The sequence below is a fragment of the Cercospora kikuchii genome (assembly GCF_019650295.1).
Source record: "Cercospora kikuchii DNA, contig_00009, whole genome shotgun sequence".
Classification (NCBI taxonomy): Eukaryota; Fungi; Ascomycota; class Dothideomycetes; order Mycosphaerellales; family Mycosphaerellaceae; genus Cercospora; species Cercospora kikuchii.
This window is the reverse complement of record NW_025408590.1, coordinates 2036680-2097917: the sequence shown is the minus strand read 5'-3', so window position 1 is coordinate 2097917 and position 61238 is coordinate 2036680. Positions and strand designations below refer to the sequence as shown.

At 53.9% G+C, this 61238-nt stretch overlaps 17 protein-coding genes across 17 annotated transcripts; 11 read left to right on the top strand and 6 right to left on the bottom strand.

Moving 5' to 3' along the window:
• Positions 1-4700: 4700 nt before the first annotated feature.
• CKM354_001291900 (uncharacterized protein) lies at positions 4701-6229 on the top strand (the record flags this gene model as incomplete). The annotated part of the gene is made up of 2 exons (XM_044808454.1): positions 4701-4961; positions 5012-6229. The coding sequence occupies 2 exons, from the start codon at positions 4701-4703 to the stop codon at positions 6227-6229; spliced, it is 1479 nt and encodes a 492-aa protein (XP_044664389.1).
• Positions 6230-7612: 1383 nt separating this feature from the next.
• CKM354_001291800 (uncharacterized protein) lies at positions 7613-8824 on the top strand (the record flags this gene model as incomplete). Its single annotated transcript, XM_044808453.1, has 1 exon — positions 7613-8824. One exon carries the CDS (start codon positions 7613-7615, stop codon positions 8822-8824), a length of 1212 nt encoding a protein of 403 aa, XP_044664388.1.
• Positions 8825-9717: 893 nt separating this feature from the next.
• On the top strand, positions 9718-10866 carry CKM354_001291700 (uncharacterized protein; the record flags this gene model as incomplete). The annotated part of the gene is made up of 1 exon (XM_044808452.1): positions 9718-10866. The coding sequence occupies one exon, from the start codon at positions 9718-9720 to the stop codon at positions 10864-10866; it is 1149 nt and encodes a 382-aa protein (XP_044664387.1).
• Positions 10867-13161: 2295 nt separating this feature from the next.
• On the bottom strand, positions 13162-13913 carry CKM354_001291600 (uncharacterized protein; the record flags this gene model as incomplete). The annotated part of the gene is made up of 2 exons (XM_044808451.1): positions 13162-13726; positions 13795-13913. 2 exons carry the CDS (start codon positions 13911-13913, stop codon positions 13162-13164), a joined length of 684 nt encoding a protein of 227 aa, XP_044664386.1.
• A 718-nt stretch (positions 13914-14631) lies between these two features.
• On the top strand, positions 14632-16056 carry CKM354_001291500 (uncharacterized protein; the record flags this gene model as incomplete). Its single annotated transcript, XM_044808450.1, has 1 exon — positions 14632-16056. One exon carries the CDS (start codon positions 14632-14634, stop codon positions 16054-16056), a length of 1425 nt encoding a protein of 474 aa, XP_044664385.1.
• An 890-nt stretch (positions 16057-16946) lies between these two features.
• On the top strand, positions 16947-18425 carry CKM354_001291400 (uncharacterized protein; the record flags this gene model as incomplete). Its single annotated transcript, XM_044808449.1, has 1 exon — positions 16947-18425. The coding sequence occupies one exon, from the start codon at positions 16947-16949 to the stop codon at positions 18423-18425; it is 1479 nt and encodes a 492-aa protein (XP_044664384.1).
• A 2252-nt stretch (positions 18426-20677) lies between these two features.
• Positions 20678-21508, top strand: CKM354_001291300 (uncharacterized protein; the record flags this gene model as incomplete). The annotated part of the gene is made up of 1 exon (XM_044808448.1): positions 20678-21508. One exon carries the CDS (start codon positions 20678-20680, stop codon positions 21506-21508), a length of 831 nt encoding a protein of 276 aa, XP_044664383.1.
• A 2643-nt stretch (positions 21509-24151) lies between these two features.
• CKM354_001291200 (uncharacterized protein) lies at positions 24152-25030 on the bottom strand (the record flags this gene model as incomplete). The annotated part of the gene is made up of 1 exon (XM_044808447.1): positions 24152-25030. One exon carries the CDS (start codon positions 25028-25030, stop codon positions 24152-24154), a length of 879 nt encoding a protein of 292 aa, XP_044664382.1.
• A 2392-nt stretch (positions 25031-27422) lies between these two features.
• On the top strand, positions 27423-27983 carry CKM354_001291100 (uncharacterized protein; the record flags this gene model as incomplete). The annotated part of the gene is made up of 1 exon (XM_044808446.1): positions 27423-27983. One exon carries the CDS (start codon positions 27423-27425, stop codon positions 27981-27983), a length of 561 nt encoding a protein of 186 aa, XP_044664381.1.
• A 3166-nt stretch (positions 27984-31149) lies between these two features.
• CKM354_001291000 (uncharacterized protein) lies at positions 31150-32760 on the top strand (the record flags this gene model as incomplete). The annotated part of the gene is made up of 1 exon (XM_044808445.1): positions 31150-32760. The coding sequence occupies one exon, from the start codon at positions 31150-31152 to the stop codon at positions 32758-32760; it is 1611 nt and encodes a 536-aa protein (XP_044664380.1).
• A 288-nt stretch (positions 32761-33048) lies between these two features.
• Positions 33049-33306, bottom strand: CKM354_001290900 (uncharacterized protein; the record flags this gene model as incomplete). Its single annotated transcript, XM_044808444.1, has 1 exon — positions 33049-33306. One exon carries the CDS (start codon positions 33304-33306, stop codon positions 33049-33051), a length of 258 nt encoding a protein of 85 aa, XP_044664379.1.
• Positions 33307-33793: 487 nt separating this feature from the next.
• CKM354_001290800 (uncharacterized protein) lies at positions 33794-34123 on the top strand (the record flags this gene model as incomplete). Its single annotated transcript, XM_044808443.1, has 2 exons — positions 33794-33945; positions 34000-34123. The coding sequence occupies 2 exons, from the start codon at positions 33794-33796 to the stop codon at positions 34121-34123; spliced, it is 276 nt and encodes a 91-aa protein (XP_044664378.1).
• A 107-nt stretch (positions 34124-34230) lies between these two features.
• CKM354_001290700 (uncharacterized protein) lies at positions 34231-35215 on the bottom strand (the record flags this gene model as incomplete). Its single annotated transcript, XM_044808442.1, has 2 exons — positions 34231-34650; positions 34715-35215. 2 exons carry the CDS (start codon positions 35213-35215, stop codon positions 34231-34233), a joined length of 921 nt encoding a protein of 306 aa, XP_044664377.1.
• Positions 35216-35732: 517 nt separating this feature from the next.
• Positions 35733-36602, bottom strand: CKM354_001290600 (uncharacterized protein; the record flags this gene model as incomplete). Its single annotated transcript, XM_044808441.1, has 1 exon — positions 35733-36602. The coding sequence occupies one exon, from the start codon at positions 36600-36602 to the stop codon at positions 35733-35735; it is 870 nt and encodes a 289-aa protein (XP_044664376.1).
• Positions 36603-37740: 1138 nt separating this feature from the next.
• On the top strand, positions 37741-38408 carry CKM354_001290500 (uncharacterized protein; the record flags this gene model as incomplete). The annotated part of the gene is made up of 3 exons (XM_044808440.1): positions 37741-37945; positions 38019-38172; positions 38264-38408. The coding sequence occupies 3 exons, from the start codon at positions 37741-37743 to the stop codon at positions 38406-38408; spliced, it is 504 nt and encodes a 167-aa protein (XP_044664375.1).
• A 197-nt stretch (positions 38409-38605) lies between these two features.
• On the bottom strand, positions 38606-40327 carry CKM354_001290400 (uncharacterized protein; the record flags this gene model as incomplete). Its single annotated transcript, XM_044808439.1, has 1 exon — positions 38606-40327. One exon carries the CDS (start codon positions 40325-40327, stop codon positions 38606-38608), a length of 1722 nt encoding a protein of 573 aa, XP_044664374.1.
• A 1069-nt stretch (positions 40328-41396) lies between these two features.
• On the top strand, positions 41397-42365 carry CKM354_001290300 (uncharacterized protein; the record flags this gene model as incomplete). Its single annotated transcript, XM_044808438.1, has 2 exons — positions 41397-41592; positions 41647-42365. The coding sequence occupies 2 exons, from the start codon at positions 41397-41399 to the stop codon at positions 42363-42365; spliced, it is 915 nt and encodes a 304-aa protein (XP_044664373.1).
• Positions 42366-61238: the final 18873 nt, after the last annotated feature.

The following is a 61238-nucleotide window of genomic DNA, read 5'->3' as shown; positions in this document are numbered from 1 at the left end:
GAGGTGCCTCACAGCGAGACCGGCTACACGCGCTGGGCACCAGCTCACCAGCAACAAGACAAACATCAGGAAATACGAATCCTCCTCAGCCGGGCCAAAGCACACCAGCAGAAGAAAAGGTCATCCTCCACAAAACGTCATCCTCCACAAAGAACTCCTGCAGCGCCGGGCCAAAAGCCACACCAGCATTCTCTCCTCAACCCAAAGATTCCGGCTCAGCATCGAATCTGAAGTCCACTCAGAATGCGCTGCAAGTCGCACTTTCGCAGAATCCGTAGCAGGATTGTGCATCCCAAGTCCCCGTTTCAGCGAACAAGCAAGAGCCTACCAAGAGTACGCTTCAAGCCACGCCTTCCCGAGAACGAGAGTACATGCATGCCGGCGCAAGAGTCAGAGTCTACCACGAGTAGTCTTCGCGACATTGCAGCCAGCCAAGGCCCCAATACCCAACAGCGAAAGTCGAGGCAGACCACGAGCCGCTAGCAACAAAGTCGCAGCTGCGAAGACCTGACCACATGACGTCTGAGTCGAATGCTGAGTGTGATCGCTGCGCGTCCTGCACAACCGAGCAGCAAATCTCTGTGAAGCCACACCCGGGTCTAGACCGAAAAGCCCAGAGGCGAAGAGGATGTCCAGGTGCCTAGATGAAGCACTGCAGTGCAAGATGGCTGTTGCTGAAGTTGTTGCTGAAAGTCCTTGTCACCAACACCCAAGTCGACGATCTTGTCAAGTTCCGCGATGGTGCTGCAGTCAGTAGCCGGGACATACGTCTCCCCAGCGATCAAGTTGATGCTGCAGACGTGAAGACGACGCCGGACTTACGCGGGCCCGAAGGCTCGCCGCTGCCAAAAGGAAGAGATTGCAAGGCTGCTCGAGAGCGACTCAGCTTTGCCGATGAGAAAGTAGAAAGTACGAGATCGGGCCATGCAACCTTACACGAGGGTGCAGCTCTGCCGTGTCAAAGGCGAGATGCCAGATATGTGCCGACATTCGCAACGATGGTTCAGCGAGCACTCGGGATCAATCGTCTCGCCGACACTGCAGCATAGTCGAAAGAAAGAAGAAGAATTCTGGACTTACGCGGGCCACGAGGCTCGCCGCTGCCAATGCAAGGAGAACGTGAAAAGGTACTTCGCCTTGCTTAAAGGCAAGTGAAACGGAACTGAGAGGGGAAGTTCTGGTCTTACACGGGCCACGAAGCTCTCCGCAGCCAGCAGGAAGACGTCGAGGTTGATCGACGCAGAGCCAAGAGAAGACAAAAGGTTGGTCTTACACGGGCTTTGCAGCTCTCCGCCGCCAGCATGGATGAGTGCAGGAGTCGCTGGGAAATTTGTGGACTTATACGGGCCTGAAGGCTCTCCGACGCCAATGTGAGGCGAGTTCGAGATGGCGATGGAGAAATCCTGGTCTCGTACGGGCTTCCGAAGCACTCCGCTGCCAGTACATGGGGCCGAAACGTCCACGAGGGCGAAAGAAGAACCCTGGACTTACGCGGGCCTCAAAGCTCTCCGATGCCAGTGTGGAAAAGTGACGAAGGAATCCTGATCTTGCTCGGGCTGAAAAGCACACCGACTCCAGCACAAGAAGGCCGAAGCGAGAAGAACCATGAAAGAGACTTGACCTCTGCAAGCGTCTACCGAGAGTAGTCGTCAGGTTCGGCGGCAGGACTTACACTGGCCGAAGCTCACAGATGCCAAAAGGTGAAAAGAGAAAGAAGTGAAACTTGTGACAGTCATCTGCCCAAGAACTACCAATCCCGAAGGAAGAAGTCTTGAAAGCAGGCATGGGACTTACGCCGGCCCGAGGAGTTGGCTCACGGCTGCCCAGAATGTTCGCTGGCGTTGAGGAAGAAAGCGGTCGAAGAGATTCCAGAAGCAAGTCCGACAGACGATACGGGACTTGCACCGGCTGAAGCAGCTCACGGATGTCCAATCGAAGTGTACGAGGGTTGGCCGAAATATGATGCTTGCATTTGGTATTCATGCCCAAGCTGTGGCCGCGGTGTTGCTATCGGAGTTGGTCACCCTACTTGGCAACATCATGCGAAGACCCTGCCAGCGGCGATGTCCTGCCCTTGCTCCAAAGCTCCTGGCATCCAGGACATCCACTTCAATCAAGATCTGCTATTTGGTCCTGCAGAAGAAGAAGCCACATGGGATGGAGTACTTCCAAGGCGGCAGAGTGTCGATTGGGTGCCCACGGTTCGCCATGAGGACGAAGGCTGGAGTTGAAGTGTATCGTGTTGGGGTTCTGTCGAGAGCCGAAGCTCTTGTCTGCTGGCGCCAGCGAGGAGAAGACCTATCCTGGAGCCACTTGCTGCCTCTGCTGCTCATGGCGCGGTGTCCGTCGCTGTGGGCTCTTGAATCATACTGCCGTATATCGAGATGCGCCTGCGTCTGTTGTATCAGCAAACTGTCATCCTGCTGTGCAAAGAGGGTGTCTGATGATGAGACAAGGCTGTGCGTGATGAAGAAGTCTCTGAGCGACCAACAAGCCAGCTTGCGGAGTGGCATCGGGTCTCCACCTGGTACTCGGCTTACCATTTGTGGTATGCCGAAAGTCTCCCTTTTGAGCAGAACCACTCTCCGCAGACTCCATCAGTCGAGCAGTGGAGTGCACAGGGTGTGACTTTGAGACTCCTCGGAGCGCGATGACTGTCAAAAGCGCCGCCGCAGGGGTGGTGGCAGTGAGGTGTTCCTCATGGAAGACCACGATGTCATACACCTGACGAACCTGCAAGACCCATGAGAGCCTTGAGATGCCCCGTGGCGTCCAGTCCACCGGCAAGCGGTTCGTGTTCATCGCGGCGGAGTCTCTCACGCTGCTGCTGTCCTTGTCGCATTCCGCCTCTTCATCCTCCTCAACGTCCTCCTCTTGGAGCTGTGCCCGACCTGACAGCTCTGTCTAGATGTGGGGGAGTACCGGTGTGGCGCATGTCTCGGCGACTGCGGGTGATCGTGGAGGTGGTGCTGGTGGAGAAACTTGGCGGGATACTTTTCCCTAGGAAGTCTGTCAGCGGGACGAATTGAGTGCTGGCCCATATCTCGCATGGGACGCCGCGGCTGGTGTGTACGCGAGTGCAGGGCTGCTGCTTTGCCACCGACCTCGCCGTCGATGCGCGGAAGATGGCTGTCGGCGAATTTGTGCCTATCAGCGCCTCAAGACGAGGTCAGCTAGCTGTTCAGCGAGCTGGGGGCGCTTGTCATAGCTGCTGAAGGCATGGACGCTCATCGTCAGGTGCTCCTCGCTGCGACTGAGTCGTCGCTGAGGCGGTGGTGGAGGTGTGTGGCGGAAGAATTACCTGTCTGGCTGCGAGTTCATGGCGGAAGCGCCGTTCGGGGTGCCGCCGCCTAGGAAAAGGAAGATGACCAAGTCAAGCTTCTCGTTGACGCCAATGTCGCTATTGAGGCGGCGGAGGTGGTGGATGGCGGAAAGAACTTCCCTCAAGGATGGCTCTGCGGTGCCTGAAGGCTCTACCGACCACTGGAAGATGTCGCTGAGGGTATCAGAAGCAGCAAGAAGCCACTCCGCTGCTCGTTGAGCGTGTTGGCGGAAGGGAAGATGTCGTTATTGCGGTTAGGAGGAAACTGCTGGTCAATGAATGATGAGCAAGAGCCATCAGCTGCGACTTCAGGCCAAGAACCTGGCTTTTGGCCGCGAATGTGCTCAATGCTTTGCCCTCCACGGCCACAGCACCACCACAAAACCACTCCAACACCCATAGCAGCGCGGCGGAAAGTTGGAGAGGGTATGAGAAGCAGCACGAGTTGTTTTCATGCCGCTACGAGCCTTCATCAGCACAGAATTCGGCCGCGAGGGAAGCAGATCTGAGCCTCAGGCCAGTACCTCACTTCCACAACTGTCCGCCCGCCTCGAATCCTCCTCTACGACCTCGAATCCAGCTTCCGTACCTCCCGAAACTACACGCGTAGCTCACGATGAGCGGAGACGGCAGCGGCAACAGGCTCGGCGGCGGTATGGATGGAGGCGGCGGAAACAGGCAGAAGAAACAGCACAGGCATAGCCCTGCTTCCAGTATCTCCCGTCAAACGGCCATTAGACAGCCACTATTGCGTCAGCCACATCAAATCGGTACAACACCATTCAGCAGAGAAGAAGATGCGAGACTGTGTGCGATGAAAGCACAATTACAACAGAATGTGGCAGAAATTGCGAGAAACGAGGTGAGGATGGAGCAATTGAAGGAGCAGGACAAAGCCATTTCTATGAGGCTGAGATACTGCCGTAAAGAGGTCTCACATATTGACAAGAGGATCAACGAGCTCATCTCGGTGCGGGAGAGGGTAAGCAGAGCCCAGCAGGGTGATCTCCATGCCGGTCTGTCAAAAGATAATTGAGCGGAAATGCCGCGGCAAGTATTCGATGTCTCTCTTTCTTGTTCCACTTCAGAGCTCAGCTGAGTCCAGATGGTGCTGGAAGACCATTTCTAGCTCTTTTCGAAACATTGACTCTTAGCAGATATGAGACCATTCACATTCACAGACAGGCACGTGACCTTCATCGCCGGCAGCGCCTCCTTCTACTCCATAAGAACGCTCTTCTCTTCCTACTCACCCTGTCACTCTAACTTCTCTTGCAAACGCGAAGCCACTGAGCGGCAATCTCGCGAGCTATTCGAGCTGCGCCAGAACCCCGAGGACTAATTCGTTCCTTTCAATCCATCTTCCCAGTTGCCGATCATGGCGTGGATCTGGAGCTCCACCTCGAGCAAGGAGCCCGCTCGACCTCCATCTCCCGCACCTTCCCAAGCACCGAGCCCTGTAGTCGACAACTTGGCCGCAGAAGTCCCAACTTCAACACCTGAGAACGACAAAGAGGATTACATGTTGGATGTCCAACCGCGCGGATTGAAGCGCAAGGCCGACGACGATGAAGAAGAAATCCGCATTCGAGGCTTCAAGGTCGTGTACAACTCAAGCAAAGTGATTCCGGCAATCAGCGTAGGTTTACAGGGCACTCAAGAAGCGCGGAATCACTGACTACGGTCTAGAAAATGCACAATGACTCGGTCAGCACGCAGCCAGCTGGAGAACATCTTCTGCATCTTCCCGAGTCTGTTCAGAGGCTTATCTACAGCTTCGTGCTCGTCGATGAAGCGCCCTATGATGTCCTTCCACAAGGCCAGATTGTGCCACAGCCAGTCGTCAGCTGGGACATCAACGACAACAACTCACTTGTCAAGCGACATCATAACGAGTCCGATGGCAGCCCACTTCGCGAAGCGCCTGGACTTCTCACAGTGTGCAAGCAAGTTCGAGAACTTGCTGTCCCGATCTTCTTTGTTGGAAACTCTTTCAACATTCAGGTGTCAAACTTTGACGGGCTTGCGATCCAGCCCTTCTGGAAGCTGATGGACTCGCATCGTAAGAAAGCTGAGACCAAGCCCATCCTGTTAGCTGGCAGCCACGACGAGCGTGAGTTCTTCGAAGCCTTGCTGGAGAAGTCGGCAATACTGCTGGACGGCCTCGATGACCACGTTTCGTCGCTCCCGACACGCATCACGACTTCCGACTTCATGATTCGCCGCCTTTACGAAGCTCCCACAACCCCACTAGAAGTAGGCGGCATCAGATGCGACCTGGATTACGAGCCGAATTGGGACAACCTCCTCGCCTGGTTGATCGAGTGCCTCAAGGGCCGCTTACCGTTGTACGTTCCAGGCGATCTCACTCATCATCGCGAAGGCCGCCGCCTGGGTGCCATCGAGCTACTATTCAAGGCCACGGAACTGTACAAACCGATAGATGTAGACGACTTTCTGAAGACCATCGCGACTCATCGTGGTCATCTCATTCGCGATGATCACAGATGGGCGCCACCACCGGAGCACGAGGATGTCGAGGAGTCTCAGACGCTTCGCCACACCACGCCTATGGAGTCACCACGCGAGACCCCTTCCAAACAGCTGGTCTTCACTTCGTCACCGCCTCTACCACAGTGCTCTAGTACCTCCAAGCCTCAGAGCAGCAAGGGATATCAACACGCACGAGAGTCTCTGGGCCCCGCATTCCGAAAGTCAACTTCAGCTGCCTCTAGCTCAAGCGACCAGCGTGTGGAAGTTAGGGAGTCTGACGACGAAGAGGATACGGACGATGAGCAACTGGTCTGTCACACAAGCAAGAAGAGAAAGATAGACACGTTGGTGGATCTTGATGGTGAGCCTGAGGACGAGGATGCGGATAAGGATGGAGAGGCGGGCGAGAAATGACCTGACGACGAGTGAGGGGACGATCAACCGGAGAAATACACAGTTCGTCGCGGCCGCAGCCACATTCACGCTGTTTGCGGCCAGTCTCGGCATCTCCCATCGGAGACACAATAACACAGCACGGGAGGAGCACTCATTCGGCATCGATAGTAGTCAGCTTGCGGTCTGAATCTGTAATGATTATACAGTGGCAGCATACGTAAGGAATGATGAACTAGCCGCCTTCAAAACATCTGTGGGAATGCAAACAGAGACGAGCGTTCCTCTATGCTTCATAGAAACTGGCGTATCGCAGCTGAACGCTCACTGGGCAGAGCACTTTGACACGATCTTGCTTCCACGCGATTGTCCCTTCTGGTATTGAAAAGACCTCTCCTACATTCGCAATCAGCACTTTTGGCCACATCGAACGCCTTCCAATGTTATCGGTCACTCTTCAAAACATAACAATAGGCCTTATCTTGAACAATGTTGTTCTCCACGTCACATCATCTTTGAAGAAGGGCAGGATCGTTGTAAGCAGACTTTCATGGGAAGACAAAGGCCATGTTCTCAAAGCCACAAGCTCAGTTTCAACAATGGCCATGTCTTCCCAGACCTGAAGGTCATTTATAAGGACTGCTCATCGCAGGTCATTCCTTCTCTTCTCTCATCAGAACCCCAAACAAGCAAGCCAGCTCTAGCTCACTACCAGAGACTACCGAGCAAACCAACCACACGAGCAAACTCAACAACCTCAACAACCCACCCAAACTACCTTCAACATGCTTGTCAACTCTTTGAGTTACAACGTGGCCTGCTCCAAGTGCGGTAGCGCTGTCAAGAACGGAGACAGATGCAGCAGCTGCGGCAAGCAGAACTAGAAGTCCTGTGATGGTCTGCTCCTACGTCCTACCTGAAATTCTCCGATCGGCAAGCAGAACTAGCACTGTTCTGAATGTCCGCTCTTACGTCCTGACTGAAATCCTCTGATCGTTGAACCTTCTTGACAAAGCAAAGCTTGCTGCTAGTTCAGCACTCTGAATACAAAATTTGGTTCGAATCACTATTTTGCCTGTGCCATAATTTGCATTTTTCAATTTCTCACGTATGAAGCCCAAAGTATTGCATGCTATTTCCGCACTCCGGCTCTGCAGCTTTGATGTTCCCATCCGCCCTATAGTGTAGCTTACTGTAAGTGTCTTACTGTGATTGTAGGAGTGATGTCACAATAGAGTGATTGTCTCGTGAATGAAAAAGAGCTCGGGCCAACTCCACGACTTCTGGGCAGTCACTTGTCCGTATTCGTTGCGACACAAAGAAATACTTCCGAAGCCCTCCTCACCAATTCCTCTATATTTCTCAACTACTATCAAGTCATCAAATCTCATCATCAAGGCCACCATGTCCACACTCGGCAGCGGAGGCTGGTTTGACGCTGGTCCATACCCAGAAGGGCACATTCAGCACATTCGCGTCAAGGACTTTGTCGAGACAATCAACTGGAACGGCCTTCGTGACTCCGTAACAGCCATCCGAGCCGCGCCCTGTCAGCTCAGCGAGCGATACTCGCGAGGACACTTCAATGTGGTGAGAAAAATCGAGTTCGCGGATGGCGTGCAATGGATTGCACGACTTCGCTTGCCCGACTCTGAAGAAACAGGGCGGCCAGAGCTGCTAGGTGCTCAGAAGACGATGGAAGTCGAGATCGCGACCATGGAGTATCTGAGGAAACACACGATCATTCCAGTCCCAGAAGTCTTTGCGTACGATCTCGATGCAAACAATGAAATTGGCGCGCCTTACATGATCCTGAGCTACATTCACGGTACCAGTGCGGAAGAGCTCGCAGATGCAAAAAGCTACGACCTTCACAGCAACACGGACTTTTGGAAGCAAATGGCAGCAATACAGATGGAGCTTGCAAGTTGCACGTTCGATCAGATTGGGAGCATCTACAAGATCGATGGACACTTCTCCATCGGACCAGAAGTCGTCTCTGGACAAGGCCCTTGGGACACGGCAGACGCTTTCTGGCACGATCTGACAAAGCATTACCAGGACATCGCGCATCAGTACTGCGACGAAAACATCAAAGACAGCCCATCATTTGAGCTTCCGAAGAAGTTCACCGACCTGATCAAGTCCTACGGCAAACCCGACCATAGACGCTTCCATCTAGTCAATCGTGACTTCGGAATTCACAACGTCCTAGTCAACGATGACTTTGAGATCGTAGGCGTCATTGACTTCGACGGCGTCATCGCAGCTCCCATAGAGATGGTGGCGCAATTTCCCTGCGTTTCAGGCATCGATAGGCCGATGCCGTTCTACGAGGAGATTGAGAAGCGAGAGCCTGCCATTCAGAGGATCAAGAGAGAACGACCGAGACTGGATCGATACGTTGGTTACTTGCGCGAGGCAGCTCAAGCTTCACGGACCAAGGAGGATTTGGAGGCAATTGTTGACTGGATGACGAAAGATGGGGCGAGCGTGGTTGGGGGTCTGCAGAGCTATCATCAGCATCAGCTATTCGTCAACGAGGCTTGGTGGAAGGCGTATGAGAAACTGGCTGAGAAGCAGCAGACGAAGGTAGAGGGGCAAGAGAAGCAGTAGACGCATGAGAGTATCGTGCAGAGACATGGCCGGGCCAAGAATGTGTCGATCCAGGCCATACTCATAGATACACCAAGACACGCAATGCTGTATCGAAGATAATGACAGCTCCAAGTTCGGAATGGCCACCGGACCAGCACATTTGTCTCCGCAATAACATAGGCTATCAAGCTTGGAGACCTGGATATAGGCTTGAAATCCGTCTCAAACACAGTCCTGAGATATCACACCAATTACAGCTTTGGCGGTACAGAACGCCTACAGCCTTGCTGTTGTAAGCCTCCCCAGACTAGCAGTCTCTTGTCTACAAGCATCGCCCTCTGACCCTCCAAACAGATTCAAAAATCTATGGCGGGCTGGCAATCAGTTCTTTGTTTCCACACAAACTCCTCATACATCAAGGTGTGTCATTGTTCGCTGGTACCAAAGTTTGTTAACATGAGCGAGCAAACTGTGTTGGCATGTTTGAGGGCGAGTATAGATATTCACTTCCCAGTTATACGATCAGGGAACGCGACGCTTGTGTCAACTCTCGTCCTAAGGTCTTCACCAGTATATTTGCGAACTCTTCAGCTATACATATGCAAATACCACATAGGCCGAATGTTCCTCATAACATTATACCGTCAGATACTGCGGTCTCGTTGCAGTCAACGAGTGACGTACCAAGTCTGCGAGCCTGTGACCGTTCACTCGATGCTTGGCAGCCCACCTTCGAGCACCTTTCTTCCCGCAAAGCTCCTTCGTCTTCTACCATCAGACACACACACACACACCAAGTGCACCGCTCAACTCAACAATCCGCTCCTTCTCGACTCCTTTGCAGCTTACGTCGCGCATATCACCGTCCTCGATCTTCTTCTGCAAACGCATTCGCTTCGCATCTCGATAAAATGGCTGCCATCACCAACTCCAACGCCATGGGCCGCCTTTTCTGCGCCTACAACAATGTTGTAAACGTAAAGTTGTCCGCCGCTGAAGATCAAGAGCTGTTGCAGGACCTCCTCGACGACGCGAGGATCATCTTGAAGGATCCGGGAACATACACCGCCGCCACCGTCGAACCACTCTGCGACCAACTCGAGTCCATACTCGAGGCCTACAATGCAGCTATAGATTGGCCTACTGCAGGCGCCTCCTCAATGCCTCCGCCTCCCGCGCCACTCTCCCGCAAGCACGCTGCCCAGTCAAAGCCTGCTGAAAGCGGAGATACAGCAACCTCCTCCCTTGGCGTCGCTGGTGGAAAAGAAGTCGTTCCACCCATGTCAGACGACGAGATCGACCACTTCCTCGCCTCCGCCACCTTCAAAACCCTCCTGCCACCATGCACCACGATCATCAAGGCCGCAGAAAAAGGCCGATGGATCGAGCTCCGCTGCCGCACCTGCGGAGGCAACTGCACGCAGGCCGGGCATACGCCACTGCGCGGCCTATCATCATTCTCCACTCACATGCAGTACTTTCACGGCGTTCCACGAGCCTCCGACGCCCAGACACTCAAACAGTGCTTCTTCAGAAACGTTGAAGAGCACGAGGTGCGAGCCATCCTCGCAATGGGAACTGCTGGTGCGCTGTTCGTGGAGCTCGTGGAAGTGAGCAAGGAGAAGAAGACGGCCTCTGGTGGTAAGTTTACCACAGACCTGGTAGATGTGCCCAAGAAGGGTGGTGGAAGGAAGAAGGTGGTGGTGAGACAGGCGAGAGACGAAGACGGGGACGAGTACATGGGTGGTGTTTCATCGTCAACGGAGGCACAAGCCAGTCTCACCACTGCGGATGATGAGCCTCGTCGACGTAGCTCCAGAATTGCAGACAAGAAGCAAGTCATCGAGCAGGCAGATGATGAGCGAACCGATGCTCGTCCTGCGAAGAGGCAGAGGAAATCGCGGATGAGCGATGAGACGGCTGAGTATGAGGTGGATCAATTGTGGTACGATGTGGAGGATCGAGTGTATAAAGTGGAGCAGCATGTATGGCTGGCAGACTTGAACAGCAAAGCAGAAGACGCAGGCTTGTTGAAAGGCAGAGCTCCAATGCGCGCTTAGACGGCAGAACGCAAGGAAAACAGCAAGAAGAATGAGACAGGTGATGGCATGAGCAAGACAGCTTGAGACATGGCTGAGCAACAGAGCCTTTCGTACCAGTATAGATAGCGTTGCTCCTTCTTGCATACGCAAACTTCCGTTGACCTCCTCCATCTCTTCGTTCATACGCCGATGCTTCCAGTTCTCAAATTGTTCAATATATCCCCTTCGACTCTTCGCAAGAACCCCGGGCTGACAAGCTGTCCCCGATCCAACCAACCGCCCGCTTTGTCGCCTTCCTCCCGCACCATCTCAGCCACCATCCAGCATCCTCTTTATGCCCACGAACACTCCTTGTATGCCGCACGACAACTCGGTTACAGCACTCATCCTACACATGGCCACATGCGTCATCAATCGAGCACGGCATGAATAGACATTCGCCCTCTAAGAACTCGAACACTCACGCTCGCCTCTCCGCCGACCATGTCTTCACTGCAACGGCGGTCTTTACATGCAACTTTCTTGCCAGAGAGAAAGCCAGAGACCGTGTTCACCTGGGTCACCTATTGAATACCCCGAGCTGGATTGATCTTGCCTTCCACTGTTCCCCTGTCCAGCAGATGCTCTCTGCTCCTCTGAGGGATCGCGACAGGCTCGGTGTGCGCTCCTGGAAGGACTCTCGGACAGCTTGATCTTTCCCGTCTTCGTCTTTGGTGCTGCTGATTAGAAGAACTCGACCCCAGGAGGACGGCTCGCCGATGCACTGTTGCTCCGATCAACATCTGCGGCAGTGCAAAGTCAGCCAAAGGTCGATGCATGAATGTCAAAATCAGTACCTTCAGTGCCGCCACAACATTATGCTATTTAGCTTCGCTTGCTCCACGACCGCTTCGCCCGACTCTGAGTCCCGCGAGCTTGTACTTGGGCGCACGCCGAGCAAGGCCTTCCTGTTGTCCGAATCTCCAGGCTGCGCTCTGTTATCCACGTTCTGGCTGCTCGAGGCTTTCCTGAAGTCAAATTATGCTGCGGCGTTATGGTGCACTGCTCGCGCCTTGCATTCTCGAGCCATCGAAGACAGTCTGACTGATCCTGGCAGTGGATCAAGGTGGCATCAGCAATACCGCGTGGGACGTCAGATTCAAGGCAGAGGACACCTTCTTGAATCAGTCGCGCATTTGATCAGCTGCGTGGCTGCGTACTGGAGCCGGTCGTCGTGGCCATGGCAGCTTACCGGCTCCTGGGAAGCAGCGTCAGCAACTTTGTCATACTCTCTGGATCTGGATGGCCTACCTTGTGGCTGCTCCGCATGCAACTGGTCCGCACTTTGAAGCAGACGCACTGGCTGGCTGCCCAACTACTTGCTGACTCTGGTATTTGACGCCGGTCGTATGAGCGGGCTGGTCGCTTGCTGTTGGCATCCGCATCGTTCTGGACCTCGAAGTTGTCTCCGCGTCACTGAGAAGTGCAGGTGGAGACCAGTCAGCTCTTCTCCTCTCATAAGCTCCTGTGCAGAGGTGGAGAGCTATGTCTCTTCGCACGGCCGCTGTCCACCGAGGACTGCAGGAGGAGAATGATTGAATCGATGGACGCCAATCGCTGTGTTCGCACATGCTCTGGCTTGTTGATAGGGAGATTCCTCCTCTCCTCAAGCGTCTTCTCCAAGCTTGGCCGAGAACTTGATTAGTTCGCGTAAGCGCAACCACTTCGCATCTTGATAAGCGGAAAGCGAGATGGAACACTTTCAGACAGCCTCACTGCTGTTGTGCACAACATGAAAGTCTCGGGCCAATCGTGCAGCTTCCACCGTGGTGCCAAACTAGGCAGTCTCTGTGGGACTGTGCTTAGCGTATCTGCACCGGGTTGTCAGTGGTTGGCTTTAAATCGCTTTGCCTGAGTGAAGCTTACGCGTACGGATGAGGTGGACATCGACTTCGCTGCAAGAAGGTTCGTGCGTTTCTGCTGAGGCTCTGATCGATGTGCCACAAGCCGTGTGGAATGTCGTCGGGTTCAGTCGCAGTGCTTGCATGTCCTCGCTTGAAGACTGGTCCAAACCTCGAGTGAAGTGCCTCGTGAGACGATCCGCCCAAGCAGAACAACGATCTCCAAAGATCACGACCCTTTCCGGTCCGCCAGCTTCGTGAAGCCGCCCAGAGGCCACCAACGAGGAGGTTGGAATGGGATTTGACCTCCATTACCGCTCCGAACGGCTTTCATGCGGTTTCTGCCGCATGCGGACCACAGGACAAGCCATTACAGCTGAGTCTGCGATATGGTGAGAGTCAACGACGTTCTCGTGGCATTCGCCGGTACTCCTCAGAGCGGAAACCGCCGAGGACCATGCGTTCCAGAGAACATGCGCCTCATCTCGCCCCCCTTCCTCGCGCCGGCATCAGCTCTTATTGCCTCTTCTGTTGCCATGCGTTCCTCCCACATCACGCGAGCGACGATGCCTCGTGCTTCGAGCGAGCGGATTGCGTTCACGCATCGGTGGGTGAGCGTTGGATGGAGTATTTCAATATACCCATCTCGCCCACCGCTCAATGGTATGTCCCCATTTTCAGGGGCGTACGCGTATCTCACCTCGTCGACGGCGTCCATGCAATCTGAGCGCACGGTGATGTAGAGATCAGCGATGGGAGCAGCTGACAGTTGGTGGACGACGTCAACGGCAAAGTCCAGAGCCTTTTCGATGCCGGTGAGTTCGGTCGAGGTGACATCGCGGGTCAACGGCAGGGCCCAGCATTCTCCAAAGCGCGAGCGACCCGGCTCTGGATCACGCATCACCCACGCGCAGCCCGCAAATCCCCCAACAACGCTGGGATCATTGCGGTTGTAAGGCCGCACGCTTCCGTCAACCCAAAACTCCCAGTGTTTGGATCTGTTGGACAGTCAGCGAGATGGAGACAGGGCGGCGTGGAGAGGGTGCGGCGGAGTGGAGAAACGAACGGGATCGTCATCGTCGTCTTCGTCGTCGTCGTCATCTTCTTCTCTGTCTTGATCTTCTCGTTCTGCGTGGTTTTGGTGTTCGTGGGCAGGGAGAGGGCGAAGCCGCGTGAGACAGCCATGTTTGTTTTGGCCACTAGCGCGCATCGTTTCGACTTCACACCATCCCTGTCGAGGCTACCAACGCTCGCGCAGCTGCGGCAGGCGCTCAAGGTACGGACGAAATGGGCTACTCTACAACGTGGGAACTTTGGCTACGCATGCTGACTCTGCGCTGCATCAGTCCTCATTCCATCAACTGGCTTCAATCCTGAAGGCTCTCTTCGTCAGCACGTAGCCAGAGAAGCATTCGCTTGAGCTCAAAACCACAAAGGCTTTGTCCTCGAGAGAGATCCTTACGAATCGCCATCAAAAAAAACTATACAACATACTACAACACCATTATATTCATTTCCTTTACGGCTGCCCGGCAGACCCAACAGGAGATGCAACCTGGATGTACAGCACTATCATTGGTGCTCAGAGCGATGAGATCATCTACAGCGCTTTGAAAAGTCACTCGTCTCTGGCGGCAGTGACGCGCCAAAGTGAACGCTCGCGACGGACAAAGGCATTGTGTGCGCTCGCAAGCTAATGTCTGCGAGGAGAAGCGTGATGTATTCACGCTCACAGCGTCGCCGGAGGGTTAAAGGCAAGCTCTTCTTCTGCAATTTTGCACTTCTCTTCTCCCATACAAACAACCAGCACGAGAAAACTACTACTGTTACCACAGCTCAAGCACAACCGATTGAGCAACAGCAGTACAACGAACGAACAGACCGGATCAATCGATCCGCAACCATGCCACGCCCACGAGGACCGCGCCGTGTACGGTTTACCCATCCTGGAGACCGGGCGACCAACCGAAATGTCAGGCGCGGCCAAACAGCGGATCTCTACCTGAACACCAGTTTAGAAGACGACGAAACCCGCATGAACGACCTTCTGGGTCCCCGTCTTCCCACGTGCGAGGAGCTCTACGAGATGGGACTAGCCATGGAAGAAGAGAGCCGGCTCGCCGCGGCCGAAGAGGAGATAAGGCGTGAGCACACCATCGCGCAACGCATCGAACAGCTTCAAGGCATGCGCGCCCAACTAGCTTCTCACGCAGACAGACTTGTTGCCAGTTTCAACGCGGAGATGAATGTGTGGAAGGCAGTACAACCAGAGAGACATGCGAAGTTCGAGGTTCATATGAGAGCTGCCGAACTAGCCACAACTGGATCGGCACGTCGTGTCGACATGCTCCGCTGGTTTCCGGGACTTGCGCCAATGGTGAGAATCGCCATCGAGGACATGCAGACGTACGCACACAAGGATGCCGAGCTGCTGTACCACATCGCTTGCTTCGAGGAGAAGCTCGAAGGCGCTATGCCCAGGCACGGTCTCGACGCAGAAACGTATCTTACTGCCCATCGAGACCGAGCTAAGACCAAAGGCGATGGTATTCCCTACGAGATCTTTGGATTTAACCTCAAGCATCCTGACCTCGCTAAGTTCCAGGAGAACCAGCTGGAGAACGAGTTTCAAGGCCGCGAGATCCCCCGTTTACAGGCCATTCTGGGCAATTTCATGGTTCGTCGTACGCTTCTCGAGGCCACGGGTTTCCAAGCTCGTCACGATGATGGCCGCCGCCCGCGTTACCACGAGTACTCGATCAACAAGTTCTGCCACACGGCAAATTGGGACATGATCGCATGGTCGGTCGACGCACTCGCTCTTCTTGCGCAACTTCGGCCTGAGTACAAGCAACATGCTGATGCGTCGGTTCCACAGCTCCTCGAATCCACGATCCATACGATAGCCGAGTACGCCCGCAAGATCGACACCGTCGGCTACTTCGACTTGAAGCGACAGATCGCTCTAGACTATACCCCTCGTCTTCCGTCCCTTCGGCAACATCTCGCGCAGTTGCGGCGTGACGGCGCGGACGTGGCGGGCCGTAATCGTCTCTACGAGATGCAGGAAAAAGTCTGGGCGATGAGTAGAGACTTCGACAAGTTCGAGAAGGATCATGGCGATCTCCTTGGTCCGGAGTGGCGCCAGCTACAACGCGAATACATCGACGACATCACCTCTGTAGCACCTCCTGTCTTGTGGACTGACGAAGACGACGAAGAGTACCTTCGTCGCTCTGGTCATCCCGATGAAGGCTGGCCTGAGAGCGAGGACGAGGCCGAGGCCGAGGTGAACGATGCCATCATGGACGCAGCGATTGTGGACTAGTCTCCATGAGCCATGACACTTTGACGCAAGACGACCAGATCAGGCTCAAACGCTGAAGCATCGAGCAATTGACAGACCACCCGAAGAGACAGGCCAATCCTTTTGCCCTTTGAATGGTATTTGGGGCATGAGCAGCGTGCAGGATCACCAACAGCTGCGCAACGCAATGGCAGCTGAGAATAGGAGCTTTCATTTCTGTTTGGCATAGATATTTTGGCACAGAATTTTGCATAGACTTCGGGCATCGCATGATGAGAAGCATGAATACAATCACATCGTTAAGAAAACGAAAAACTCTCCTACTTCCCCCACATAATATTGTTTCAATCGTATAAGCTGCGGAGATGGACTCCACAAGGTAGACTGATTTAGTTCTGAGTTTTCCTTTCATGCAGCTCGCGGATTTTTACATGCTGTCTCGAATAGCCAGTCGGCCAGGAATCCCCCTTCCTCGTTTCTCGTTTCGTGTTAAGAAACCGCATCCTTAATACGTGATGAGTTCGATGAATGGTGATCCAAGAGATGACAAGAGCCTGCTATCGCTCAAATGACTGAGGTTATTGGTCATTATTGTATCGCGGGGCGCGCATCATTGTACCGCGGGACGCACATAATAGACAATGTAGCTCCTTCGCTGCGTGTACAAAGCAACCCCATCCGTAGTTAGACAATGGCATTGTGCGCGCTCGCAAGTTAATGTCTGCGAGAAGAACTGTATTGTGTTTACGCTCGCAGGCTTACCGAAGGGTTAAAAGCAAGCTCTTCCTCTGCAATCCTACACTTCTCATCCAAACAACTAACCAAACAGAGCTACCACTGCTGCCACAGCTCAAGCAAAACGAACCGAGCAACAGCAGCACAGTCACCACCGCTTTCTATCAACTTTCGACATGCCACGTACTCGTGGACCAGGCCAACGTGGCCCCCCAGGACGAGAGCCTTCCCAAGGCGGCCGCCACGTCACTTGGGATCTCTCTGAGCAGCGTGCGATTGGCAATGCCGCTCGTCGTCGCCGCACCCCCAACCTCTTCCTGAACACCAGTTTGGAAGGAGAGGACCCGACCCCAGCACCGCCTCCATCTCCTGAGGGACCGCAACTCACGGAAGAAGAAATTGAGGTCCTCGAGCACCTACAAGACGCCTTGGAGGAGCACGCTGAGATGATGCAGCTCCAAGAGGCCGAGAGAGCCCGAGACAAGAAGGCGAACGATCGGATCGACGCAGTCGACGACCAGCGTCGAGAGCACCACAAGATGGAGAAACCACTGCTCGCCAACTTTGCCAAGGCTTGTGAAAAGTGGAAGAAGGCAGACCCTACTGACGCTGAGAAGTTCAGAGAACACTGCCAAGAGGTGGTGTGCGCAGCCACTGAGCCAGTCCGCATGTACGACATGCTTAGCTGGTACCCAAAAACACCGAAGGCTGTAACCGAAGCCATTCGCAGCCTCCAGATGTTCCACCACGAACAGGTCGACTTCACATACAAGATGCGTCTGCTTGAGGAACACCACTACGGCGGAGCTGTTCCTGGACACAATCTCCACCCAGAGGTGTATCATGCCTCTCGTCGCGACCGAGCAGCACAGAAGAATCAGGGATCTTTCCAGACCTTCGGCTTCAACCTGAAGCATCACGATCTTGCTGAGTTCGAAGAATACTTTGATGCATGGACTGACATCGACGAACCAGGATTCGAGAGAGCTCGTATCCGAAGAATCCTGGCAAACTTCCGAGTCCGTCGAACGCTACTCGAAGGCACCGGACCAGAAGTCCACCACAAAGACCACCGCCGTCCTCGGTACGATCCACTGGGGATGATGAAGTTCTGCGATACTGCAGATTGGGAACTGGTGGAGTGGTCGCTTGTTGCATTGGGCAGCATGCAACGTCTTGCGCCAGAATACGAGCATCTGCCAGACCAGAACATCAAGAAGTCGCTTGATCTCGCGATCACAGAGATTGACGATTACTTCCCAAGCCTCGACAAGATTGAGCTCCGCCAGACTACGTTGACCATTAACACGACCTTCGCCAACAGTTTCGCTCCACTGAGGCAAGCACAGGCTACCATGTTGCTGCCTGGTGCACCCGCTCAGACTCGAGACGCATTCTTGCAGCACAAGGACAATATCTGGAGGATGGCTCTCCACTTCCACAAGTTCGAGCGAACTCACGGTGATACGATCCTTGGCTTCGAATGGCGGCGGATGGTGCACACCAATAGCGACCTCATTGGCACTCGACCGCCTCCCGCTTTGTGGACAATGGATGACGACGAGTACGTTCGTCGCAGTGGTCATCCAGACGAAGACTGGCCACCAACCGAAGACGAGAGCGATGATGCGGATGAGATGGATCAGGCTCAGTAAGCTGTAGCATCACGCATAGAAGAGGAACAAGCCTGACATGTTCAGCACGCGCAGCAATTGACAGACAACCTGGAGAGACAGGTGGAACTTCTTGCTTCCTGGAGAAGCTTGAAGCACGGGCAGCCAGCAGGACTTGTACTGGCCCGACATCGCATTTGGGACTAGGGCAAAAGGGTATCATCTAACGACCTTCATACATACTACTGCATCTAGCATAGAGCACAAACCCAGCGCATGGGCAGCATGAATAGAATCGCATCCTTCACGAATAAACAAACTTTCATCCAGTATCATCACACACATTTCTTCAACAGCACAATCTGGGGGGTAATGTTTCACTGAAAGGGCTGTCATTTCATTATATTTGCATATCCAACGTACATCCAAAATCTTCGCTGTCCTGTGTCGCTCTCCATACGGAATTTACTCTGGCTCGCCTACCGCTTCGTTGATCCTCCATGGGGTCGTCCCTGGGCAAACACTGTGATGAATGCGTCCATCAACATGGATGCAGGAGTGGATGAACACATTGATGAGCTAATCTGTGCCCTTGTCGTTGACTCGCACGGATATCAAGGTGTGGACGCCGTAGCTCTGTCACTGAGAGCACAAAGCGAGCGACCTGGAGCCTGAATTCAGAACGCCAGGACGCAGAACTTCTTTCATCCTCGATGGCATTTTCTTTCATCCCTAAATGCGTACCACAGTCCTCGCGTAGGCGCCAATACGATGCCAACACAGTGTGGACATCGAATTCCAGTCTCCGCCCTCGAACCACATTCCAGTCTGCCAGACCCAACACTAAACCTACCGCCGAAAGCTGATCGCTTCATCTTCCTCTGCAAGCCGCCACGCGCTCCGCAGCCCACAGTCAAGCTCGAGCCACGCATCCGGCAAGCCGCCTGTCTACATGCGTTCGATGACCATGTCGGGCCTGATTCGGTTATCTGCTGATCTGAGAGCCGGCTTTGACAGACCAGAAGGAGCGGGAAGAAAATAAGAGACGGGCCAAGAGGAAGAAAGAACAGCGTCAGAGATATGCAATACCAGATAACAAGACTATGGCAAAGAATCCTGCGGCGTGGCAGCTGGCCGTTGAAAACTCCCTAGAAGAGGAGAAGCGGCGGAAGAGCAGTTCGGATGCAATACTCGAGAGAGAGAAGAGGCGGTATACTATCTAGTGCAGATGTTGACCGAGGAACACGATGATGCCCTGCGATCAGCTGTTGGCAGCGATGGTCAGGACAATAGAGGGTCCAGCAGGTTTGTGCTTCCCAGAGGACTCTCGACTATCAGCAGCACAGGCAACTTGCGCTTCCCATTCGATAACGTTGAACGGGTACGAGAAGTGACCCTAATGTCGCTGATCATTCTGACACTGTAGTGGCTCTAGGACTTCTTCATACCTCTCTCGACTGACAATAAGGATCTGCATCGATGACATGGGCGGCGAGCTTCACGAGACTTCATACCTGGAAGAAATCCAAACTCCTGGTGATGATAAACTCTGTCGCTTCCTTGCCACAGGTGTCAGATCTTTGCCAAAGCTGCAGCCAGTCCAAGAGCCGTCGATTACTTTGTCACAACCAAGCTGGACAAACAGATCGAAAGTGCCAATGCTTCTGGCGAACTGGATCTCTGTGACATAGCAAGATTACGTACTAGCCATCGCAAAGCTGCAGAGGCAGGCGCTCGGCTTTTTTCTCACGCAGGCATGCAAGTTATATGCCGCTTTCCCTCATCACCGTCGACGAGTCGAAAGAAGGTCAATGACCCAATCTGGCTCGCGGTACATCAGAGAGAAAGCTGGGCTGATTTGCGAGCAACATCATCAGGCTGCAGACGCATGGATCCTGCCTACTGCATCACAACGAGCGTTGATCGATGGGTTCAAAGTCAGTCCAATGTTGATGCCTAAGGCATCAAGTCGTGGTGAAGCATGGGCTGGATGAATTGCCGACAGACTTCGGGACAGCCGACGAGCTTGATCCGACCTCTGCTGCTCCTCCCCATGCACGTCATTGACTTCTACTGTTTTTATCACGCTCCCAACATCCATTGGGACTTGGCTGTTGGCAATTTGGATAGCTCCTGGACCTTCAGAGAACACTGAGGCCCAGTAAATTCAGCACCAGCAGAGAACCTCTGAGAGTCCAGCCACGGAGCCAGAACCGCGACTTACAAGCTCAGGACAGCAATATTAGAAGTCGTAAACGCTCTGGCTTCGGGTACGACCTGTTATTGAGGATATAATGCCGGCCACAACTCTGCTCTCGCTCTCCGACGAGCTTCTCGCCCACATCTGCAGCTATGCCATGACCCACCAGCCCCCTCCTCCGATCACCAAAACAACGTCCTACCTTCAGCATCCGCCTCCAGGCCTGATCTCTGAACAAATCTCGAAAACACTCCGTGGCCTACTGACGCCCTTCCGATGCTGCAGCCGCCTCTATCGTATCGCGAAACACCAATTCCTCGAATCCAACATCATCCTTCTCCATCTCAGCGACATTCGTGGCTCAGCCAGCAGACTAGAGTTCACATCTGGAACTTCGCAGATGATCATGACTGGCAATCCGGAGCCTTTGCTGCGGAATCTCGTGCATGTAGAGCTGGTCGTCAGCATCTCGGATATGCGAGCGCCCTTCAGTCAGCCTTTCGCCTCCAGAATTTCTGGGAAATTGTGGAAGAGCGGAAACGATGTCTTGAGTCTGAACAAAGAGGCGGAAAATTTGAAACGGCTGGCAGTCCTGTGTCCGAATTTGAGAACACTGCATGTCTGTTTGAAGGTCGATGAGTGGGTGCTGTATGGGAGGGGACCACAGTTGAAGAGGAAGACGGCGGAGGAAGTGGAGGGTGGGAACGCAAATGATGCTGGAAGTAGGTATCTGAGGCTTGCGGAAGTGATTGTGGAGTTGGCGAGAGAGGCGGAGGTGAAATTCGTGACGGTTTCGTTCAATCATTGGAGGAGTTCGGCACAGGCTGTAGATGTCAGGGAAAAGAGTGCGGAGGAGGTTATGGATGCTTGTTTGGGGAGCAGTTTACATGAGACCTGGTTTGGACCTGTTGCACGGATCAAGTAGCTTCCCATGTATCTGTGTGTAGACATATTTGTAGACAAGATCGAGCTGCCACAGTGTCCTTGCGTCTTCACATCTGCACCTTTGGTCATGTGCAGACGCCCATCCAATGCTCCCGCGTATCTCGTCCGTACATCTAACCGGTCATCAGGCGCTCGAAGTGCATTCACGTTGACCCAGCGAATCCGAGCTCAAAGCCGTCGTGGAAGGGAGACCTTCATCCGCGCTCGCAGCTCTGAGATGTAGTAGCTATTCTTCTCCACGCTGTTCCTCCGACTGTCTCAGAACACGAGAAACACCTGCAACGGATTGATGCCCACGCCACTCTTCCTTTCGTCGGCTCAAAAGGCTTTGCGTCGTGTGCAAGCTAATTGGAAGGTGAAGCCTGAGATGAGCGGGTGCGAAGGTGCGGCGCCTGCACGCTCGGGAAGTTGTCTCTTGTTGCGTGGCTTTGGTACGATGCGATCGTATGAGGTCTTTGTCAATCGGCACTGAATCAAGAAGGCATCAGCTAGTACGAGGCTGGGCATCAACCCTGCGCCTTTGCACTGGATACCTCTATGAACCTGGGTATCTCTCTTGAGTAGACAAACAGTTTTGCCGGTGCTGGTGGTTGATCTCGACATCTGCCGCAAGTGTTCACTGATGTCGCCGGCCGCCAGCCATCGGTGTGTCCGTCTTGCCCCCGTCAGCAGTGGCAACACCATGCCTCCTGAAGCAAAGACGGCCGCGATGGTGATACTGGAAGTTCTTAGAGGGCGCGCGTGTGGTCCTGATGTCGTTGTCGAAATGTTATTCGTGTGAACCTGTCGACGTGTGCGCCGAAGGGCAGCCCAAGCCCACCTCTCTCTGCCCATCCTCCTCTCGCAAAGCCCGCACCACCGAATCTCGGCCGCTCTTTCCTTTGCCACGCCATTGAGCAATATATCTGGCGCCAATGGCGATTACATTATCAATATAATGTCGAGGTAGTGTAGTGGTCAACACATCAGGCCTGTAAAGTTCCCCAAAGGCGAGCGACGGAGGCGGCATGGCACGGCAAAGGCGATTGGCAATGGTGGTTCTACACGGTTCCTGATAACGTCAGTTCGAATCTGGCCCTCGACAAATATTCTTTTTGGACTTTTCGGTGATGCGAATTATCTTTTTTTTTTTGCACCACCACCGCTCCGCGGCATGGTGGTGGATTTTGCCATTGAGGACGCAGATGCGGGAGTCACTACCTGCGAACGAGCAGTGGAGATAATGATCTGTCGTGCGATTTTACTATGAAAGCTGTTTTGCCTTGTGTTTTGCGACATTTATGGTTGCCAAGGATTGGCCCCTTCACAGTTTTTTTTGCTTCGTTTCCCGATATGATGACTTTTACATGCAGCTGAATGTGGGCGCTGAAGGCTCATGCTCCCCAAATTAGCAGCGGAGCTATCTCTTTCAACAAACTCGTGCACCAGGTCTTGCTTTACGGCGCGGCTCGCCGCGAAGACCTGCATTTCCGCGAGCATCGGTGATGACATGTGTGACAAGGCAAATAGCAGCAGCTTCTGGATGTCTCAGCCAGACCTTCTGTCTTGTCACTGATGACCCGCGCGGATCGAATTTGATTCTACCACTCGTCTGTTCCCTGAGTGCTCACTTGTCCGAGAGAGCCCCTGGCTACATGTTGAGCGGCGTCTATCGAAGCCTTGCCTGCATTACCCTCCCTCGCCGAATGTCTCAAATATTGAACATGTAATGTAATCATTCTATCGGGCTGCTTGAAGCACGCCTTCGCCGCTGCGAAGTTGGCGGTAGTGCTGCAGCGAGCTGCAAAAATGGTCCTTGGCCGAGAAGTATGTGTCGATATCCGCGTCACAACCGACGGCGGGAAAACAATGCTTCCACCTCCATCCAAATTATCATCAGTCCGTGATATTCACATAGCGCTGCATCAAAAAAGAGTCTCCAATTTAGACAGCGAGACAATTGCGTGTGGTCCACCGTCGCGCTTCACCGCCGCAGTATGGCAAAAAAAAACACCAAAAAAGATTGCCGCGACTCAGAATTGAACTGAGGTCATCAGATATGGGTCGCCAATCCCGCCCAGTCAGACTAAGACGGTGCCGTTGCCAGCGGTCGCCGAAGCCACCTGGGTGACTGGGACTTTAACCCTCTGATATGCTTTCCACTACACCATCGCGGCTGTTTTGGTTGAAGGCAGCAGTGAAGGGCGGATATATATTGATCAAATGACGTAGGGGGCCGTTGATGAGTATCGAGAGGATCTACTGGAGCTCTGGCGGCTAAGAGATATTGGCAGTCCTACGGGTATGGGCGTATGGGCGGAACGTTATGTCGTTTCTCAATATCATACAGATTGATCACACGGTGAAGAATGGAAATGGTTCACTACTCGAGGAACGCATTGATGAAAGGAGGTCATACAAAGGCCTGCTGCGCGGTATGGCGCCCGCCTCCGCATTTGGAAGACAAAGGAAGTGGAATGGGTGAGGCACATTCGAAACCATAGCATAGTTCATCGCTCTATGTCTAGTCTTCTATACCACGCGTATGACCATCGCCTTGCTTCCGCCTTTCAGTGGCCCAGTTTTGCAGAGACACTTCGATCGTTTGCCAACGCCTCCACACGAGTAATCATGTCCGTGGCCCTCACCACTTCTTACAATTCTTCCACACACCCTCAGCACCCTTCCTCGTCGCGCTTCGATAGCACCGCGCCGCCTCTTCTCTGCCTCGATTCACATATGCCACGTCATCCTGCATATCCCACTCCTGGATATCATCACCATTCTCATCCGCTCCCATCCACGTCCAGAACTTCATGTCATCCTGCAAAAACCACATCATCTCCGCAGTGAGCTTTCCACCGACCTCGATATCATTGAAGATCTTGAGCGTCTTCTGAAGCTTTGGCAGGATCTCGTCTTGCAGCATCCACTGTGATTCCCTCGCAACGCGAGACGGGATCGAAGCCACGGCCGTGGAAGACGCGCTCAATGCTGGTGGCTCGAAATACTCCCACAAAGTGTTTTCTCCGTCGAGCGCCGCATCAGTGGCCCACAGGTATCGCTGCTGCAGGAGCGAGAATCGACGGCAGAAATTGATCGTCCAGCGACGCAGGTAGTTGTGCTCATGCGGCGGTTTTCCCGTGAGGTCTGTGTACCGCCAGAGGTATGGCTCGCAGATGCTGAATGATTCGATCTGGTCAAACGCGGCTTCAGGAAGGTGGGAGGACATCGGACGGTACAGCTGGAGTGGGTCGCGCTGAGTGATGCTGTAGTCCTGCGCCAGGTCGATGTGGAGGCGGATGTTCTTTGCGAGGTATGTGGTCGTCTTGAAGATATTAGCGAATAAGGAGTATGGAAAATACTGTGAGTTTACCTTCTTGGCATCGAGGCGAAGGCACGTGGATATCTGCTCGGCTTCTTTCTCCGTGACTGCGCGCAGGACGTACTTCTTGTCGTCCTGTCCTTGGACGGCGTATCGCTCGATGAGAACGCAGAGGCGCGAAGGGAGGGTGTAAAGCATTGTGTCTATGTCTGCTGTGGATGCGGTGGCCTTCGATCGAGCGACGAGCTGGGAAAGCATTTTGTTGGTGCGGAAAGAAGCGAGCAGGAGAAGAGAGGTGTCGAAAGCGGGATCGTTCTGTAAAGCTCGGGCTGGCGCAGGTGTATTGCTGGGTAATGAAGAAGAGCGAAGGTCGTAAGCGTAGGGAATATATCGAAGAGAAGGCAGACCGGCGCAGCTTGTGACAAGATACTAGCGCCATTCACTGGACAGGGGTCCGCAACGCTTCATGCTTCACATTCGCCAACAAAACAGTAAATGGGGAGTAACGCATGCATAAAGAGATGTGTGATATACGATGAAGATTGAGTAGAAAGCAATGGGTCATTAGCGAGGCATAGGGGTATTGAGCAAGCTCAATGTTTGCGGACGCTGCTTGCTGCGCCAACGGGCAAGCGAGCAGACCGTCAAAGGGAGCAGGTCTCCGAAGGCAGGCAATCGAGATCGAGTCAAGGTGCTCATAGACGGGTTGCGTGTATGGCAGCGGAATTGTGACGGCTGTGACCTGTCTGAACACTGTGGAACCGCATATGTTTGGGAGCCTTCGCAGAATGAATGTTCACCAACGCGGCGCGAGAACTTCGCTACCTGTGGGCTTGGATTCGCAGATCAGAGAATTCCACAACTTCAAGACTGGGCGCTTTAGATGCTCGTCTGTCCTCCGGTGTGCCATGCTGCGATGCCCTCTCGATGCCGGCCTGCGTACTTTATAACGAAAGCGTCCAAGGAGGCCACTCCACGACCTGAACGGCTACACCATCACCCCCCAAGCAGCATCTGAAGGCAGCAATAGACTTTCCGCCCTGCAGCTGTTCACCTCGCGACGCAGCCTCGACGTCAAAACTCAGGCAGCAACGCAAGCGTCGGCCAAGCCTGCCCCAAGCTTCCTCGCGCACAAAACAGCCGCCGCCCTCTTCCCACTTTCTTCCCTTCTTCTTCTTTCTCTTCAGAAGATTGGTGAGCGGGAGTGTCAATTTGTTGACAATGGCTTGGTTACAGCACTTGGCGGTATGGACCGCACGCAGCACTTGGATATTGGCACTCGCGGTCACTTAGCTCTCGTCGCTGCCTTCGGGCGACGATTCCATGAGATGTTCTGAACGACCTGGCTGAACACTTTCATCAGCAAGAGTTGCCTAGATTGAAAACGCTTTCTTGTTCCAGTTGTGCTCGTTGAGTTCATTGAGCATGGTGAAAATTCAGAGCGGACATTCCTCGTTGTCTTTGATAGTTCTTAATACCAATGCCATCTTCTTGTCACTGTCCTACTGCTCACCTTGCGATTAGCCGCATCGTCAGCGTTACCTCAGTCGTGTCGCCGAAAGTGCGGATCGGCGGCTTGGCACAACAACACAATCCCGTTCTTTCGTCGCTCGCTTCCTTCCCCTTCTCTTCCTCAAGGGTTCACAGGTTCGTTCGTTCAGAACATCACGGCGCTTGCGGTCGCTTCGCTCTCATCGCTGCTTTCGAGCAACGATCCATGAGATGTTGAGAGACTTGGCTGGACACTTGCCAGCGAGAGCAGCCCAAATCAAAACACTACTGCCTATGTTCCTTCGTCTCTTCGAGGTCAAGGAGCAAGGTGCACTGCAGTCGGACATTTCTCTGCTACAGCGCGCCATTCTGTGCCTCAAATGTCTATTGAACCCATTACTTTCTTTTCGAGGCACTGTCTCCGTCGCGTCCTCCCAGCACACCTCGCCGTCATGACAACAGCACGTGCGCCAAGGCTGGCACATGCTTCGCAGGCACAAAAGGCCAGCCATCTTTCTCGCACTTTCTTCTCTTCTTCTCCATCAACACGCTGCTGTCCGGGGGAGCGCTGGCCTTTAGGCGACAATGGCATTGGCAGTTGGCAACGGCACTCACAGTCACTCGACTCTCCTGCTCACGCAGACTTCGTGAGAGCTTCGAAAGACATGACTTCGGTCAGCAAGAGCAGCCCAGATCAAATCTCATCACATCAATTTGGCAAGCCTTCGTCCCAGCTGAGTTCACCGAGCAAGGTGCGGGTTGATGCGAACATCTCATCACTTCTGTAGCTATTGAATTGATTTATCTGTCAATCTCACCGCTCTCCCAACAGTCTTCAATCGTTTCATTCTGTTGGCTGCACATTCGATGCCATTGAAGCCGACCTCGCCATGGAGCGACCGTTACAGGCAGACGTGAAACTAATGTGAGCGCAACTTGTTCGCGCGCGCGCTGCAGGTGCGTGAGCTGCAGCCGCGCTGTTTACTTCGCCCCTCTTCCGCTTCGCTTCCTCTTTTCTCCAACGAACGACAGACATCAGAAGGCAAGCAGTTCTCAGAAGCCATTAATTCCTTGACAGAACGACTGACAGAGAACAGCCATGGCACAGCGACGACACGTTCACAACTTCTCCTCCAACTACCACCGGCCTGAGCCAAGCCGCGTGGTCGAGATCTTCACCGACGGCTCCTGGTCTCAGCAGAGCGGCCACGGCGGCTGTAGTTTCTTGTTTCTGGACGGCGTGGAGTGGCACTGCCGCGCCATGGCCCTGGGCCACATGCCACAAGGCTCCGCTGCATCTGGAGGCCAGGCCGCACGAGATGCTGAGAAGAAGGGAGTCTTGTTCGCTCTCGACTTCGCGCAGAGCAACTGGGCCGCCACAGGCGAAGTCGACGTCGTCGTTCTGCGGGTCGATTCGACTTTCACGATAGGAGATCTCGCGTGGGAGTACTGGCGGCTGGGTCAGACCTGGAACGACCCGCTCGAGAACGAGATTGTGGAGATAATTCGCGAGCTCAACGGAATGGGCATCACGGTGCACATGCAGCACGTTCAGCGAGCATTGTGCGAAGGCAATCGGTTGGCCGACGATCACGCCAACATAGCACGATGGGAGTCAGAGATAGGACACGTGGATTACGTGTGCTTCTCTTTCGCCTGAGGTGATGGCGGACGAGTGATGGCAATGAACGGGTAACACCACGAGCCACACGCGCTTCCGGCTGACTCTCTCTCGCAAGGTCCAGCTGCATGGCACCATGGTGGAAGGAGGCCTGGTTTCGATCTTGCGTGGACTCTCGGAGCGCCCACTGGACTTGGAATCTGCGCCAATTTCTCCATTTTCGACAGAGCGAGCAAAGCTCTTCACGCGACAGACCCACCACCAAGGCTTTATGGGTGGTTCCCAGAGAAGAACCGGGGACCTACACGCTGCAGAAGGAAAACTGCGTTACCAAACCCCCTTTCCGAGTCGGGGGCCGTCAGTCTGGGGCCAGGATGTGGAAAGTCATTGCCCGCCTGGTGCCAGCTGGAGGCTCCCGCTCTCGGACTTCTTCAAGCCTTTTCGACAACATCTTGCCAATCAATCACAAGGCAGCTTGCGAATCGACACGTCAATTGTTCAGAGCGAGGATGATGAGTCGTCGGTGGTATTCAGCACACTCACACTAATCACTGTGCTTGTGGAATCAAGACACCCTTTCACGCGAACGGACGACCAGACACCACGTGAATTGTTCTCTGGCATCCATCTGAGAACGTGTTTTGCTGCGCGTTGCTCCGTCTCTGCAGACTACTTCAAGCCAACACATCAGCAAATGCGTCTGAGACTGCTCAACACACTCCACCTGAGAACCGAGCTGGGATCCCATATCTCTGCTGGAAAGCAGGTTCTCAAGGCGACAAGCTACGAGATGCAGCTAGATTTGTCCAAAGCTGGTTACCTGAAAGCGCGTTTTACTCCCTCCATCTCTGCTGGGCGGCGCCTTTCCAAGCCATCAGATTTCCAGTTACCATTGCGTTCGCTCAACCAAATTCTCTTGAGAGCGTGGCCTGATCTTCGTATCTCCATTTCAATAAGAGTCTGCAAGCCAGCAAACGACGCAACGACCTCCAAGTTACTCGAGGATTTTCGCCTGAGGATGCGTCTTCAACCCTTCATCTCCGCTACAATGTAACTCTTACTGCCAGCAAACCTCAAGATATCATTCAGGTTGCTCCGCATTCTACATCAGAGAGCGCATCTTGATCTCACTATCTCTGCTGCAACGTTCCTTTCCAAGCCAGCAAGATACGAGATGCGTTGAGGTCGGCGCAAGGTTTGTCACCAGAGTTTGCCTGCTGCTGTCTTTGCTTCTGGATCAACACATCACGCCAGGCCAACGAACCGTGAAAAACTGTCAAGCTTGTTCATTGATCTCGAAGAGAAGTCGTCTGCTAGTATCTGCTTCTGGAGCAATATGTCTTTTCAAGCCAACAAATCTCCAGATGCTCTTGAGACTGCTCGCCTGTCTTTGCTGGAAATGCTTCTTGCGCTTCATGCTTCTGGGTTCACACGGGTCTTTGGGCCAACGAGCCACCGAATACCGTAAAAGTCGCTCAGTGCTCCCAGTCGGAGAGAGCGTCTGCTCCTCTGTGCTTCTGAAACATATACTCTCTCCAAGCCGACACATCGCCAAATGCTGCTAATAACTCTCGACTTGCTGGACCTGAGAGACCGCCGCGTCACTCGTTCCCCCGGGTCAATACACTCGTTCAAGCCAACGGGTGTCAGAGACTGCTGGGCTTGGTCGCTCCTCTTAACCTAAGAAGGTCCTTGGCTTGTGGACATGGACAATTCTCGGGCTCGGCCTCCGGTATTCAACGATCAGTGAGACACCAGGGGCATTTCAGGTCAATCTATCCTGCAACACCGTCATCCTTGGGGATCAGAGCGACGCAGCTGTTATGCATGGCACAGCGAAAATACAAGCCCGTCGTTCTCGGTGGCTCTCTCAAGCTGCCTGTCAGGAAGCCATCAAGATACCATATGCTTCAAATCTCTACGTGATCAGCCTTGGGAGCATGGCACACTGATAAAATCAGGGAATGTCATGCCACTCATGACTCAACAAGTCTGGACCTCAGCACGCTTTCACAAGTGCAGATGACTTGAGTTCAATGGGTTCGGATTGATAGAGCGAGCCGTCGATCAATACACAGCAGCTGTCGCTTTCCGGTCCGATTGCAGCATACGCTGGCATTATGATACGCCCTTCTCAAGAAGCTCGTGGACTTGTGCGTCGGGGAACGACGGGGCCGTGGTTTCTGGAGACACCTTGGCCGAGGAGCAAGCACATGAGAAGACAGCTACTCTCCACGAGCTCCAACGCTCAGTGCACCGCATAGCTGATCGAGAATGTTTCTCGAATGCGCCCAATGCTCATCGTCCAGCAGAGAAACGGTGAGATGTGTTTCGTTTCTAAGCGTCGAGCATGAGTTACAGCCGTGCTATGTCACGATCATTATGGATGGAGGACTATCGCTAGTAGAAGAACCACGCGCAACACAGCACGCTTCGACATCGAGCTTCCGCACGGAGCTTTCTGGGATTCTTCGTCTTGCGAAGGAGCAGTATCAATGCGTCGTATCTCAATGATACAGTAGCCTTCAACGCCAACGATTGCCACAATCTGGGACTATCTTCTGTCATCGAGAGGACAGCATGCAAAGCGAAACCGCCCGTCCAAGCAACAAATTCCAACTTCGAGGTTCGGCACCGGGCCAGCGAACCATCTTGTTGAGACCTGCCTTCTGCCAGTCGCGTCATCGAGACATGAGAGTAGCTCATCTCCTCCTGGCCCTCCAAGAGAGATCAATGGCATTGCTGGTCCCGACAATCCTGAACGAAAACGATTTCGCCCACAGAAGCAGCGCCGGCAAGGCTGACCATGTGAGGCAGACCTCTGGCCGCAGCTTCACATGACTCTGACCACCATCTTCTGACAATGGCATTAGCTGGACAATACGAGCATCAGGTTTGCATGGTTCAAGGACAGAGATCGAAACCCTGCATCCGTCTCGAGTGACACAAAGTCCTTGTCATGTGATCAAACAAGCAGCCTCATTCACCGACAACAATGGCTTTGTTACATGTGAGACTCCAAACATTCACACTGTCGCATCACCTTCGCGCCAGCATAAAAATACAGGCCATGACTTGAATTCGTATCCCCTCTTCATACAACTCTACATCCTCAATTTTCACCGCAATGTCAGCACGCCGAACACGAACGACCGCGACACCGAAGTTAAACAATCAATCACATCAATCTCTGCAGACCGGCAACATGTCACAAACAATGGCTTCATCAACTGCAGTACCACCTCTTCCGAAGATCGATCCGTCAATCATGCGACCAGCCACCAAAGGCTCGCAACAAGTCGCGGCATCCTCAGACATGGCCATGGCACCCATCACTCGAGCCGCAGACGAAGAAGATCTGTACCAGTGGAGTCGCCAACTCTCATCCTCAATTCCTCGAGAAACGCTCAAGAAAGCTCGTAAGGCCGTCGGCGCAGGCGCCAATAGCCAAGAGTTTCGAAACTTCGTCCAAGCTCACCACATTTCTTCCAAGCCGGCAGAGATTGATCAAGATAGCTCTGCAAGCATCGACAGTCAAGGCTCTAACCATTACAGTCGGTTCACGCTGCCGCCTGTGGATTCTGAGCCAGCCATTGTTCAGGGCAATCCGGTGAAGTATAAAAAGGCGATTGGCGGACTGGCACCACGCACTCGTTTGGCACGCAAGGCGCCTCAGTGGTCCGACAGTGAGGAAGAGAATGAGTACCAGGCCGACGGAGAGGAAGACGAAGGACAGAAAGACGACCAAGACGAAGGAGAGGAACACGAAGAAGATGAAGAAGACGAGGTTGTTATCATAACGGGAGATGAGGACACCAAATCTAGCTGGAAACTACCTACGCCTGAGAACAGTGAGAACAGTGTTTCTTCTGCTCCAAGCAGCGGCAGTGAGAAGGCACACGACTCACCCGAGCAAGATCTCGGCGAGCAAGCTGAAGCCTCCAGCGCAGGAGAGGTTAGCGCCTCTACCTTGCAATATTGGGCAGACCATCCCAAGCTCGACCTAGATTACAAGCCGCCAGATCCAAGGTGGTCGAAAGTCGACTTCAACGAAAGCCTGCTCGAGCTCGATAGCAGGACAGGCCTCTACCACTCCCGCATCCCCAACGAGATCGATTTCGTCTACGAGCGCACTGTACCGACCCGCGAGGTAGCCTTCACCCTCAACGACTCTGGTTCTATCGCCAATGCCCGATCGTTCTGCCAGACCTCCCCACATGCTAACGAAATGCTCCTTTCTCCATATGAGCCACTCCTAATCATCGTCAAGTTCTCAAAGCCCAGCACTTTATTTCCCCTGTACCCGATCGGCGTGGCGATTGCCAGCACCTCGGCTCGCACTCTGAAAGAGCTTCTCGAGACGGCGCTGGCGATGAGATTGGGTGGTGGCAAGTGGAAGGCGAAGGCGATGCACTACGAATGGACGGAAGCAATGGCCAGGAAGGCGAGAGAAGAGGGCATGATCCATCTGCTGGACCCGGTGCTGTACTCGCGCTGGGCAGAGCGAGACCGAGAGGAGGAAGCCATTCTTAGTGCTGAGCTGTTCGGAGTGATGAATGCAGATGGGAAGCAGCTCCAGCAAGCAGTCAAGAGCCAAGAGAAGACTGTGGAGCTTCAGCAAAACGGAATTGCAGAAGACGGAGCAGAGCAGACTGCCGAGAAGATCGCAGCAGGCCAGTCGGTTGAGGCGGAAGTACAGGAGACAGATCTGGAGCAGGATGCGACAGCTCTGGAAATCGCGTCGGAGGGTAAGACGATGCTTCTCGCTGGAGTCCTGGGGCTTCTCCTTACGGCATACATGATCCTCTACTGCTGAGGCAAAGCATATCCTGGCTAGACTGACACGAAAGATACCCAATGAGTGATAGATTAGCGCACGAATCAGAATGATAGAACGATAGAATCATAGACAGCATAGCTATCGCTTTCGCAACAGCTACGTCCTCTTGATTGAATAGCTCAAAGCAATAGTATCAAATACATGTCCTCTCCCGAACATCGATCGCACAGACCCACGATCATCTCAAATCTAAATCATTTCCCCCATCCGCCTCTCAAATCACAATCCTTTCTTGCTCTCTTCTCGCTCATGTTTATGTTCTCTCTAAAGCACAACACATCCCGGAGCCTTCGGTGCCGAAGACCTGCTCTTGTAAACTTGCAATCCATCAATGCACTCCTCCATCAAACTCTCATCGATACGGAGAATCGTGCAGCCAGGAGCCTTTGGTGCCGAAGACCTGCTCTTGTAGACTGTAATCTCCAAGACGCATTCCTCGCGGAGCGCGGATTCGGAGTTGAGGATGGAACAGCCGATGGTTCCGTTGGGGTTGATGAAGCTGTAAGGTTGTTTGCGGCCCATTGTGAATGTTGGTAGGTGGTTTCTTCTTGTGAAGATTTGTGTTTTGATTATTGATGAGGAGGAGAGCCAAGAGGGAGGGGATGGGAGGTATATATCTGGATGAAAGTGGAGAGGCTAGATTGGGGCGTTCTTTGGGGAGAAGTGGATCATTTCCTGGAATAGAATAGCGGTAGTCATGCGTGCGGCGAATTGGTCGTTGAGATGGGCTTGATATTGTTCGCGATTCTGCTTCCCAGCGTCCAGATCGACTGCCTGAGGCAACGTTCTTTGTCACGCCCATTGACATTGTGTTCTCGGCCAATCAGGGTCCAAGTAAATCCTCCAAGCTACGGAGTCCTCTTTGTTCATCACAAACGTCTTCCGCATTCCAACCATCTCTCGCACCGACCAGAGGTAAGCTTTCAGCGCCGCACAGTCCTGCCAGGTGGCAGCGCTGAGGAAGGTTTTGACGAGACATTGACAGGCTAACACGGGGATGCAGAACACCATGCCGCGAATTGGAACTTTCGCCGCCGAGCCAGGCACCAAGAGCCCCGACCGCTGGTCGTCCGCCGTCAACGAGCAGGCCACTGCGACGAGGCGTCAGACAAAGGAATTTGTCGAGGCGAATGTAGAGAGAGCGCGTGCGCCCAACTCGAGGTGAGCAAGATACCAATTCGGCATTTGTTGGCGACTGTGCTGACAACGCACCAGGTCGAAAGACCTCGGTACCACCATGAACGATCCTGCGCTATCCGCTGAGCAGAAGGAGGCAGCGGCATCGGCGTTGCGGAAGAGCGAGAGAGACTTTTTGCGGTTTTTGCGGAAGCCGGCATGATGGGTCGACATCAACATGTAAGATCTACTGATCATACCTCTTTTATCTGATATATGCTGACGATGAAAGCCACCAGAGGTCCAGACGGAGAGCTAATACGAAGACTGCTACTTCAAGAAAAACCCAATCAAATCCTTCGCCAACCTCTCTGGCTTCTCCAACGCAAGACTATGCCCACACTCCTCATAAATCTCACTTTTCACCACATTCTCCGCAAACTTATCCGCACATTCCTTCACCGTCGGCCCAAAGAACTCCGGAGCACCGATTGTCATAACCGGTATCGTCAATTTCGTCTTCGCGAGTTCCTGGTTGATTTCACCATTCTTGAAACCAGCTCGATAAGTTTCCAAGATACCGCGGAGAGTGCCGGGCTGTTTGACGCATTCGATCCAGTGGTCGAGAGCTTTGGGCTCGATCATGCAGGGGTTGTAGCATTCTTGTTTGATGAACATTTCCCAGAATTCGCGCTCGTGGCCTTGGATGAGCATTTCGGGGATGTGGGGGATGTAGAAGAAGGAGAGGTGCTGCGGTACATCGTCAGCGAGAATAGGGCAGGAGGATAATAAGAATGGGAAAGGGAATGCTTACCCAACACCAGACACCTCGCATCTCATACTGTGCAGTCACATTCTGCGGGCTCCAAAGGTTACTCTCTTCCAGTCCTAGTCCGCTCAACAGCATCTCGCAAAAACTCAGTTTCAGCACTCGGTCGCGATACAGTCCTGCCACAGCATACGCGTAATCTGCTCCACGGTCCTCACCATGTAGATAGAACTTCTCGTGTCCAAGCTGTGTCATCAGATCTGCCACGTCTGCAGCCTGTTCCTTCGAATCGTAGCCATCCGTTGAAGGTGGTTTGTCCGTGTAGCCGAAACCTCTCAAGTCCGGGGCCACAATTGTGAAGTGTGGTGTCAAAAGTGGGAAGACCCGATACCAGTAGAAGCTGTTCTTGGGCGTGCCGTGCAGAAGTAGAAGAGGAGGACCGGATCCGGCAGTGATGTAGTGTAGGCGAATGCCATTGACGCGAGCACGGCCATGTTTGACAGGTTTGCCGTCGTGATCGTAGGTTTCTGCTAATTCAGAGGACATCTTGAAATACTGCTATGCTATGCTTCTGATTGGATTTTCTGTTGAGACTCTGGACTGTCTTGATATTTGTTGCCCCCAATGGGTTTGATGCTTTTGGAGATGCTTTTGGAGATGTCGTCGTCGACCCCGCTTTTCGGAGACATTGCATCATGGGCAGTCTAGATCGTCGTCAGCAGCGATATAGTGGATCTTGCAACCATCTATTACACATGGCTATGCTTCTGTGCTTCCGACAGCATGGTACTGCGATGTACAGCGACATCTGGAAGCCCGCACATGATTCGCTGAGACGGAGACATGGGTACAACAGCTTTCCTGAAAAGGCAATTATGGCCTCTCTCTGTTGGTATGGCAGAACTCTTTCGGACACCATATTGCACCTCATCGGCACTCACGACTGTTCGACGATGGAGAAAAGCTGGTCTTGTATCATTCATTCATGCCATTCACGGTGTAGAGAGCGATGCTACCCTGTTTGTCAATCGGGCAGGTGTAAGCGCCACGCCAAGCATCCTCCTCACTCCATCAACTCCAGGTCCTCGCCCTCTCCTTCTGTCTCCTCGCGAGCCTCCGACAACGTCTCGTCTCCAACCTCGTCACCTTCCAGCACAATATTCCCGTGGAAGCACTTGCACACCTGCTTCATACTCCTCTTATCCTCCAGTGAAAGAAACTCCACAATCTTCTCCAAAATGTCCTTTCCCTCCTCCTTGGCAATGATAGGATAGTGCCATACTCCTGTTCTCCTCACTGCTTCCAACAGACTCTCCGACACCACGGGCTGGATCATCCATTTGATTTCGATCGCATGCTCATTCAATCCCTCGGCGGTCGTATACTCCCAAATCTGCCGCATCAACAGCGTGTCGTACACCCAACACCTCACACCAAAATTCTCGTGGACCAAGCCGTCCTTCGTTGCCCGGATATGTAGCCCCATGAGCCTCGCTGGACCCCACAAAACCGGAAGCTCCAGACATGTTGACTCCTCCGTCACCTTTGTGAGGTCGATGTTGAGCATCGCCTTCATGAAGGGATGGTTATAGCTGCCGAATATATTTCCCGTTGGCAGTGGTTTGAAGAGAATTTCGTTCAGGAGGGCAGGTGCCATGGTGCTAGAGCCGGATTTGAAGAGCTGGTAGCCCTCGAGACGCGTCAATGTCTTGTGTTCGTCGGAGATGACCCACATCTCCTCCTCCTCGAGCGGGCGGTGAAGGCGGGCGTTGAGGGCGGGAGATGCGGCCATCGAGGCTTTCCAGAACTTGCTGACGCGCGTGACTCCGTAGAGCGATTTGGTCGGAAGATGGAGGAGGATTCGCTCGAGCAGCGCAGGCGTGTCGAGAGCTTTGGTGGCGGCGACGAAAGAAGGAGTGGGAGTGGAAGACATCTTTATCTCTGGTGCGGCGAGAATGTGTGCGAGCGGAGAAAATGTATGCTGAGGTGCGTGCAATGAGCGCGAGGCGAAGAGAACGCGGGCGACAAGGCGAACGGGATGGCGGTGTGTGTACAGTGGTCGAAGGGGGGGGGGCGGGAGCTGAAGAAGTTTTTGTTTTGGTGGCAGAATCTTGGCACGCTCAGAACTAGTTCCGCCTCAGGACTACAGCGCCCGCTCAACAGCATTTGGACATTCTCCATTGACGACGACCTTGGAATCGCGGCTTATGCCGAAGGTTGATGCGCTGATGGCTTACGGTTACCGCATAGTATCGAAAGGTTGCCTGGAACAAGCACGAATTGGCTGCTCTCGTTCATCAAACTTGGATGTGCATTCCAAGGCCCGCACAATACACCATGAGCTCACAACCATTCTTCCGTCTCTATCGTTCAATATGACCAGATTGCTCCTTTTTAATGTTGGTCCTCGCGTCCAGACTGTTTCTTACCGCCCAAGATCTAAGCCAGCGGGCGACTGCTCATATAGACAACTGCTTGTTCGTCGGACGCATGCCAGCCAAGATGCTCGCCTCAGTCATTGATCGAGTACTGCGAATAGAATTGATTGAGAAGTAAAAGATGCTACGCGAGCAGCGTCCAGGCCTCAGACGAAGCATAAGAGCAGAAGTATGCAAGCACGAGGAGAGACAAGATCGAAAAGCGGTCAACGCATGACAGTTGGAAGTCAAGGATCCAGACTCCGGCAGACATACAGTGCCACTGTCTTGAACCGTGTGAAAAATTTGCTAAACAACGAGAATTGGATAGCACGGCATCATGAAGAGGGACAAAGAACTCTCATGCTCAACTCTAGCGTCGTGGAAACAAAGAAACTCCGTGATACCTAAGTGCCACGGTCCCACACTATCTCTTCTTTGTTCTCATCCCCACGGCATGATCAACATTGGACCCCAAAGTCCTCGTCACTCAACTCCACAATTGCCGTTTCCTGATCTGAATAGCATATTGAGCCCAACGAAACAAAAATTCGCAACAGCCATCATGCCTCGCTATTTCGTCCTTTTACGTCTGTACTGCCAATCTCTCGTCCCACAACCGACAATCCCGCCACACACCCCACCATAACCACAATGCGCTTCTTTTTCGCCTCAGCCATCCTCGTCGCCACAGTCACCGCAGGCCTCAGACCCGACGAAATGGCCTGCAGCATCAAAAACTCCTACGTCGTCGACGCCGTCAACAGGTTCTGCTCCAAGTATGACATGGTCGCTCCCAGCGATTACAGCTCTGCAGGCACCAAGAGTAGTCCTCCTTACGCTTGGGTGGCCATTAATGGTATGTCGAACTTCCCCAAATCTGCAGACACAATTGGTGTTTGAGATGAGCGACTGATGTTTTACGGCAATAGGAAACTGCAACCCCCCACAATGGGTACCAGCCGACATCTGCAAAGCCCAATTCTGTATGATGTGCAACACGGGTGATAAAGTCGGGAATAACGCTTGGACATTTGGGAAGAATGAGTGTCAGAGGTGGGATATTGTGGCGAGTAAGAGCCAGAAGTAAGTTTCTGCTTTTTTCTTTCCGTTTGCTTCGCATGACAAATGTGGGGAGATGGATGTGGATCTGTTTTTGTGCTGACGAGATACGCAGAGAAAACGCGCCGCCACTTAAGAGCGGCACCAGCCAGGAGGATGGTTGGAAAGCGGTTTTGGCGTTGATGGGGATTACGAAGAGGGGGATCGAGGTTTATCAGAGCAATGTGAATGAGGTTATGGATGCGGCGAGGAGGGGATGAGAATGAGGGCTAAGACTTTGAGGAGAAGGTGTTGAGGATTCAGGAATTTATGATTTGGGGTGTCATAGTTTGAATGCTCGTGTCGATGCTATGCTTCACTAGCCATGCTGCCGTCTACAATTGAATCGTTTCTCTCTCTCGTAGCTTCGTCTTTTCCTTCGCCGCTGAGATCGTGTTCTGGACTGAAGGTGCGGCTTCTAACACTTGTCACAGCCTTCTCCGCAGAGCATGACCGAGACAACTATGTCACCCTCGGGACGAATGAGTACAATCCGCACGTCGTACCATGCTCGCCTCGATATCGCTGCGGAGTATGGAGTCACTCTCTGCCCTTCTCCGATCCGTGGACAAAATATGTTACTCAGCTCGCCCTCACCCATGTCGCCCCGGTGCACAAGTGGACGACCGCGCGTTCGCAACAATTGAAGCTGGAGAGTGATGTCGGAATGCGACATGCAGCTGTCCTCTGGTAGCAGCGTCATCGGGTCTGGCACCGGCCGTGCCCAATCAGTGGCTCTGCATATACCGCACCAGGTGGTGTTGCAGACGAGGATCTTCTCTTTGCCTGTGATCTCCTTTGTTTCCGAGTTGATGTGGGTTGACACCAGGTGCAGTGGGCCGCCTAGACGGTACAGCTGCGACGCCGGGTTGACCGGTATGCTGTTGGCATCGATGATGTGCGCACCAAAGGCACAGAACTTCACATCCTTGTGGTGAAGCATCCTCAAGCCGTGCATATCGTCCATATGCCGATGATCTGGGTTGTTGTTCGTCAGCGGATTGAGTGCCATTGTTGGCGGCGTCTGTGTGGTTGACGACAGAGGAGCGTTCAATCTCTGAGCTGCGTTGCGTTCCGCCTCTTGAATCGAGGAGCCAGCGTCAGGACCTGGCGGGCGAACGTCTGGCTCTCGATGAAATAGATCCGAATAGTAGTCATCGATGTCCGCAATCATTGCCTCAGCGTCCTCAACGTTTGTGGAGTTGTCGAGGTGAGGCGGATATGGTGGCGTGTCCGTAGTCGTGGGAGCTGCGGTCTGGTCTTCTGGTGAGGACGAGTTAGAGCGATGCCGATTTCGCTCACGGTCTTGCTCTTGTGAGAATGGCTCGTCTTCACCGTTTTCCGCGTTCCCAACAGTTGCCTGTGGATCGTTGTTGTTTGTGGAACGATCAGACTCATCGTTCTCGTCAACATCTACCACATCCAGCTCGTTATCCTGCGCGTTGTTTGCGCCATCGTCGGATTCGTAGTCCTCGTCAGACTCGTGTTCCGCCTCAACGTCAGTCACATCCGACTCGCTCTCATGATAGGAGCTGTTTGCATCGTCGTCGGACTGCTCACCGGCGTCCCCTGGTATCGACACTGGAACCTGAGCTGGAGCTTTTCTCGCAGTTCCCGGTATCACAGCTGCTTGCGCTTGTGTTTGTGGTGCAATGATTGGTGGCGCCGTCGCTGGGCCTGCCACTGAAGCTGCTTGTGCTTGTTGAGCAATTGGTCCAGCCGGAATACCAGCAGTTCCAGCAGGAACATGTGTCAGGTATTGGTGAGTTGGCGGGGCTTGAAGTGTCAACGGGATGTTCAGGTTTGTAGCCTCCCGGTCGATGTCAGCCACGGCATTGGCAAAGTCAAGATACTCCTGGTTCGTGTAGGGAGTACCGTTGTAAGTGTTTGGGCGGTCGAGCAAGCGCCAGTCACGTTCTCTTCGTCCGCCGCTCCAGCGCTGGTTATGCTGGTCGCGCAGTTTTGGTGTACCATAATCTTGTCGGTGCGGGAAGATGGCATGGAAGATGTCTCTGACCTGATCCTGTGTCAAGTTCCAAAGGTGGAATAGAAGCAATAGTACGCGGCGCTCGTCCAGCTGCCATGGTCGTCGGCTTGCAGCTGGGACGATTGGGCGTCCGGTGATGTCGGATCGTTGCATCGTGAAGTGTTGGTGATCGAAAGCGGCGCGGTGGTGGCGCGGGTGTGTGTATGTAAAGAGTGTCGTTGAGGTCTGGGTTGTAGTCGCCTTGTTCCTTTTCTCGTTTACGTATGAAGAGAGGAGAAAGGTCGCAAGATCAGTGAGATACTTAAGCGTTTGGCGAGGGCGTCGAAGTGAAGTACGCGACTGCAGTTCGTGACATCGACTTTGTCCTTCAAACTTCACGCGCGCTGGAATTGAGCGATGCACTGGCTTGGCGCCTGTCTCCCGCCAACAGCATTATTGTGTATACAAGAGGCAACCACAAAGCGTATATGCTCGCCGTGTATTGCATTGCGTTCCGTGTCGGTGAGTATACTCGTGAGGGGACAATTGCCAGAACGAGGTGCAGGAGCATGCGATCTCGAGTCCCAGCGACAATCCATGCTGGACAAGTTGAACAAATTGTGAGAAGGGCAGTGTTGAACGGAAAGACGGTATAGCAACAGGAATCGAAGAGTGCTACGTAGAATCACGTCTTCGCTACAGAATGTTCTAATTTGCAGTGACGGCCTCATCCAGAACTAAGACTTGAGACAACCGCTTTGTTCAAAATGTCGTTGCCATCCGACAACATTGCGGCAGCAAACCTATCACTGCAGCAGATATGCAAGTCTCGGCGACCGCCTTCAACCTTTCCTGGCTTATCATCAATCAACATATACAATCGAAATGTCTTCGCACATATATTCTCGATTCAGATGGAAGATGGATTATTGACTCATTCCCAGCAATCTTGCCTGAGACCTGTCATTAACCGTGGCTGCACTTCTCTACTCTTAGAAGCTTCACGCGTCGACTAATAGCGAGTCTCCCGCTACTGTTGCTGCTTTCTGGTCGACGCGTCAACGGTGAACAAGCGTAGACCCACTTTTTGACACTTGCGTTTCTCCTGCACGCAACACTCGAAACCCCTTCGACAGCCGTCCTTCTCCAACATCGAACGTCGCCACGCTCCGGGACAGCAGCACTCAAGAATCCCTTTGTCTTACATTCCGCACCTTGTCCCCAAGACAACCACATCGACGACATGGGCAGCTCATCGAAATGGACGGTCGAGGAATTCCATTGCGAGCAGATGTTGAGGGAGGAATTTGGGGTGGAGCCCTCCGACGACGGTGTACAGATCGCCTACGACATGATGGGTAGGCTCTTCGGCAAGGCATACTGCACACCAGCGCGCAAGACCAACGGCAACAAGTACAGTGCCCAGCGCTTCCAAGATCGTAAGTCCCACCCCTTCGAGTCTCGTTCAACCAAAGATACTGACAAGCTCTCAGGTTGGACGCAACGCTTCAAGCCCAGCCAGCCAAAGATATGGAGGCACATCTGCAACGGCCCATATTCGACCGAGGACGAAACCCTTCGCGCCGACCTCCGCGACAAGATCAAGGCCGCCGCAGAACAGGAGGGCGACACGAACCTCCTTTCAGACCAACCAAACCGCTGCATTGCTCTCGGCCGCCCTGGTTCCCCAGCTCGATACGCCCTTCCACGCCGCCCAATCTCCATGGTCCATGCCGACCACCTCAAGCCCGCCATCCCGAACGAATACCGTCAAGCAAAGTACAAGCCAATGGACGCCCTTCACTCAGAACGATCCGCCTTCAAGTACGGTGGCCAGGTCATCCGCATTGGTACCCTCGATGACTCCGTCCTTGATGCAATGGTCTGTGACGCCCCATATTGCTTCGTCTGCACGGCCGCCTTCCTTCCACCAGCAGAGAACAGTCCGTTCGAGGGTCGTGCCTTCCTTCACCTATGGCGGGATTGTGAGCCTGGCCTGGATCCTCTCGAGCAGTACTACACGTTCAAAGGCGCTAAGGTGGGGCGGATAAAGGAGCCAATGGTGGTGACGGATGAGAAGCAAGAGGTGGAGGTGCAGTTTATGCTGGATGGGAAGCCTTTCGTCGACCGCGTGTTGAGCTGCATCTCAGAGGAGTGCGAGGTCTGCCATGCGTACTCCAGCGAGTGGACCGGCGACGACGAAGCGGAATGAGGAGACGTGCTGGGAAATGATGGAGCATGGAGGTGGAGACACAAGAGATACCAGGGCATAGACGAAAGGAGTTGAAAATGATACCCTGTATAATTAGCATTTGGAATTCATGACTGTCTTTACATGCACTTATCACCGACCCTGGGCTCATCGCTCTAGTCATCGTCGCAAAATAGAGCCTGCGGCTGTCAAGTTGCCTGAGAAATGTGTTTAGGAGGCCCAACGGAAGCGCTCAAACGAACGGTTTTACGTAGACACAATCGTTCAGTGGTGCTGACTCTCGTGCGGATCACGGCGAGATATGTCTCCAGTTCTCACCCATGCTATTATCCATTCTCTGCAAGCTTACACGCATTGCAAGGCAATAGGTAACAAAATGCGATGGTGAACATTCTGGCAGGCTAGAGGAGCCGTCTGATATGGATGCAAAAGTGTGATAAGCTGGATGAAAAATGAAGCCTGAGTGAGCATGGTTCGTAGCTGAGCATGCTATCAATACCTCGGCCCATCCGTCTCATTCAATGTCTCTGTTCCGTCAAACGAGAAGAAGCGCACTGGTATCACGACAGCTTGAGAAATGGACTGTACAATTTTTTGAGCCATGGCATCGCTCCATTGTAGTTGCTCTTGAATGGCAATCACAGACTCTCAGTGCTACAGAACTGCCACAGAGGCAAGCAGTACAGGTATCGTTGGAATGTATGATATGTTCGTGGGGTGGAGGCAGAAGCTTAAGGAGAAGTCACAGATTGTTGGGTCTAATATGTTATTGTAGAACGCCATATCTCACCAGAAACACTGCCCATTGGTCGAACTTTGCTTGACATGAAAGATCACCTGTAAGGCACGCTGTCGGCAGATGAATAGTTCAGCAAGCTCGTACGTCTGGTAGAGGCATCGCAGACAACGCGTACTCGTTCAGCTATCGATGTCGATTGGGCGAGGACGGCGTCAGCTGGCTGGTGCCTGAGCCCGCGAGGGAAGGGTCGAGGGCGGATTGGCGCAGCCGGCCGTGAGACTTGGCATTCAAACATAAATTCTGCCTGCTGCTCCGCAGATCTGTCTTCCTCTTTCACAAACACTTCATCAAGGATCATCACCAACAGTCGCTCCACCATCGAGCCACTGCGGCGTATGCCGTTGCAATGCAGAGTGCCCCCAATCGCCCTGCTCCTCCACCACATTCGGCGTTCATCGACCTCGAAGGACAGCCATCTCGACAACCGGCGAGCTCGCATACAATGAGAAGAGCTTCTCCTCAATGTTGCCCAAGGGTACGAGCGTGATCAGCGCTGCCCTCTTTAGTAGGAACTGCTGCGAACGCACATCCTCGACTGCGACTGACATGGCTGCAGGTCCCGCCAGGCGTCGACACGGGACAACAAAACAGCCAGGCAAGGATCTCGCCGCCAATGGATGTAGGTATCAAAGCACGCATCGCGCGTTACCCATCACACCGTCAGCTAAATCTCGCAAGCAGGAGAACAGAAATTCCACTCTTCGTTGAGTGTGCAACGGCGAACTGCGACCCGCCGAAGCCCAGCACAACTCCATCCACATACCACCACAGTGTACGCCGCAACAACTCAGTCAGCACCAGCGCACCTTGCCGTCCACCTCGAAAGACCACATCAGCGCACCCCGCAGGCAATCACAAAAGACCACAGCCGCTTGGCACCCACAGCCAAGAACAGCCAGCAAGCCACACACTGCCAGCATATGACGCCCGAGATGGAACTGAACAACAGTCCGACGCCGACTACGCTGATAAGAGACAGGATAGCACAGGAAATCAACATGACCGATGCGTGCTCCGTGGAACAAATTTCGGTCATGTTGATTTCCTGTGCTATCCTCTCTCTTACCAGCGTAATCGGAGTCGAGTTCTTGTTGAACTCCACTTCGAGGGTGACGAGCTAGTACTGTGTGGCTCGACGGGGGTTCTGAGGCTTGGGCCTGTTGAGCAAAAGAGGGATGGGCGCTTTGTGGGCTGGGTTGCAAGACAGGTGGGTCGTGACTGCCCATGAGCTATTCAGAACATCACGCTGACCTGATGCAGATTTACGCATACGAAGGACACCGAGAAGGCCAGAAGCGGTGGTTGTCATCATTGTTTCACGGCGGAGCGCGTCGAGCTTTGAAGGCGGACAGGAGAAAGGGAAGATGGCATTGAGGCGAGCAACATCGTCGTCATTACCAACGTCGTCTTTCGGCGCTATCAGAAGAGGCGGGACAACAGTCATAGGCCATATCTGCGTTTGAGACGACCGTCGGGGGGGATGACATTGGCAGGCTTGAGAAGATGTGGGGAAAACAAATACTGAGGCCGAGCGCAGCAGCACATCGGCTGGTGGGAGATCTATACAAAGGGCCAATTTGTACGCCTATACAGTGTACTCCAACATCGGCAGCAGTTCGTGGTTGCAGCAGCGTTCTGCCATCCTCCGTTCCCTCAGCTCCTGAACTTAAGTCCATGATGAAGCTCTCAATGCGAAGGCCCGCGGATGGGTCACACGAGAGCCAAGGCCTATCGTCGATATCGTTCTGACATATCATTTTCTTCGTTGCTCTGCAATAGTCCTCTACTCAATTAATTGATCCTTCTCCACGCTGGTCCTCGCTGCCGCTCGAGATTCTTCCGTAAGACCGGTCGTACGACTTTCAATGTTCGGCCGCGCAACTGAGCCATGCGAAGTATAACCATTGCGTAGGATTCGCTCGTCCCACCCTCTCACGGCGCTTCGCGCCTCTTCAATGTGGTATCTCGCGGTCTCGATAGCTCATCCGTTTATCCTGCGTCTCCGACTGCCTTCAGTCTCGCTGGTCTTCTCCGAGTGCTTCGCGGCTAAGTGCTCCTTCCTGACATACACAACGCGAGCCACGTACTGGTTCTGTTGGGAGTGACGAGTTCCAGAATCGAAGGCTGCTCCTGGACGCTCCTCCGGTATGGAGATGGATGTTGAAGCGATCACCGCATCTTCCATCCTGGGTATCATGCTACCTTAGACTGTGCCTAAACCTAAGTCCTCTTGATAGCTGCTGTTGTGCATTGTCTCTGCTCATACTCCCACACCACGCTCTTTCTTTGTCTGGCCGTAGCTGCAAGCGTCGCCGGGGCTCTCCTTTGTACCAAGCCGCCAGGGCGGGCTTTGACGATTTCAACACACTTTCACTGAGCCTTCTGACGCCCGTGCCTCTGTCTTTTGGCGGTGCCCTCGAGTGGCCTGCTCACGCGTCCGTCTCTTGCCTCGCCTCTAAGGCGCCTACCCCTTCGATCGCGCGATACAGCATCTGCCATGCAGATCGACGCCCTCGAGGTCGATGGTTTCTGTGCTGGAAGTGGGAACTGGCTTTGAGGGCGCGGGAGAAGCTGTTTGCGAGACTTGCTGTTGGCGAGCTCTTTCGGATCTTCGAGCGCTGGACAAGGCTGATTTCACCATCAGCTCCCTATCGTTTCTTGTGCAGCGCGAGCGCTCTTGGATCAGAGCTTGACCTCGGCGAAGTGTCACTGCTGGCCGATCTGTTGCTGGGAGAGTAGCCATTGGCGCACAAGAAGTTGAATGTCCTCTCAATCAGCCATCAGTCCGTTACGACGAGTGAAGGGTAGGCTGCACCATAGAGCAGTCAGTCGAAGTCTCAGTGGCGCGCTGCCCTCACCGTCTCGGCCGCTGCTCTCCTGTCGTGGTGATGTGGCCGTCGAGTCCGTCAGTCAGCCTTCTCCGTCTCCGCTCCATCGCTCGATAACCGTGAAGAGGAGCCTTTGAGAGTATGTCGGACGCGAAGCTCGCACTGGCGTTGTTGTACCGATGGAGGTCACGGCGAGCGAAGCGTCCCCGTCTAGCAGAAGACCTTGTTGCTCTCCCGCTGCTGATGAGCATTGGGGACCTGGAGGAGAAGCAGTCAGGCAGGGCCGCCTCGCCGCACTGTGTCGAGTTGCGAATTCATGCTCACCGCCGCCGCCCTGTAGGGCCGTCAGAAGAGCCCGCTCGATGCCCCATGGTGAAGGGGAAGCTCTCTTGAGTGCGATACCTCCGTCAGCTCGTTGCTGAAGCCAGACATCTCGACGATTCTCAATTCCATGTCAGGTCGTTCGTGATGCCATGGCTGCTGTTGTCATCGTCTCCAGTGAGGTGAGTTCCCTTCGTTGCCGCCGCCGTCAGTCTTTAAGCTCGATCGCCCTCTGGGAATATGGTATCGCTTCCCACGGCGGGTGCATTCCTTGTCGACCGCCGCATTTTAAAACCGTCAGAGGGGTTCTTTCGAGGTCCCATGGTAAAGCTGAAGCCCCATTGAACGCGACACCGTCAGGATCTCGTCGTCCTAGCCAGTGAACTCGAGAACCCTGAGCTTTCTGTAGACCTGTTCGTGATGACGCGAGTACTACTGTGCTCTTCGTCAGTCAGGTCCTGCGCGTCCTGTGTCCCCGCCGTGAGCCATTGAGGTCGGTGGCCCTCTGCGGATGTGGTAGTCAATCCCAGACCGGGCGCACTCCTCACCATAGCGAGTTGGACTGCCGCTTTCTGCTCGCGCTCTCGCCGTACTGAGTTGCTCATGATGATCCTACTGTTTTGATGGCCTCGCCATCACTGACGGCGGAGCCCTGAGTCCTGCCAGAAAACGATCGACCGCCGAAGAAGTCCTTCGCTCGTGCTGTTGGCACTGCTGGACGGTCTCAATGGGTCATCACGGTCTCACTGGCCTACAGACATTGGATCTCCTGTGATCTTGCTCGTCACCGCGTGGTTACTGCTGCCAGCCGTCACCGTCACCGTCGCCGGCGGCTCGATCTGGCGCGACGTTGGCCTCATAATGGCTCTACACACCGCTCCATCATGGCCGCCATCACACAGTGACTCTCATGATGGATACAAATGCTATCTGAATGAAGTACATGCATCTACAGGTCCTCACTACGGCGTGGTGGCCGTCAGAACCACTTTCCTCCACCGCCCAGTCCTCCTCCCACCGTCCTTCTCCCCTCCCAGACCCTCACCCCAGCCACCTCCCGACCCCCGAACCTCACCTCATCGTCACCTTGCGCCTCAGGCAGCAGGCTGGCAGGCATTGATGGACCAATGAGAAGCCTTGCAGCCTCTTGATTCAGCTTCCGTTGATTACTAAATCCCGCTAGCGCGACACGCCGAGAATCAGACTATAAGAATACACCTCCCTTCCTCCAACTTCCTTTCTTTTTCTCTCCACTACCAACCACTCCTCACCTTGCTTCGATGTGCTTGCCTTTGGGGGCGGGCCTTCGGTAAGTACTTCTTCCCCTTTCCCCTTCTCTAACAACTCACTTCACAGCAAGTGGCCGCGTCGCTTGGCAGGCGGCGAGGTCTGGCTCTGGCGTTGGCAACTGGCAATTGGCAAGCCACCTTCATCACTCAGGACCTGAGGGTGAAGGGGGCAGGTATGTACATCCGTCGGTTGAGAAGCTTTTGCTGACCCCATCATTCCGTTGGCACTTTGGTGCTGGCGGGTGGAGGGGTCTACCTCACTGACTTTGCTGCTTGTTTTTGATGTTTTGCTGATTCCATCATGTCGTTGGCACGTTGTTGCTAGCGAGTGGAGGAGTTTGACCGTCACTGTTTGTCACTGATGTTGCTGTTCGTGGTGCTGTGGTGGTCGTTTTGTTCTCGTGGTCACTACCTACTCGCTGTTTGATGTTGCGCGTGTCAGTGAGGGTCGTGGCTGCTCGTTGTGTTGTTTGATTGTCGCGACGGTCAGCGAGGGCGTGAAGGCCACAAGCGGTCGCGCCTCCTCACCGCTCAACGAACACACTGTGCCATCGATGAAGCTATGTGGAGTCTCCGTGGGACTGTCTATGTCATCAGAGACGCTCAATATTAACGCTGCGCTCCAAGTCGTGGTTTCATGGTCACTGAAAGCGCCGATAGAGAAAGGCTCGAATCGCGTCCTTGTGGGCGGAAGAGCGCGGCGGCTTCAACGCCTGCTGATGACAGTCTCCAGCTCACCAGTACCGGTTCCACCGCCAAATGATGGGCTCGTAAGGTCGACGTGATGGTCATAGTGCTGTTAAGGTATCTGAAGATCTTTGCACTCGCCCGCATCAACAGAAGGCGGCAGTCGACCGTCAGAGGCGGCTCTCACGAGCAGCGCTGAGCAGACAGGCTCTGCACGAAAGATGGGACAGTGAGATCAATTCCGCGACCAAGATCACTGGCACAATTTGAGGCTTGAAACGAGCGAAATGCAGACTCGCGAAGTGGGCGAATTGACCGTCAAACTGGCCGCAGAACGACAACAAATACCTGAGGGAATCCTCTCCATGCATATTCTCATCGCGAGCGATGCACGCTACATCCACCGTCAGTATTCTCGGACCAACTCCTGCGCGCGAGCATTGCCGGTCACCTCGTTCACCTTCGCGTCACAGGTTTGCACATCATCGACCACTTCGCGCAAAGTGCCAGCGGCACTGACGGATCAATCAGACAAAGAATCGCAAACTCCACCTGCAACGATCACACGAAGCGCGAGGCTTGATCGGCGCAACGAGAAATGGCCGCGTCCGATCGTTCCTCACAGCCTCTACCACATCATCGGCACGCGCCGAGTCACGAATCAGCAAAGGCTCTGCGCCCGTCCGCCAGTACAAAAGCTGCTTCCACCATCCATGGACATCTCTCACGGCAGACTTGCAATACTGCTTCGAGCTGACTCGCGCCTCTGGGGCTCGCGAGATCCTCAAGAAGGTCAACCGCATGAACCCTCACCACTGGTCGTTGCACTCGATCTGCGCAGCTGCCACAACTGCGGCTAGGACAATGCCGACACCGAGCAGACCGCTACTAGTTGAAAAGCCGCCGTGGTGAGCTGATGAGCAGACACGATGATTGCCGGCAGATGCTGACAAGCTCATAGGGCATATTTCATCGCAGCGACGACCAAGCACAACATCGAGATCATCGCCAGCCGTGCACGAACCTCACTTGCGCGACCACGCGCGCCCGGCGTAAGAGACAGCAGTCTTTCGTGCGGAAGACAGCAACACGACAGACCAAGGCCTCAGCAGACAACTCAGCGGATTACCTGGAGCGAGCACTGGCGATGGTCGTCACTCGAGCTCTCCAACATCCTGCGAGTGATTCGCAGCCTCGCTCAATGGTTCGTCGCGGCTTCAAGAAGACAACAAATGCCTTCAGTTGCTCCACGGCTCCAGAGGCGAGCATCGTCAATTCAGACACCGTGTCAGCATCCAAAGAATGCTCAACGAAGCTGCAAACCCAATCCAGCAGACCCTCGGCCGCCCCATCAGGGGACGCGATTCAACTACCAGCGACAGCGCATCACCACATCACTGCAAGAAGGCCGCTCGCGAAGAGAAGGATTGCAGGAAGACGAAGGCATACCGGACCTCACGCATGGTCGAGCTCGTTTGACTGTTCGCCTGCACCGCCGAGAGGTCGCCGCCTGATGCTCCCCCTCTCAAGAGCTATCACCGCGAGGTTCACTTCCTGGGCTGCAGCAAGGATTTCCACAGTGATACTGCCCGGGTTCAGCAGTCTCCTAACAAGGGCGGCTGTCGCGACTACAATCGCGCAACGAAGAGACTTCCTGACGGCCAGCGATCTATCGTGCAGAAGCAATTCAACGATGACAAACTCGCTCGCCATATGGAGGAAAATTTGGTAGACCAACAGTATTCGCCGCCGGAGTACAGCATCTCAGACACCGAAGACATTGAAGAGGAGGAAGGGGGAGTCCTTGCTGAGTAGTGGCCAGGGCAACCGCAAGAAGGCCGATGGCGGCATCCTCATCGTCGCACGAGACACCAACCGCAGCAAGAATTGCTAGATCCCAGCCGGCAAGCTGAAGAGCACGCCCCGCGTCACTATCGAGGAGGTCGTCGACGAGGAGGCTAAGCGCGAGTCCCGCGTTTCAGCGTCTCCTACAGGAGCAGGCGCTGCGACCGCGAGGGCTGGCCGATACACATGCGAGGTGAAGAGATGAACGCCAGAACAGCCCCACAGCGAACATAGCGATCCTTGACTTCGACCAAGACACCTCTGACTGCTTGCGATCGTGACGAAACCACAGCGAGCTCGGCTTGCTCACGGATCGTGACAATTGAAGTGTCCAGTTCGTTGATTCTGCAAAGCGAAGCTTGGATCACCGACTCTACAGCGCTGTCCATCGCCTGACCCAAATGCCGCGACATGGGCTCCATGTCTACAGAGCACGATCTCTCCGATTGAGTTCATCGACAACCGCAGTTTACAAGCCAATGTTGCAAGCTGTGTCTCTAGCAGTGATGCCTTCCTGCGACACACCTCTGACGGTACATCTTCGTGCTACACTATTGGAGCGAGCAGTGAGACTGATAAGTTACCAGACAGCCTCCAGCGACGATCCTGTCACCACAGCGATACTGCAACGCCCACGATGTGCAAGACAACAGCAGCAGAGAAAGCATCGACTCTGATTAGAAGCTACGAAACTCCTGCTCAAGAGATCGCGCGCCTGAGCACCATCAACTTCGACTTCGCCCAACAACTGGAAGAGGCAGAGCGAGATCTCGAACGCAGGTACACGAGAAATGTAGGAGAATCTGGTACGACTGTGGGAGAATTTCAAAGAATAAGAGGCCAAGCCAGAAGAGGTGGAAGCTGAGAACGAGCGGCTTCGCACCCTTGTCGAGCAATTCAGTATTACGTCCAGTCCACGCGGCCGGTACCGAAGGTTTGATCTGTCAAGACCTCTGCGGACGAAAGATGTCGGCCCTTCCCTCCAAAGCGCCCGCGGCACACATTCGATGACAAACATGGCTGTGTCAGCGATCTCCTTCGGCGACTACAAGATGGCTAGCATGATTCCACCGCCACCCTACATTCATTGGGCTCGAGCATCCCGGGACACAAAGTCCAGCGTGGCTTCATTCACATCTCTCGAAGCTGTTTGGTTTCGGGGAATGTGGACGAAGCCACGCTGGACTTTGTGTCCCGAGGTGTTTGTACTTGATCTTCGTTCAGGTCTGGAGAGCTACACACAACTGCAGCTCACAAGAGATCGTGAAGGTAAAGTGGAGGCAGGGCTCAGGGCAAGTCTAAGAGCGTGGAACGATGTCGCGATCGCGATGGCAACACCAAAGGGGCCGGATGCGCTACAGAACGAACGAAGGGGCAGCGTCAGCGAAGGACACAAAAGTGCGCCGGCATTCGTGTCGAGGAGCATCAGTCACACCTTTTACTGGCGTTCACTGCTTGCATACCTTGTCCACTGGCCAGCATTGGTCTCAGCACTTAGCGTCGAGCGTCAAGCGTCTGCCACCAGCGCTTCTGCGCCATACCTTCTGTTGGGAGATGCAGTGTCATCTGGTCCCAAACCATCAGGCTGCAGGACATCGTAGAAGGGCGACATCTGGCGAAGAGGCGGATATCGCAGCTATGGAGGGCGAGGATCGGAGCAGGTCGACGCCGGTCGACAAGAGATCCACACTCGATCTCGCCACGGATTTCGCCTCAGACGCCGACGATTCAAGTCCCGCCTTCGACTTCAGCTGACTGCCATCGAGGTGCGGCGTCAAAGCCACGACTGTCGCCCGAAAAGGATGCCACTGCTTCTTTATTCACCAAGGCAAGCCGCAGCGCCAGAGACGATCTACGGCAGGAATGCAGAGGAGCGGTTACAAGAACAAATGACAGACGGAGCTGCTCAAGCGGCCGTGCAGGCAGTGATCAGGTCGTTCAAGCTCCCTGGTGGCATGCTCGATGAGTGCAGGCAACGTCCTCAATGCACGCATCTCTTTGAATGCCTGGTATTAGAAAGGGCGAGCGGTGTCCAACACTGGCGCTGGCTGGGCCTCGGGTACACTGACCACAGATACTGTAAACCATCACGAGGGCGACTGTCACTGCTGTACTTGCTGACGATGCGCCCATCGGATCCTTATGGGTTTGAGACGATGATCAACGTTCCGAACACATCACTCGCTCCCGGTAGGTCGCCTTCGTGTCATCTTGAACATGACGAGCCTTGGAGTAGAACCATTGGATACGAACAAGTCGACGCTCTTCTGATGATGCGTACAGGCTGCAACATTTTCTTGCCATCTGAGAATGACCGCAGGAGCTAAGGCCTCCCAGGGAACAAATGCAGTCGAGCATCGGACTTGAAATCCAGCTGGCAACAAGGACAGCACCAAGGACTGGAGAGGCAGATCCGCTTTAAAGTGCAGCAAGTTAACCGAATGAGAACAGCGACACTGATTTACGAGCAAGAGGAGAACGACCGGCGTGGACAATGCTAAGTACACCGGAGTGGCAAGCGGCAAGCAGGTTGAAACTGGTATGAGCGGCGGCGGGAGCGTCGCAGTAAGAGACAAGAATGATCAGCAATACGAGAGCTGTGAAAGAGAAGGGCACATGTACATGGGATACAACGACATTGTGATTGGACAGCGAAGGCCGAACTTGAGGGAAGGGAAGTGGACAAAACATGGTGCAAGACCGAAGCTCCGCTCTCGAGCCTGCCGCAGCGGAGGGAGTGCACAGCAGGCTGCAGCGCTGCCGAGAGCTCGATCTATGGGCAGGGGGACCATATCAGCGCATAGCGAGACGGATTCGGAGTCTTATACACGGTAATGACGGCTGTCTGAATCCTGAGCACAATCGGCCGCCACCTCTCAAGCCAAGAAGGCAAGGTCCCATCCGAGGCGCAGTTTGTCGGAATCGGCGTACGTCGGCTTGACGCTGACGGTGAAATCACCACACGATACCTTTCGCCCATGACCTTACCTAACAACAAAGCCTGCAGTGCACGTCACAATCTAAGGACCATGGAAGCAACCCGTGCTACAACATGCTTTTCCTTCGCCGATCGCTCCTCGGTTCCAGCCTAGATTGGGGCAGGTAGACCTGTCATCAGCAGTGCAGCATATCAAACATCAGCTGCTCCTCGAGCTCCAGCCCTTTCCTCTCCGATCCAGATTTTCTTCACCTGTGACTGATCGGACAGACCTGGTCAGACAGACCACGTTCGAAAGTGGGTCGTGAGAGCACGTTCAATGGCTGTTGACGACACGAGTTCGCTGGTCAATGCTTTGGCCAACCTGGCGCCCAAGACTGTAGTCTTCGATGTCGCTGCTGTACGCCTCTAGTCCTCGTCGTGCAACCGGAGAAATTGGAACGAAGAAGCGATGTGATAATACGCCAGCGTCGCGAGGCTCGGTCGATGACAGCGGGGCCTCTTTCTGGACTCAGCTCCTCTTTCATTCAATAACGATATCCACGTCGAGCTCAGCGGAAGTTATATCTGCTCTGTGTTGTGCCTCTGCAGACGCGAAGCATCATGAAGGCAGTAACGTGAAGGGCGCTGAATCTTTGGCGTATTAGATACCTTGCTCATGGTTTCTGTGCTGCAACGATGGCGGGATGCTCGAGAAGAAAATCTATAGCAAGGGATAGGTCGATCGAAGCTGGAATGGGAAGCTTATCAGAACGCAAAGGCTGAGAAGAGAGTGTGGATGACACAGCAAAGCTGGAATGTGGATGTAATGTTTTGAGGTGTGGAAGTCATCAAACCTTGAATGATGCACGGACAGGACTTAGGCGATGAGTAGGCACAACCAAGACGGCGCCGGATCTTGGTGTAGAACTTACAGCATGAAAGCTTCCTCTCCGGCGATACCAAGTTATCTGTTCCCCCTTTGAGCGATCTCCCTCTTTGTTCGCAAAGCGGAGTCTAACGCAGGCTGCTCTCTGGACATCATTGTGGGCTTTATCTCACAACGATAGCCGGATGCGGCCTATGAGGAATGCTACAACGTAAAAGTCAGCCAAGATTCCGACAATAGATCTCTCAATGATCTCCGTGCGGCAAAAAGTCTGCGATGGCGGGCTTCTGACAGTGCAGAACTAAAGGTTCAATCTGAGCTCTGCGGGCAAGAGGCATCCCGGAGCTGATTGCCGCTGCAGCGAGCAGAAGGAGATGGTTGAACAGGGTTCCGACTGTCTCCTACGTAAGATAAAGACGTACTGGGTTGGCGAATGATGATCTCTGCGCATATTGCGCTTGCATGCGGCGAGCTGCCGCTTGGTTTGAAGTTGGGTGTTTTGGATGGCAGTGTCTACAGACAGCGAGCCGTAGGAAGCGCGCTCTCTGCTCCCAGAACTGAGCTCTTGTGGCTTCCTAACGCTTCCAAGACGGACACTGGTGCTGCCTTGTCGACGGAACGACGTGGACAGCTTGGGAATTTGCAAGCTCGCTTCTTTCGTCCTGCTGACAAGGCATCCTGCAGGTCGCGAATTACTTTGCTTTCAGGACGTTCGACTATGCTGTAGTAGAATGCCCATCCTTGAAGAGCCTCTGTTTGTGGCGCAGATATCGAGCGTGAGAGCTGTCCGAGGACCTCAGTTGCGTGTGGCTGTATGAACCCTGCCTAGCGTGTAGCTTTGCTCTCCCGTTCCTGCAAGCTGCGCAGCGAGATATTCACCGGGCCAAAGAATCTGTCTCTTGGAACATCATCCCTCCTAACGCGTTCTCCAGCGAACTATCACCAAATTACGACAATGACCACGAGCGGCGAGGCCAATGCGGAAGACCTTGTTTCCGGCGCGCAATGGTCCCGACCAGCAATGACAATGAGATTCGGCTACCACCGTCTTGGAGTACCGCAATCGTGTTCAGCCTGAAGAGTAGCGATTGACAGACCACCAACTTGAGCGGGCCTTCTCGTCATACAGGAATCATCTACGGAGTATGGCTCCTTGTTGCGCGAAGGCTGCGGGCGGAGCAACACACTAGGGCCGTGACGGCGGAACGGCACAGCACAGTGCTTCGCTGGAACTCAAAACAATCTTCAGATGGCGCAAGAAGAAGTGTTCGCCGCTCAAGGTCCAGCAAACGAGGATCTCGAGAACGACTGTCCAAAGGATCTGCAATACCGAGGACTCAAGTGAGTGTCGCGTCCAGAATACAACCCCGATTTGCGGACTACCTGTCGGAGGTCAGTCTCCCTCCCGCTCACCGCTTTTAACAGGACTCCCTAGTTCGACGACATCCACTCCATCGCCGCAAGTGCGGACATGACACGTCTACCCACGAGCCCGACAGCCGCAGCGCAATCACAACATCACGCCCTGACGCCCAGGATGGAATGTGAAGACACCGCGAATGCCTTTCGAGCGCGAGCGTCTGATCGATCAGTCAGTATCATGGATGCATCCAGCAAGGGTCGAATGAGAGGTTGCTGAACCAGTGGTCATGACTTATTGCAGAAGCTGCGGGCTCCTCGGCTCACTACAGTCTTTCACTTGCAATACCAACCCACGTCGCTCTCCCGCAGGCATCACCTCTGCGCAAGATCCGCCCCGACGAACTATGTGCCTACGGCCTACCAACCAGCCGCTTCAGCCGAGCATGCGAAACCAATGAACATCAGAGGGTCAGGCCGAAGTCGAAGCCGGCAGCATGGATGCATTCCGGCAAAAGAGGAGAAGGACGCGAGGACAAGTCAGTGCCTGAGCAGGCGATGAGTCTCCAGCTTCTGAGCTTTTACTTGGAGACAGTTCCCGGGCCTCGAAGCGACTCCATCTCTTAGAGTGACAAGCTTCCTATGGTCCAGCTGCACTATTCGAGTGACAGAGAGGCACTTACATCCTCAGCAACATTGATGGAGACACACGGTGCGAGCAGCTCGTTTGAATAACTGGACAGCCTGCTCTTGACGCAGCTGAACATTCTGCCTGGAGGAGATCGCAGATATAAAGAGGTGGACAGCACAATTGGACAACCTGTCGAAGACGATGCATGACATCCTTCATCTTGATAATTTCTCCACAGCGGTGGCACGTATCGCCAGCGCCAGCTCAAGGTCGATCAAGGGCAATGGTCATGCATCTTCGAGAAACAGTAGTGGCTCCATGCGGGCTCACGACTTCCAGATCAATGGGTCATGAGCACTCTCAGCAAGATGACAAGCGTTACTTCGAGGACGTCGGCAGGCGTCTACCTGGATGCTTCGGCTGCATCGTCAACTGTCCGCCCTGCGACATCGCCCCCAGCCGCAGATCAAACGCCAACTTCAGCATCGCCTTGCTAGGATCTTCCGACTATCAACGGCCAGCATTGAGATATGGAAGTAACAGCAGCATGCCAGCTGTTGGTCACGACGTTGCGAACTCCCCACCATCACCTTCGACGCTCTGTCGAAAATCGTTTTGGAGCCGTCTGAACCATTCTCGCCGCACCCTTGCAAGAGACGTCAAGACTGCAACGTGTACATGCCAGAGATCCTCCTCTTCCACTTGACCGATACGTCGGGCGATGCCATGAACGAGGAGACGCATGAGCAAAGGTGTGGCCCAGTGTGCCCGAAAGCCCTAGCTTAGTCAAGGATGGACGAAAGAAATAACATTCGGGTGAATGCGCGTTGGATGGAGACTGGTGGCAGCGCGAAACTGGTTGCAAGAGCTACAGCATGCCCTTCTGAGTCGGCAGCAAGGCAAAGATTGGTCTAACAGTCAACGGAGCCAATCATTGCTCCTCAAATCTGCCGATACGCTGCGTGTCCTCCACACTTAAGCCAACAATACGTAGTGCCCATACTGGCCACACAAGAGTTCTACTTTACGTTGTCCTGCGCCGAACACGACAATGTGCCGAGGTGACGAGGTCTGCAAGACAGCCCGTTCGACACTGGCAGCTCGATCAACCACGACTTCTCAAGGCTGATCTAGTGTCATTGCAAACGCGTCCGGAATCGTTGTCTCGAAGTGTTGGCAAGCATGGCACCCGGCAACCCGCAAGACCCGCAGCATTTGCCATATATGTCCCTTCATTGCGGAAACATGATCGATCTGACTAGCCTGGACAGGTCCTGGATAGACACCGCCGGGCGGAAAGTAAGTCGACAAGCATTCCTGCAGTCTACATGTCTCGCCGGATCCTGGAGGTTCGAAGGGATCTGACTACGATGGGCGTCATCCCTGCTGTTTGATGTCTCTGAAGAACAAACATCCCACAAATCCGGCGTCGCTCACATGGGAAATACGCTTACTGTTCAGCAAAGAGTGGGCAAAGCGGCAACGCCGTTAGTAATGATCCAAGATGAATGGAATATCAAGGAGCTTGAAGGCAGGGTAGGTGCTGAGCTGTAGGCCATGCGTCTCTCAAAGCCATCACCATCACTTCACTACCTGCAGCGAAGGCCCACCCTGGTTCTGTGAAGCAGCTCTGCAAAGCTCCGGAGTGGTTTCCGCGAGCAAGAGCTCGACCAAGAATTCCAAGCCCCCGAAGGCGCAGACCCAGAAAGAAGCTGAGGAAATGCACATTCCGCTGAACAACTGGTTTGACAACGACTCCGCCTCAGCTATCAGACCTCACCTCGAAGCAGCACGGTCATGGTCACAGAGCAAAACTTCACAAAGAACGACGTCGAGAGGAATTCTGATCCGCTGTTAAAAGTCATGAAGACATGACTAAGGACGCGGCCCACTACGGCGTATTTGAAGACATGACCATATCCAATCTCAGAAGAATGGCGTTGCCACAATTCACTTCCGAGGCGCTGATGCCGTTCGCACCTGCATGGCAAAGAATAACAGCGGGGCTTTTGGCGGCCAGAGACTGGCGGCCTTCATCTTCAACTGCGGCGACGAGTATCCGAGACTGGCGACAGTTGACGCCTTCAGACAGCAATTCGACACCGGCTCCAGGATATCAGCAGCGCCTCGCCAACAAGGCCGCCGCCTCTTTCATCTCGGTACCGATTGATGCGCTGTTTGTTTCCGTTGACGCTTCCCTGTATTATACCGGACTTGCAGCTTCCTGTCTCTGCATCAGATTCTGCAGGTACGGTATAATACAGGAGATCGTCGGCGAAAACGAGCAGCGCACTGAAACGTACGGAGACATGTATGGTTGCCTTACTGGCGGGGTGCTGCACGGATCCTTCGCGCAGAAAAAAGTGGATGTTGTTGACGGTATGCAGAGCTGCGTTGGACTGATCAGGGTGGAGGGGCGAGACTGGGGAGAGGAGCGGAAAGAGCATGGAAGGTGTGGCTGACGCGACAAGAGGGTGGGTGTTGGAGGACAATACTTCGATGGCGCAGGACGAAGACATGGGAGAGCAGCGAGGACGTGGAGGAGATTGCAGCCGGCGAAATCGATAACAAGATTGTCACAGATCTTCGGCAAGACGAGAGCATTGATAACTGGTGGGTACGAGGCAATATGAGTGCCGTCTTGGACATTTCGATGCCCTGCATCCGTTGATTGTCTATTATCACTAGCAGGACGCTCGATGGTTCCATTCAAGTCGGCAACGAGGCTGGCGCTCGATCTCCTTGTGCTTGCTGAGGTCATCAACACTGGCGAGCTGTTGGCATCAAAGGTCGAGGCACCTGCGAGATATGCAGCGTGAATACATGGCCGCCCGTGTCTGAGGCGACATCGGCCGATTGGAGCTCAGCAGCGCAGGAACGGCGCGCCTGCGATGTCACGTCAGAGATGCATTAAGGAACAAAGAGCGAGCAAGCTTCGAGCAGATCAGATCATCAACAACAATTTGGCCAATACCTGGGCATCTTGACGATTCATACTTTCCCACGCTTTCAAGGCAAGCGTGCACGAATGCCGCAGATCTCAAAGCAGAACGTAGTCTCTTCTGCTACAGCCCAGAGATATGACGAGTAACGAATCGTCTCACTTGGAGGCTGCCTACGACGACGATTCCGCAACGGTCCTGCTGACAGGAAGCCTGAGCGGCAGAACCATTCGAAAGACCATCGCTGCGTACAATGCTGCCTCGCATCTGAGCTGGATCATGAGATGTTTACCCTGCCATTTAGCTTCAACGGTTGCCGCGTTCCTAGTGATATGCAGTCTTCATGTGGGAAGGATGGTCGGGACAGGCCACGCCTGTGGTGAGCAGGCTAGATGTTAGGGCTTGAAATTCGTGTCTAGACTGATAGATATCTGTCCTCCCCGAATGACGATGTTATCTAACTCGGAAATTACCATTGTAGAGCTGAGGGAGGGAATGGACTTTTGTGTAGCTTTCACTGAGAATGCCGCGCAAGAACCGAAACGGAGCATTGACCGGAGCTCGTCACGGCTACGCTTGGTCTGCTGGCAAGCCGCGGCCTGATACCGCCGTCCAGCAATGGATTGTCACAATCCACTTCTGCTGTTGTCAACCGTGGCTTCAGAAGATGCAGCTCACAGCGTCAGAAGTGTCCTCGCTGCCTATCCCGTGCGTATCGTTCTGGCTCTTTTCTCTTCACATGCCTTCTTCACTTGCTCCACCGTTTCTTATTGGCTGAAGAAAGAAAGGCATATGCAAGCATCATATTCTGAGCAGGATCCTACCGTCTGCAAGGCTGCCGCAAGTGAGCATACGCGTTTGCTGGAGTGGTGGCGAATCTTGCTGCGTGTGCAAGGCTTGGCACCAGCATAACTTCCAGCTCGCCGCCCGCTCAATCCTCTCTTCCTCCCATCCACACCACAACAACAGCTTCCATCGACGGTCACTTCACCCACTCACATCAATCAACCCCTTGACCTTGTCATCATCATCACTTCACTCCATCGTGACACCGCCGGCGCCTCATCAAAACAAGCCGCGCACACTTCTTGAGTACTCACTTGGAATCTCCTGGTCACTTCGTACGTTCGCCCGCCCCTCTCTGCCTTCTCCCTGCTAATTATCTTCTCCCTAGTCTCCGCCGAGCTCAATCAGCAGCATTTCACCGTCACAAGCGCAAGCACGACGACGAGCAGCTAGCGGTCAGGTTCCAAGGATTCCTTCACATGCTCGAGCACCACAAGCGCCATCAGCTGTGAACCTCCAAGCACTTTTTCCCATGCTCGAGTTCCATGTGCGCTCCGCAGCTGAAGATTGACCGAGTAATGGCATTCACCCAGACCCACATGAGTCAGCGCCCGTCCTTTGACTTACCTCCGGCCTCATTCGACTTCACTTTCAATCTTCTTCATCAACCTCAACTTCGACCTCCCATCAGCATCCGGCTTAGTCGACACCACCCATCATCACCCTCATCACTCACTTCGTCGACCACACTATCAAGGTGTTTACAACACAAGCGTCGTCGCCGATCCTCGCGCCGATCAGCAGAGACTCTTCCGTCAACTGGCCAGAGTCAAGGTTCGTCATCCTTCATCACCCATCCCTTCTCCCTGATACTGACTAGCCTTAGTCTTCCACCTCCTCACTACTTGCGCTCACTCCATCAGCATTCGCCGCTCACTGGTCATCTCAATGGCCAAGCAGTCCGACGCCAGCCATCCCGCTCCGTTGAGCTCAGACAAGATCAAGCCTCCGCCTTTTGCATGCCGTCCTCATCCGCACCCGCGAATCTCTTCTCTCCGACCGGCAGCCAATTCGACCGCCAAAGAAGACGTCTCTTCGGCAGCCCAGCTCGCTGTTCCCAGCCTGGACAAGCCAGCGCGTCCTCAACGTCGTCCCTCCTTCGATCGCAGCAACCTCAATGCGGTTCTGCTGTCCCAGACCGCCCACGACACTGGATGGATGTCAACGGAGCGTGAGCCAAGAGCAATGAGAAATACCACAGTCAACAACAAGCCTGCGGCTTTGTTTGTCGACGACTCCACGCTCGGTACCAGCACTTCTGCTGCCAACTGTGACGATGGGGAGCTTAAGTACCCACACCTCGTTCTCGGGGCAAGGGGTACATCTCTTTTTCAAGAGTACATCCATCGCATTGAGGGTGTTTCTGGTGCCTCACACCGGTTACTCCTTCGCGGATGGACGGATTGCCACAGATTTCCTGCACAGAGGATGGCTCGTCGTGCCCCGTGTGCAGGGAAACGTCACTGTCAACTGGCAACAACGAATGTTCGTGGAGCCGTGTCTTCTCGAGACCTATTGGC